This window comes from Sylvia atricapilla, chromosome 14, assembly GCF_009819655.1.
Source record: "Sylvia atricapilla isolate bSylAtr1 chromosome 14, bSylAtr1.pri, whole genome shotgun sequence".
NCBI classification, from domain to species: Eukaryota; Metazoa; Chordata; class Aves; order Passeriformes; family Sylviidae; genus Sylvia; species Sylvia atricapilla.
The window spans coordinates 17,234,169-17,285,218 of record NC_089153.1 but is presented as its reverse complement, the minus strand read 5'-3'; the positions used below and the strand labels follow the sequence as shown (position 1 = coordinate 17,285,218).

Below are 51,050 nucleotides of genomic sequence, written 5' to 3'. Positions count from 1 at the left end.
GGGCACTGTGTGGCTCGGACGCGCAGCCCCAGCGGTGCCCTGGTGGTCCCACCGCCCACCCGCACTCGGTGTCCCACCGGGCTGTGCCAAGGCCAGGCGTGTCCCCGCCACTGTCCCCCTGCCCTGCCGCGCCTTACCAGCTGCTCAGCCTCGGGAACGGGGACAGAGAAAACAGAAATGAAAATATAACCGAGGAAGCTGTTGCCAAGATTAGGGCATAGGGAACCAGCGGCTACTCGGCATGAAGTCGGGTTTGGGTTTTTTTGGGTTTTTTTTTTTGCTTGGTGAGGTGTTTGCGTCCTTATAAACAAACTATTGAGAAGAGAGAGGCTGAGAGGCTGTTCCCTTGTCCTGACCACAGGGAGGGGATGACAGCACCGGGTTTTTTCCAGGCTGACCCGCACTGTGCAGAAAGTGTCACTGTGAAAAGGACTCTGAGTTTTTCAGTGACTCACGCAGGACAAGGCAGTGTCTGTGACTGGATCCAAAACTCCTCGTGGGCCAGAAGAAGCTCTCTGCCACTTCCAGCTCTTCCCTCCGGGTGCCTTTGTGGGACCTTTTCTGATATGGGCAGCACAGGGACCCACATGCAGCTGCTCCACTGGCTCCCAGTCAGTGCTGGTGCCACAAAGGCCACCCTGTCCCCTGCCTGCATCCCACCCTGCCCACGGAGAGGTCGGGGGCAGACTTTGGGTCCCCAAGTGAAGACCATGACTGGGGTAAAGCCACCCCCGGGAGGGTCATTCCCTGTGCCACATGGGCTTAGGCAGTGACATTGTCACAGCAGGGCCCACACAGGGCTGGGCAGCAAGGCCCTGGGCACACAGGCGTCCTTCTCCCTTTGCAGGTGGCAGCAGTCCTTGCCCAGCACGTGTCCCTTTGGGCTGGCATTGCTCTGACGCCAGGAGTTCTCAGCTCCATCCATTCTCAGCTCGTGCTGCCGTGTCCAACAAAGCCATCAGGCCACATCCCAGCTGCTTTGCTCCCGTCAGCACAGCGTGGGTGCTGCAGGACAGGAACCACGAGGGAATCCCGGCAGGACAGAGCTCCCTCCTCCTGCAGCACCTTCATCTCACCGAGCAGGACCAACACCCCCAGCCCCTCCCCGGCCGGCTCACACCACGGGTGTTCCCTCAGGCTTATTTCCCATTCCAATCCGGTTTTTCAGAGGCTGGATCGCCTGGCTCCAGCGAGTTCCTTGCAGGATGGGCTTGTCCTCCTTCCTGACAGCTCCTTCCCTCAGCACAAGCTGTTTCCTTCCTGCCCTGCTGCTGGCAGCACACACCTCCCGAGCAGCCCTGGGCTGGGGCTGCGGCTCTGCTCACCTCACCTGGGCTCCGGGAGCAGTGTGACAGCGCTGTCACCGCTCCAGGGCTCCCCAGGAGGTGTGACACTAGGCCGGCTGCCCTGGCCCGGCTCTCCTTACAGCAGCAGAACAAACAGGCGCCGGCTGGTCGGGCACGGGGGTTTGTGTGGCAGGGTTGTGCTCGGGGGAAGCCAGGCAGGGTGGGCTGTGCCCTGGCACCCTCTGGGTGTGCTCCCACCCTGCCAGCACAGACGTGGCAGGGAGTGGGATCTCCCGTGGGATCTCCACGCAGAGAGGCAGGACTGGCTTCTCCAGCAGCAGGAGCCAGCTTTGTGCAACCCCTTTGCAAAACTGGTTCTCACAGAGCGAGGGGTGAGCCACCTGCACGGCATGGCCCAGCCCTCTCCACACCCCCTGCCACGGCACCAGTGCTCTGCCTGCCCTTCTCTGGCCATATTTCAGGGAAAAACCCACCCCCGTGAGGCTGGTGGGACTCCATCCCGTGTGTGTGATGAGCGCAGCCTCAGCCCGGGGGCTGCTGATGGTTCTGTGCTCCGGCTGCAAACAGGACATGGTGAAAGCCTCAGGGACAGGAGGAGGATGGGAGGCAGGAGCATTTGGCTGCCCCAGCAGCCGTGCAGGCAGAAGGCATCACCTCACCCTGGGAAAGGGTTTTTTCCACCCGACGCCTCCCCCTGACCTCGCTGGCTCCTGCGAAGCCTTTGGCTGTTTTGCCTTTTCCCGGCTACTCCAAACACTGACGCTCAGGATATCGGGATGAAAGCTGAAGCCATCAGGGGGCTCTCTGGGAACGCTCCAGACGAGCTTTGAGTTAAACAGGGCTTGCTCGGAAAATAAACACGGCTCCCAGCCATGCAAAGCACCGCACTTCGGGCTCTGCCTAATACCAGCAGCCAGGGGGTTCATCTCCCAGCAGCAGCTCTGTACAGGAAAGTTACATTTCCTCTATTTAATCTCTTCCATTCTTACTGTTCTTTGGGTTTCTTTCCCGTCCAGAAAGGAGCCGGTGGAAAGGAAAACACGGGGAGGAAAAAGAACAGCTCAAGAATGTGCTCCCAGGTGCGTCCTAACCACAAAACTTCCTCCCACACGGCAGGGTTTGGAAGTGGACTTTGCCTGCAGCCCCACTGCCCGTGTGTGCTGTGCAGCTCCAGCCGCTGGGAAGGAGGAAAAAAGCCGGTGAAATTCAAGTTTTTCGTTCTGTTGAGCTTGCCACCAGCATGAGCAGCTCCTGAAAAAACCACAGGGATGTCATTCCTTCCTCTTCCTCCTTCCCTTCCCAGCTAATGTGCTTCAGAGGGAAGGAGGGCTGTGCCTGCCGGCTCGGGATAATCCCATGCAGGTACTCGGCTCCCGGGCAGGTGGGAATGGAGCTGCAGGCTCCAGCCACATGCCTGCACCACGAGGCAGAGCACAGCCTAAAAATAAGCAGATAGGATTTGATCTAGGCAGAATTAAATGAAGAGTCAGCTCTTTATTTGCAAGAGGGTTATTTATGGGCCTTGCAGAGGCTTTCTTCATGGAGGAGGCTTCAGCCCCTCTTGGCCTCTCGGAGGCTGCAGCAGCACAAACCTCCTGGATCCGTGTTTTTTGTGGTTGAAGCTTCACATCCACCCGCCTCTGTGGTCCTTCCCTCTCCCCTCTGCTGCCCTGCCTTGCTTTTCCTACCCCAAGGTCTCCATTTCTCTCCCAGGGCTGGTGGCTCCGGGCCTTTCACCCATTTGTCACAAATCCCTGGAGCCAGCTGAGGCAGCTGGTGGTGACAACAGCTCGAGGAGAAAGGCAGAGGCTGGTGTGAGGGCACTGAATCCTGAGATATTTGTATTTCTGCCCTGGCAGAGGATCCTGCTCTCTCAGGACCAGAATGGAAGGCAGAGGTGTGCACAACCCGTGGGCACCTGAGCTGGAATGCAGGGAGAGGTGTCTGCAGCATCCTGCAGCTCTGGGAGGAAGGACAGATGTCTCCAGCCCCAGACAGGGCCACCCACACCCTGTCACAGGGCAGTGCCAGTGACAACACTCCTTGCCCAAAGGGGGACCCCACTGAGCCCCTGCAGCAAAGAGGGAACGAGACATGAGGAAAGTAAGAAGAGTTCAGAAAATTCTGGTGGTTTCTGCTGCTTACTCACTGCCACTGATCCAACAGCCATCTCCTCCCTGCCTGACTTTGTGGGATTTCTGCTCCTGCCGCGTCATCACCACCACCCACCCGTGGAGCTGGAACTCCACGTGAGCTCCTCGTCCTCCTCCTCCTCCCTCTGGGCACCCCGGGCACCCCCTGCCCACGGCCACCCCTGGGTGCCGCCGCTCTCCTGAGCAAGGTGAGGCTGTGAGAAGCCAAGGGGAGGCGCATCCCCTCGAGAATCACCTTCTCCTTTGGGATCAGACACCTCTGGATTCCCCCCCAGCCCCTCCAGGCAAATCCCTGCAGGAGTGGCTGTTCCGGAGCTGCAGCAGGAGCTGCTGCCTGCGCAGGAGGAGCTGCAGGAGCTGACTTCTCTTGCTTCAGAGAGAAATGAGGGGTGGCAGGGAGGCGAGAGCCCCTTCCAGCTGCCGAGCCAGTCCCTGTGCAATCTCCCCATCCCTTTTTCCCCACTGACTCACCCAGGAACGCCTGTGCCATGACAGGACTCGTGTCTCTGCCACAGGCAGGTGTAACAGGTGCCCCTTGAGAGAGCCACTGGGTGCTTGTTTCACTCCTGGAGGCAGAACCCAGCCCGGGGGCTCAGCTGGGTCTCACAGCACGGTGAGGACACCTAAAGCAAAGAGCTGGCAGGTCCCTGGCTCCAGGCTCTGCTGGGAAGGAGGGCAGGGCTGGGCAGCCCTGAGCTTTGTGCTGCAGGCTGCGGAAGTTGATGGCCAAGAGCTTTTTTCATGGCAGCAGCCTGGGTCCCCCTTCATTTTGGGAGAAAGAATCCCCAGAGGCTTCAGAGAGCTGGGGCTGGTGGGGCTGCCAGATGCCAAGGCTGAGGAAACAGGGAGAAGGGATGGAAAGAGGTGGAGGTGGGAAGAGAGCTCCAGAGGTCCCTGGAGCCGCAGCAGCAGCAGAGGGGCTGCAGGACCAGCTCGTGGTGTTGCCCACACATCCTCCTCTCCCCACCACGTCACATCGGAGCCGGGAGGACGTTTTAGCGAGGAGGAGTTTGTTGTGGAAAAACCCCAGCGGCTCACGGCATGGAATATAAAATGATGGCCAGGAATGCCAGCTCTGGTGGCGCTGAGGTCTGCCAGCTCAGCCCCAGTGCCAGGTCCAGCTCAGAATCCCCCAGAGCTGTGGCCTTATCCCAGTTCTGGCAATGAGGAGCTTCCTGCCAAAGTGGCAGTGCCTGTCCAGGGCCACTCTGCCTGCCCTCTGAAAGCACAGCTCCCTGTGTGTCAGCAGCCATCCATTGCTCCAGCCTCTTCCCTCCAGCCACAGGACTGGCTGCAGTGTCAGAGGGACGTCTCCATTATTAACGAGATTCCATTATTAATGAGATCCCAGCTCCTGCAGCAGCCCTGACTCACCAGCCCACGCCCCAGCTCCAGACCACGCTGCTGAGAGCCACCAGCTTTGCCACCCTCTGCCAAGCCTGGCTCCTGCCCTTGGCCAGGGGGACCAGGGGCCATCCTGCAAGGACTGGGGGAAGGAAACCTGGTGTGTGAGATGTCCGGCCAGGCCTCCCAGCAGAGCCCCTCGGGGACAGGGGAGGGAGAGAGAGGAAAAACCTGCCAGGCAGAGCAGTGGTTACAGGCAGGAAAGGAAGGGCTGAAATAAAAGGGTTTGTTTTCACAGCTAAGGGGTGTTACCTGTGGGGAGCCAGCGAGTGTGTCCACAAATTATCTGGAAAAGGGTTGGGCCAGCAAAGTGATCCTGTTTGGAGCTCTTTGGGGCTGCTGTGTCCTGAGCAGGGCACCGCAAGGCAGCCAAGGGGACTCAGGAAAAGGCAGGGAGAACACACCAAAACCAGTCCTAACACTGGCAGCCCAGTGATACACTCCGACTGGTGCAGGAAGGGAATCTTGGGGGTCGTGCTGAACGATGCCTCCAAAACGCCTGGAGCAGAGAGAGCAGAAAATGGAACGCTGGAAATGAGCAGGGAAGAAGCAGAGGATGAGGAAGGAAGCACTGGGCATGTGCCCACGCTGAGGATGCTGCCTGCAGCTCTCCCCAGTTCCTCCCCTCCAGGGGGCTGGGGAAGAGGCTCAGAGGAGGGAAGCAGGGATGCCCCAAGCTCTGCGTGAGGAATGGCACCGTGGGGAGCAGAAGGGAGGAGGAAGGGGCTGTGATGCAGATCTGCCCTGCCCTGGGAGGGATGTGAGGGTGAGGAAGGTGATCACTCACCAGCCCTGCCCCTGCAGGAGCACAGGCTCCAAAGGAAACTACCTGGAGGGAAGTTTGGGACAAGGAAAAGGAAGTGGTTCGTGGTGCAGTGTGTAGTTAATCCACGGAGCTCCTCGCCACAGGATGTGACAGATGCAAAGCATTTCAACAGGAACTGGATGAATTCATGGAAGAAAAATCCTTTGGGTTGTTGAACACAAAGAACCACCAGCTCTTGCTTAAGGCTGGAGGTGTCTTGGGGGAGCTCAGGGGATATTCTTGGGACAAGAACACTGCAAACATCTGCTGTGAGGCACAGTATGGGTGAGCTGTCACACGGCTCTCAGGTGCTGGCCTGAGCCAGGGATCAGGAGCTCCCCAGGGCCGTGGCACACCACATCCTCCCCCAAGGAATGCTGTCACCCCTTGTGTGACACTCGTGTGAGCACTGAACACCCTTTCCTTCCCTTCTGGACTGAGACATTTTTTTGTCTCTCCGCAGAGAGGAGGCAGGTCCCACAGTGTCTGAATTTTCCTGAGAAGTTTCAAAGTGAAAAATCTCCTCGAGTGATGGCAGGTGGGATCCCAGGAGGGTGCCTCCACCAGCCCGGGGAACATGGGCTTGCTGTGGGGACACATTGCTCAGCCACCTCACACTCCACGTCCCTGGGTCACAGGACACCTGGGGACAGCTTGGGGACTGCCTCACTTAGGAGGGAGGTGAGGAGATTCTGATCTGCTCCCCAGGCACTAATGGGTTTGGAGTGGGCCAGCAGCACTGTAATGGGGGTGAGATGTCCTTGCCAAGTGACATTTCTGTGCCAGGCATCAGCCACCACCTCACAGACGCACAGGAGCTGCTCAGGAAGGGCTGTGGGTATGAGAGCTCACACGGTGACAAATAATTCTGTCTGTAGTTTCAGCCAGTCTCAGTGCCAACGAGACCAGGCACAGGGACCAGCAGAGCTGTGCTCCCATCACGAAGCCACTCTGCAGCCAACTCTGGTCCCCTCAGCTCTGTAGCAGGGACCAGTCCCTGGCAGGACCTGCTCCCCCTGGGCAGAGGGTGATGCAGAGGGAGCCTGTGCTGTGTGTGCTGGAGCTGCAGAGCAGGAGGGAGGCTCATCCTCACCTGCTGCTGCTCCCACATTTGCATTGCAGGTGTCGGTGGAGCAGCCCGGCTGCCTCCCAGGGCTGTCCCTCTCAGCAGCAGCTCAGCCCACAAGCTGCCCTGTGTCACAGAGCCCCAGCCCGGCTGTCCCCACAGGGTCTCAGAGCCACCCAGCTCTGGGGACGAAGTCGGATGTCCCCATCTGGTGCCCAAGAGACCCCCCAGAGCCACTCCTGGGGTGCCTAAATACAGGCTGGAGTGTCCAACAGGGACAAGGCTGCCAAGGACAGCCCTGCTCTGTGCTGAGCTGCTGATGATTACTGCTGAAATTGGCTGAGGGTGAAGGAGCCCTTGACAAGAGCTCGTTCCCAGGTGCATGCAGGCGGGACAGCCTGTTCCCTCTGCTTCTGCTGCTCCTCCAGCCCTGAAGTGGCAGCCACAAAGTGCAGAGGGCTCATGGGGCAGGGCCTTGTGCATGGAGGGGCTGATTGATTCGTTAGTGATATTTCCAGTGCTGTGCTGACAACGACACGTGATGAGCCTTTCCCCTTATCTGGCACTTTCCACCCTGGGCTCTTCCCAAACAGCAAATGAACCAGAGCTCGTGATGATCTTTGGAGGAGGGGAGGGAGAAAAAAAAATTCAGGCGTAATCAAACAGCATCTCTCAGCCCATTGTTTTGGGCTTTTTTTAAATCTCAGCAAGCATCAGCTTTTGAATGACCCGAAAAAGCTCATCCATGGAGCAGAGATGATGTTCAGGCAGGAAGGAACTTGCTTAAAAAAATGAAATAAATGGAAGGGAGTGTAATGTCGTGACAGGGGAACCCAGCCTCTGCTCCAGCTCCATGTAATTTCTCCCCCAATGTGTAAAGAGATCCAGAGCACCCCAAAAAGAGGGTGATGGGGCCACTGGGACAGGCTGTGCTCAGCTGCCACTGGAGAGCAGCAATGTCCAGCCAGCACAGCCAGAGCCTGCACTGAGACCAGCTCAGACACTGCACCAGCTGCTTTTGTTCCTCTTGTCCTCCCTGGCATCCTGAGCCACAGCACACGACACATACAAACCCCACGTTCCCTAAAATGGTTCAAGAAATTGCACTTAGGAGGGTGATTTACTCCCAGGTGAATCAGCTGCCATCCAGCAGCTGAATTATTTTGTGTTAAGGCAGACTCACCTCAGTGATTTGAACCTGGCTGATTTAAGCAGCCACAGAGGAAATGTGCCTCGGCTGCCAAATACCAGAACTCTTCACACCAGCAGGGTAATTAATTCAAAAGCACCAGAGAAGCTGCTGCTGAAGGCTTCTCCACAGCACTTGACATGCAGTGAATCAGCTGTGCTGCCATTTACATATTTTTGGGCCCATGACTTCTTCAGACTCTGTTTCCTCACCTCCCAGCGCATCCTCTCGAGCACTCAAAGCAATTTCAGCCCTGACATCACTGGAAAGTTTGGGCCTCAGCTCCTCACACTGCAGGAAAGTCTTCCAGGGAACAAGTTCATTGGTGGAGCTTCAGCTGTACACTAACAACATTCCTGTGAATCATCCAAATTACTTGAAAATCCCCCTTTTCCTCCAGTACTTTAACAAATAAATAAATTCTCTCTCCAAACAGCCAAGAGTGTCCCAGACTGCAGAATTCTCCTGGAAGTTCTCACAGGCTTGGAAGTGGCACTGCTGGCTGCTGGACACCTTCTCCCTGGGCACAGTCAGCTTTGGTTCAATCCAAGCACTGCAAGAATGAGATTTGTGCCACTGTCCCTGCCTGCTCCAGGCTCTGTCCCATCCCCAGGGCCTGCAGTGCCCTTTCCCTCCTGGAGGATGAGCAAGGAGCAGTGGCTGTGGATGCTGGGATCTGCCTGGAGACACAATGACCCCGAATATAAAGGTTTGGCATTAGTGGGGGACTCTTGTCCCAGCCTTGTGCCCAGTGTGGAGATGAAATCCCAGGATTTCATGGCTGCTCACATCCCTGCTGAGGCAAAAAGGCATCTCTTGTGCTGGCTGTAGCTACAGGGGCTGACAACTTTCTGAGGGTTGCATGCAAACACTTAAAGCAGATGCCCTTGCCAAAAATAATGGTGCCTCTTGCCTGGTGCCAGCACTGGCATCGAAAGTTTGCGCTGAGATCCAGCCTGGCAAAGGCTGCCAGTGTCAGACTGTTCCGGAAAAACGGAGTTATTTTCAAGCTGGAGCAGTTCCCTGGGCTGGCTCCCCACAGCCCTGTGCCAGGGAAGGGGAGGGAGCCCCGGCAGGACAGGGACAAGTGGCTCTGGCAGAGGTGGCCAGCAGCACCTCTTTGGGTGCCCGTGGCGTGGGTGGGTGTCAGGCAGGACACTGCCCCTGGAATGTGGAGGGACTGGGTCCCTCCTGCCACACTGCAACGTCCCCACGTCACCCTGCCCTGCAAGAGCCACCTGAAGGCCACGAGGGTTTGGCCAGATGGGTGGCAAAGCCACCTGTCCTTGGGCAGGAGTGTCCCAAGTTGAGCTGCCTCACACGGAGTCCCAGAACAAGCCTGGTCTGGTTCCTGCTGGCACAAGCTGCTCCTCTCCAGCCCTTTTCCCAAACACCATAAGCTCTGCTAAAAATAGCTGCGTGGAGGATGAGCTGAGGTCAGCTCCAAGCTGAAGGCAGGGCTCCAGAGGGAAGGCAGAGGTCCCTGTGGGAAGGACACGCTGCTGGGGTGAGGTGTGGAGCAGAGAGGGGGTCCCAGGGCAGGACCTGCTGGGACTGCAACCCATCACCAGGTCTGATGGACACACACATCCCTCACTCGGGCCAGAAGCTCACTTGCCTCTCCTGGCAAAGAGCAAAGCGGTTCTGAGGTGATTTTGGCAGCCCAGGACTCAGCGACACCCATTGGTGGTGTCTTGGTTTCACCTACACCTGGGTTTTGCTCACTTACAGGGAAAATGGGCTAAAATTGGGTTCTCCATCTCTCTGAGACAATAAATGCTTCAGAGAGCAGATCAGAGCTCAGATCTGAGGGCTGCTCACACTGGAGCCTTGGTCATGCAGCAGGACTTCTGGCCTGCCTTTTGGAAAGGGAAGAGAGAGGATTTATTCCTTTTACTCTATCAAGTGATGCAGATACAAAGATCTTCTCATTGTCTCTGTGGCCCTGAAAGATGTGAAAAATAATAATGGGCCAGGAGGTTGGTGTTCTCCCTGTGAGCAGGGAATACACAGATTCTCCTGGTGTCTGCAGAGCCCCTTTCCAGGCAGTGGAAGATGTTCCTTCAGTTTTCCAGCTGACACCTCCTGTCTGCTGTTCTGCCGTGTCACTGCCAGCCTGGGACAACCCTTGCACTGTCCCCTGGAGCTCCATCAGGGTCACCAGCCTGGCAGAACATTAACCCAGAGAAAGCACTGGGAAAAACCATTTGGAAAATTTTCTGTTGGTTTGGAGAGCTGAGTTGACCATGCTCAGTCTGCTGAGCTGCCAGAGCTGGGCAGTGAGAGGGGGAACAGGAGGGGAAAAGGATGAAGAACAGAGCCCACCCTGCATGAGCAGCAGTGAGACCTGGGGTCAGCTCCGCCTGAAATTCCGCTCCCAACTTACATTTTCAGTGCTATTTAACTGGAATTTTAAATGAAAGCTCTGGACACAGAACTGTGCTCTGGACAAGGAGATGTCCCCCAGACACAGAGCTGTCGCCAGGACACAGAGCTGTCCCCAGGACATGGAGATGTCCCCAGGACATGGAGCTGTCCCGAGGACACAGAGCTGTCCCCAAGACACAGAGCTGTCCCCAGGACACAGAGCTGTCCCCAAGACACAGAGCTGTCCCCTGAACAAGGAGCTATCAGCCACACACACAGAGCTGTCCCCAAGACACAGAGCTGTCCCCAGGACACAGATCTGTCCCCAGGACACGGAGCTGTCCCCGGCAGGCAGGAGGTGGCAGCATTGCCTAGCCCAGCAGATCCTGCTCTCCTGCATCCCCAAGCACGGGGCTCTTTCCAGGGCCAGGAGGTCCAGACCTGTTTTTCCAGCTCCTCCAAGGATACGTGACTCAAGCCGAACGCCTCCCAGCTGCTCAGATCCCATCCAGAGCGACCATTAAACACAACCCCAAAGGGCGACAGAGGCACATCAGCCCTGAGCTGTCTGCAAATCGCGGGGGGCACCTGAGGACACGGGGCTCGGCTTTCGGGAACGGGTGTGATGTTCACAGATACCTCATTTGCCCTTGAAGCTCCAGCCCCCTGAAGGAGCGTGTGATGCATCCCCAATCCCCCACACGAGATCCACAATCCCTGTGAGTGACAAGAGTGAGGATATTCTTGCCTGCACAAATGCTCCCTGACAGAGCCGAGGTGGGAATGAGTTGGAGGCCAGCTCCTTCTCGGAGCATCGTTTTCCTTCTGGTGCATCTGGCTGACTTTGAATCATTTGCATTTCAATTTTTTTTTTTTCATCAGAGACGCAGAGAGTGCTGTAGTAAAACCTTGGATTTGAGCTCTCTGAAACACAAGGGGAACTTGGAGATGATATTTGCCATGCAGGGCATCGCTGAGTGCCAATCTTCCCTCTCCAATCCTCCCGGTCTCTCACTGTGGAGTCATCTGGAGCTCACTGAGTCCACCACAGGAAGAAAATCTCAGGAAAATCACAGATTTCCCCTCCTGCCTCACAGCCAGATGGACACAAGCCAGAGCTCTTTTGCACTTGTGCAGGCAGAAAGTGTTTTTACCAAGCTAGAAAGCAACATGGTGAGTTCAAGAAGAGCTTCTTTCACCGTGTGGATGCTGTTCTTTGAGAGAACTCCTCCACCTTCATCTCCTACTAACCTGGACCTCTCAATCTCACTTTTCTCCAAAGCAATCAGCTATTTAAAAAAAAAAATCCCTGCATAGACAACTCTTAAAATCTATGTTTTAATTATTTTTATAGCTTTGGGTCCACCAAGCAAGCTGGGAAGCAGTTTCTGCCTGCCTGCCTTCAAAGCAGACACCCTGAGTAGGCTTTCCTTCTGCTTCCATGAGCTACATTACTGGAGGAGCTTTCTCTCTCCTGCAGACTGAATCATTTCCCAAATGTAGCCTTGCACGGCAGAAGACGCCGCTGTGACAGGGAGTGATGATGAGTCACCGGGAATTCACAGTTTGGTGTTCCTGCAAAGGGAAAACTCACAGCGAGAGAGAGAGAGAGAGAGAGAGAGGGGGCAAGGCAGGAGATTTCACTCCTGACAGACAGCAAGGAGCATCCCCCTGGAGCACGAGCTGCTGGGGCAGGGTGACCGTGCCCAGGAGAGAGTTGGCTGTGGGTGACACGTGGAGTGGACACTGCAGGGACAAAGGGATGTGGCCGTGATGGTGGCTCTGCTGGCGGTGTCCTTGTCCAGGGATCACGGCCTGCTCCAGGCTCCTCACCTGCAGCGGTCACCCAGGACCTGTGCACGGCAGCAGGCCCAGGGTGAGGGGCTGGGGGGAATTGTGGAGCAGGGAAGGGTGATGGAGCACGGTGTGTGTGCTCAGCTCATCCCCACCATCCCCTCGTGGATACAGGCCGGGGAAAGGAGGTTGTGCATTGCAGAGAGTCACACATTTGTTAGGCTTGGAAAGGACCTCTGGAGCTGGTCCAGTCCCAAAGCAGGGGGCACGGGAATGTGTCCAGGTGGGTTTGGGATGTCTCCAGAGTGAGAGACTCCACAGCAGCTCTGGGCAGCTGTTGCAGGGCTTTGATACAGCCGTGGAAAGAATCACGACGTGTCAGGATAGTTGGGGTTGGAAAAGATCTCCCAAATCACTGAGTCCAACCCGTGACCAATCCCCACCTTATGACCCAGTCTAAAGCACTGAGTGCCGCACCAGCCTTTCCTTAAACACCTCCAAGGAACAAAGTTGGTGTGTATTTATCTATCCACAAATCAGCCTATTAACGTACACACAGGTTGGGGCCTGATCTTTTAGAACAGCCTGGGAACAGCACCATATATGGGGTGGCATCTCGGTGGTGGCTGACCCAGCCCCTGTCGCGGACCCCGCGGTGGCCCAGGGCTGTGTGGGCAGCGCGGACGCCGCAAAAAACCCCTGACCGACCCCTTTAAGAGCGAGTGAGGGCACGTCCGCTTCCTCCGCCCTCTTCCGCCCGCACTGCCGGAACGGCGCTGTACGCATGCGCACGCCCGCCGAGCAGCCAATCACCGCCCGCGGCTGGAGGGCGGGGCGCCGAGCGAGGGCGGTGATTGGTGAGGCGCCGCGAGGGGCGTGGTCAAGGCGGCAGCGCCCCGCCCCGCTCCCAGCGCGCCCCGCGCGGTGAAGAAGCGGCGGCCGCGCGCCGGGGGCATTTTGTGTCGGCGGCGGCGGCTCAGGCACAAGATGGCGGCGGCGGCCGAGTGAGCGGCCGGCGGCCGCCGCGACCCCGCGAGTTCCGCCCCCCTTTTCCCCTCCCTGCTCTCACAAGCACCTCGGGGGTCGCTTCTCCTGTTTCTGGAGCGCGCCGAGAGCCGGGGAGCGGCGAAGAGCCGCGGAGGGGGGGCCCCCGCCCGAGGGCCCCGACTGGAGCTGAGCGCGGGGACCGTCCTTGGCTGCGCCTCTCTCCTCGCTCCAGCCCCTTTCCCCTCCTCGGGGTCGGCCGTAGAGCCCTCGTTGTCCCGCCGAGCCGGCCCGGAGGGCCCCAGAGCCGCCCCTCGCCATGGCGAGCAGCAGCGGCTCCAAGGCCGAGTTCATTGTCGGAGGCAAATACAAGCTGGTGCGGAAGATCGGGTCGGGCTCCTTCGGGGACATCTATTTGGCGATCAACATCACCAACGGGGAGGTAAGGGCCGCTCGCACTCTCTCCTCGGCTGCCCCGGGGGCTCCGGGCACCAGCCATCGCCACCTGCCCCGGGCTGCGGTCTCCCTTTCCCCTTTTTCCCCTCTACGCGAGGTTTTATTCTCCCCCTTTCCCCCGAGGGTTTTTATCCCCCTTTTCCCCGAGGGTCTTCCTCGCTGCCCCTTCCACAGCAGCGCCCTGCGTTCGTGGGGCTCCCGCACCCAGCGCTTGGGAGAGGAGCAAAGAGGCGAAAACCATTGTGGGAAAACAGATTTAAACATATTTGTGTCTTGTGAGCGGCCGAAGTCGTCGTCCCTCGCCCGCCATTCATCTCCTCCTCTGCCTCAGCTGGGGAACACTTTGTATCTCGTTTCAACAACACTAATAGAAACAAAGAAGATCCCCCCTGTTTTTCCAGCTTTTCCTTTAGGTTTTTTTTTTTTTTTTCTTTTCTTTTCTTCCTCCCCCTCACGGCTCTGAGCTGTAAAGAAGAAACACCCACGTCTGTTCTTCCTCACTTAAGTGCTTCTGAAGACTCCACATCTCTCTAGCTCAGCTGCATGACCCGGGATGGATATTTTATGTACAAATCGCCGCGATGTGGATCTTACCCGAAGACGCGACAAAATGCAGCACGGAAATAAATTAAAAAAAAAAAAAAAAATATATATATATATATATATATACCCGAAAACGTTTGCATCGGGGGTGTGTGGGGGATCTGGAAGTGCTGAGCCCCTTTTAAAGCTCTCTGGACGCTGACTCCTTGTTCCCTCTCCCTGCAGGAAGTTGCCGTGAAGTTGGAGTCTCAGAAGGCTCGGCACCCCCAGCTGCTCTATGAAAGCAAACTCTACAAGATCCTGCAGGGAGGAGTTGGCATCCCACATATACGGTAGGAATCAGCCGTGTGTGTGCCCCTGGCATTGCTCCGTGCTTGGCGTGACTTTATTTTTTTTTTTTTAATGGTCACGCTTATTAACTGTATATTGGCAGTTGTTTTATGCTTTTTTAGCGTGAGGCAGGGCACCGCCGTGAACAGAAATTTCTCCGTGCAGGATTGAGGTGTTAAGGGGTGAGATGCTCCATTCCAAGCTCTCCAACTCGCTGCTTTTTCCTCTGGCAGACCTGTGTTTGTAAAGAACGAGCCACCCAGCGATACAAATCCTTGTGGCCATTAGAACCAAGTGTGAGGAGACTATTTCTCCGAGAGGCAGAGAGTTAGGAAGGAGCTCTAGAAATGGCTGCTTTCTTTTGTTGCCTCTCTCTCTTTCTCTCTCTTTTTTTTTTTTTTTTTTTTTTTTTTTTTTCAACATGTCTTCCTGCTCCGCTCAGAAAATGGCGGCTGGACGTGATTAACCCTCCCCCTTCTCCTGATGGGACAAGGGACGTGCTCGGGCTTGTGCCTTGTGTTTTTTTTATTTTTTTTTTTTTCCTTTCATAGTTATGAGCCGGCAGCTTTGAGACTGCGGAGAAGCCGGAGCAGGAATGAAATTGGGCAGCAAGCTCCTTTCTGCTGCCCGCAACAGATGCGTCACCAGCCTTTTTTTTTCCTTACGGGATTAATCCCTCCCAGTGCTTCATTATGCAGCTCTTTGCTTCGTGTTCCAGCTGAAACTTTGGGCAGGGCTTCAGAATTTCCTCATCCGGTAGAAAATCGCTGGTGCAGGACTCCTGTTGGGGTTATTCCTCGTGGGGTTATCGAGGTGTTACCCTCTGCAATCTGGGCGGCAAAGAGTTACATGAAAGTTCAGTTGTCTCCAGGGAGACTTTTTACAAGTTGTTCCTTTTTTTTGAAACTTTGTTAATAATTGTTTTCAAAGTTAGTTTGGTGTTTTTTTTTTCCTTTACGCAGTGGCATAAAGGATTTTTGTTCCTTGAGCTGCACAAACGATTTCAGTTTAAGTTCTGTGTCAAACTGTGGGTTCCATTTTAATTTAACCCTGACTTTGTACAGGATCAGACCTTTAGGGTGTGTTTTAAAGTTCTCACGGTGACCTGGCCGAGATTCTGGCTTCATTTGGACAATGCCTGCTACAAATCTGCCTTTCTGAGGTTAATAACTCCCTCCTCCTTCCCCCCAAACACAACTGGCTCTGATCCTGGATGTGAGCTGGAGGGGACAGCGTTGTCCTGGCCATCTGTCCTCCTTCACTCCAGCCTTTGCAGGGATACAACCAACCTACCTGAATTACAGACTTGCAGCTCCAGCAGAGTTGCTGGTGTGAAAACAGATGCGGTCTTTCTTTGAGGATACAGTTTCCTTCTTTTCACAAATGTGGCCGCCTTTATTTCACAACTGGAGGAATAGGAATTGCAGTTTGGAAAGCTTTCATGGTCTAGCTGCATGCTAAAACAGGGATAACTGGGAAAACAGCCAGAGCAGGCAGATATCAGGTGTTTCATCACAGAACTGGAAAAGCAGGCATTCTTGAACTACTTTTTTGAAAAGTAAATGAGTGAGTGGTGCTCTGATGAGGCCCAAGTTGCCAATTTTTGGCTTTTCCGCTGAGATACTGTTTAATTTCTCGTGTTTGGTTAAAATGCCCTGGGAAATACTGATGATAACCTTGCCTGTTGAGAAACTTGCCTCTAGCTTCAACTCCAACTTTCCTCTGTATTTGATGTTCCCATACCCCCTAAAAATAATACAAGGTTACAAAAACAGTTGAGAAGAGATAAATGAGGCAACAGTCAACACATTGATTCATAGTCTCATTGTGCTAAAGGTGTGTGATTATTGGATAATGTCAGTCAGTCTCACAACATTAATCTTTGTAGTATTTTTCTAGAAAAGTGTCGTTTTGGAAATACTCTTTTTCTTTTCAGAAGCAGCATTAATTGTGAATCTATTTTTACATGCCAGATGCTCCTTGAGAGCTTTTTCTGGGCTGTTGGTATTGGTTTGGTGATGCTTGAGAAAATCGAAACCAGCATTCTTAGATCTCTTCTCTTTAAAGAGGAAGCTGAGCTGGGGAACAGCACGGTTCTTGTGGCAAATATTGAAATGTTCTGTGTTTAGTAGGAGTAGAATCCATGGTGCTCTGAATCCAAGTCAATACTTAGGTCACTTTGCATGTGTCATTGATAATCCATGTGCCACCATTGTGTTATAATAATATGTTGTCACATTGGAATAAGCTGTTCCTGGCTCAGTCTGTTCACAAGGAGGAATCGAGCTGAAGGAAAGTCAATACATTTGGTAAAATTTCTGTAATGTGGCACCTTTAAACAACAGCAGCACAAAAGAGTTTGATAGGAAAGGAAGGAATCATACCAAGGTTTCCCCCATTGCCATGCTTTAGAAAACTCAGTCCACATCTTGGACACATTAACATGAAAATTTGTGTTCCTCATTTGAGAGTCAGGGACTTTTCCTCTATTTTTCACCTACTTAAGTGATGCACTGGCCAAGATCAACTTCCTGGAAGTTGCATGATGTGCCTTTGCCTCACTCAAGTGATCTCTGCTGTGGTTCTGTGACTCAAGAGCTGAGATAATAAATGAGGCCTGGATTGCTCATTCATTGGGGCTCTTGTTCCTAAAGCTGAATTCTGCCTTCAGATGTGATTGTAACTTAGAATGGCAAGAACACATGTCTAGAGTGTCACTGAGTTACCTAGAACCAAGCAATTCTTTTCACAACCTTTAAGGTTGATTTGAGGGGTTTTTTTCTGGCTTATTGCAAGAAGTCAATGAGCAAAAATCTCAGTTTTGGGGTTAAGAGTTTAATGTTTCTGTGGGGCAGCCTTCACCTGTCATGGAGGTTGAACAAGGGGCCTTAATTCTACTTCAATAGAAAATGTTGTTGGCACAGAAAATAGCAAAAAATGAGATTGGTGGGAATGAATTGGAATTTCTATTCTCTGAATTTTCTAAACCCTTTTAGAGCTCTAAATTTGCTGCTTATTGTTTCCTGCAAGAGCAGCAAAGTTTCTGAAATTTACCCTAAAGTTTCACAAAACCTTCGTTAATACTCAAAAAAAAATTTTTTAAGCTGCGTTTCCTTCTTGATGTCCAAATTCTGCTTCATTATTACCTTAATTTTTCCCCCAAAAGGCTTTTGAATCAAGCTGAACATTGTGACAGTGTGCTGTGCCTTTAGGACACAATGGCCAGGCCCCAGCATTCTGCTGGGTTTATTCTCATTGTTCTCCCCCATCAGCTGCCCTTTGCTTTTTTGCCTTTTCTTTTTCAGTGATGAAGCATTTTGAGCTGTAATCTCGTTAACTGGGCACTGATCCTATTAGTTGGGACCATCCACCTTTATTCCCCAATTGCTGCTGCCTTGGAGGAATGCAGCACAGTGTGGTTGATTTTTTTTTTTTTTTTTGGGGGTATTTGTTCACAGTGGAACTCTGCTAAAGCTTTATTCACAAGAACAATTATTCAAATTACCTGGGACAGCCACTCTTGATTTTTTTGCTCTTTGTGATGCTCATTAACTATTGGTTGCATCCTTAATGACGATAATTTGTAAGTTTAAAAACAAAAGTTACTGACTTAGTGTTTTTTTTTATTTTTTTTTCATAGTTCTCTTGCAAACTGAGTAAGTCAAACTTTACATTTCTGAATTTTTCAACACAGTACTCGGAAATATTTTGATGCTGAGAAGTTGAGAGAGAAATTCTTAATTGAGTTGGGTTTTTTGGAACAAAAAAAAGAAAATTGTCTACAATATTTGTGCTTCTGGCTGATTACTGCCATGTTGCTGGATAATTATTAACAACAGAGTCTGCCCTTATAAATCATCATTAAATGCTACCTGTAATGGAAAAACGTGGTCAAGGTTGGTAATCTACGAGTTATCACAACCAAATTTGCCTTAAGCACTTAAAATGTTGATTTTTTTTTTTAGCAGTGCTTCAAGAGCTTTAAATGCACCTCTCAAACACATTCGTTTTTAACTGTTTCCTCAGTAACTTCCTGCAGCATAAAACCCACCAAAAAAAACCCAAGCCACTGTGAGAAAAACAGAAAACCACTCACTAAACCCACAAGAAACCCCAGTCCCCCTCCAAAAATAATAAATAAAAAGGTTCTATCAATCAATCCAACTATTAATTAACTTTCTGTTATTAGTTACTCTGCATATTGAAGGGCAGAACCATCTGATAGGTAACCAGAAGCCTCTTCTTGTGGCTCTAAATAAAATGAAAGATAATCTTTTAAATTGATACCTACGGTTCCTTTAGTAAGAAAATAAACATATTGAAATAATATTTATTTCCTGTTCTCCACCAGTCGAAATTCTTGTTTTAATTGGTCTTTGTGGGCTCTGTCAAAGCATCCAAGAGAGACCACAGTTTGAAATATTTTTCTCTCCCTGCCTTAACTCAGTTTTTGGAGTTTGAGGTCAGCGTTACTCTTGTTCAAAACCAATGAGCAGAGATGATATTAAAATCCTCTTTTCCTCAGTGCTGTGGCTTAATGGTTCACCTTCTCCCTGACTTCTTGCAGGGGAAACTCAACTCCTGACTTCCTCCTGGGTGTTAATGAAGTTTATTAAAGAGCTCAGCAGAAGGGGCAGTGAGCTGCCTGTTTGCAGCATCCCAGCGGACAGCTGAAGCCACCTCCTTGCTGAGGGGCTGAGTTGTGCTGGCATCCTCGGTGTATTGCTCTCAGAACTGTACAAAAAGTGATCCAGGGGTTTATTTATAGAGTGGAGCCAAGCTCCATAGCGTAGGGTGTTCGTGGCTGTTGCTTTATTTAGTTCTTGGGTGGCCTAATTCATGCTCTCCATGGCAACTAACGTTAGGTGACATCTGCTAAATATTGCACTTCAGGATTTCAGTCATGCCACATTATGTGAAGTTCATTTATATTACTCCTAGCTGCTTAACAGTTAAGTGCTTTTGCAGATTTCAGGGGAGAGAAAGCAGAAATGTAGAAATCTGTGTCAATTTAGAAATGAATCTCTGATGGATTACCTTTCTCTTATGTGTTGCTTCGGTGTCAGTGCGTTTTTTACAGGCATAATTCGCTTTGCAATTTGTCAGCACTGTCATTATTTGTCAGGAGCTGTCTGTGCTGAGAAACGTGGGAGCAGAAGGCTGTGAATCAGTCAGGTGCAACGTCACAACTTTCCAGGCCAGCAGGGCAGTGCTCATGATTGCTGCCCAGAGAGAGCCAGAGAGCTTCTGTGCCTGAAGATAATGCTGCTACCCACAGGCAGCCAACTGCCTGGTGTTTTTCCTCTGCTTTTTGTGAAGAACCTTATTCCTTTTCCCATCCTCCTGTATCTATAGTGAATAATTCTGTCCCTGCCTTGCCGAGCTGTTTGAGTAAATGATTGCAGAATCACAATCCTCCCATCCTGCTTGAAGTCTCTTTGCTGCCCTTGTTGGGGTTTGGGTTTCCTTTCCTGAGTTGGTGACAGGGCTTGCAGCAGTGATCCCAATTCACAGGTTCTGTGGAGAAGAGCTGCACTTTTCCTGGTTGGGAGAACCTGGTATTTTTCAGGGGTATCAGAGCTGTGTCATTACAGGGAGGTCAGTGTTTGCTCTTCAGTCCCATCATCTGACTAATGCCCAGTTCAGAGACTTTTGTGTGAGTGACTTAGGGCTGGCAGGACTGGAATACAGTTCCAGAGTGTTCACCAGATCAGTGCCATCTGGATTTCTGTGGGATGTCTGAATTCTTTGTGTCCATGAGGCCTTCCAGACTTGAATATTCCCCCTCATGTGCCTGCTGACTTGTCAGATGTACTAATGAGATGATCTCAGGTAATTCTCTTAAGCAAGTTCTTTCCAGCTTGCTTTTTCACCTTACATTTTTGCTCTTCTGACAATCTCCATTTCTGTCATGAGAACTCTTTCACTTGTTGCTTGAAAACCCAAGTGCTGGGAAACTTAATTACATAGGATTACACAGAGTAATCACAGGCTCACACACCATAATTTATGAAAGTGGCAAAAGTTTATATAATGTCAGAGAAGTCAGAATCACCCTTTTTTTTGTAATGGGAATATAAACGTTTCTGGAAGTGTAAAGATTTGAGTTTAAATATTCCAATGTTGGAAGAATTGTGCTTCCCTGCAGTGAGGCACCAGGAGATGGTTTTTGTCTGACAAAAGCACAGCCTCCTGGAGCTCTGTTTGTAACTCCAGGTTGCCAGAGCCCCTGTGGGAATAGTGATGGAGCTGACAGAAGCCTTCAGTGGAGGATGGGTCACCTGGCAGAGCAGGTCTTGATGGAGGAGAGCTTTGATGAAGTCAGAACAAAATGGTCTTGTCATGGTTTATCTGGTGTTGGGAACAGTCTTTTGTGATATTGAGCTTATGTTCTATTTTTTTTTTTTTATGAGCTGTAGGTAAAGTGAGGTGCCTTTAATGCCTCTATCTCTTCAGAATTCTGGGATTTGGGGATTCTTTACCAGTGGCTTACAGCTGTCATTTACTAATTCAGTAATTGTCTTCAACATTAATTTGTTGTCGTGGGTTTATTTTGTTTATTTGTTTTAATGTGAATCTTCTGAATTCTTTTTATTTATTTCTCACACATTTTGGGTATTTGAGCTGGGTTTGTTTTACCTCGTTGTAATTATTATAATTGCCAGTGTATGAAACTGCTGGTTATTGACTGGAACTTGTGTGAGTGACACAGCAGTGTAAAACTGGGCTGGAATTTCATGGCCTGTGTGTGATTCTGTTGTCCCTTCACCCCCTTTCCCTGCTACTTCTGTTGGATCCTCTCCAAGGAAGATGTGAAAAAATACTACGAATAACCAAATGAAATGTTTTCTTAGGTAAAACAAATAAAAAATGCAAACAGAACAAACCAAGCTATTAACAAACACTTCCTCAACCATTTCTTTTGTCCTTGACATTATTTTCAAAACATGCGGTGGCTGAAATAGAAATTATTGATTTTTTTTGAAAGATGCAGCTCTGAAAAGGCAAAAACGTTTTAAGTTTGGGTAGAGCTGACTACAGTGTTTACCACCAAGTACTAGATAATCATCAAAGACTTCACTTCCTTGTCTCAAGGTTAGTCAAGAGAATTTTAAACCCCATCCCGTGTCAATTCGAGTAAACACGCACTTGTCATATGACCTGACATCATACCTGCTTCACTGTGTGTTATTCAGAAATTAAACACTTCCAAACCCCTCCGTGGTGGGACTGAGGTGTTCCCACAGAGCTCAAACACTGAAAATCCAAGATGTTAAAAAAATGTCGGGTTTGTGTTTGTGCTGAGGTTACAGATGAGGCTCTCAAACCGCATGATTTGGAAACTTTGTGACGTGGCCACTCTTGGTCTTTCACAGACAAGTCACTGAAGTCAAATTAAGGTCACTGTGCTCTGCCTTTACCCATGCTCTGATAGAAAGCTTCATAAAAGATGTTTACTGTGTCCTGACTAATTGGAATAGTTAGATTATGTAGCTTAAAAACAGATGAGGGGAGAGTGATGAAGCGTTTCCCTGCCTGGGAGCTTGGGCACACCTTGAAGTTTAAGTAGGTTTGTGACATCTGTATCAGATGTTTGTGAGACACTGCCTGTTCAAGGGTAAACTCAGCTATTCCTCATCATTCTGCCCTGTTAATGTTTCGTGGAAAGAGTCCACTAAGAGCCAATTAAAGAAAGACTAGGAGAACTTTCTCTAAATTAGAGTCTCTTCTTAAAATAATACCCTGTATGTAACTAAATCAGAGTGATTACCCACCCAGAATGGCTCTGAAGTGCTTCAATCTCTTGATCCCACTTTTCACTCCTCTCCAAAACTGTCCCTTAGTTAAAATGTGTTGCTTCCCCAACTTTATTATGAGGGAAAAGACTTCAGATGTGCTGACAGAAGTGCAGGGATCTCTCAGACACGTGGGCACACTTGTATTCTGAGATGCCAGTGGCACCTAATAGTTGCCCAGGGCTTTGTATGGATCATTCCTTCATATTAATAGATAATTCCAAGTTTTCCTGCTAATTCAGTGTTAGAGCTCGTGAAGTTCTCCTTTTGGGACACCAGCTTTTCTATATTCTAATACCCAAGGTTTCCTAAGAAAAACCAAGATTTTAAATATTCTTTCATTCAGAGCTGCCAGTAGTAGCAGCTCCTACACCTTGAATGGACTCGATGATGTTTTACTTCTTAATCCCATTTTTCCCTGGAAATGTTCCAAGGGAAATGAAAACTTACTTAGAGCATTAGTAAAGTAAATAAAACACTGATACCTTGGAAGAATCCAGTTGCCAGTAGTGAAATGAATGAGGTGTGACAGTGAGGAATTACAGGCAGGTAAATGTGAGGATGAAATATTAAGAAGTTCTGCCTTATTTCTTTGTCTTGGAGGATTGAATGTGCTTTCCACCAGTGCAGAATGGTCAGGAGATGAGAATTTTCTTGTTCAGACATAGAAATAGGCCAAACAGGTTGTGCAGTCATCCTGAATTACTGCACTTACTTGGCAGACAGATCCCTGTGGAGGAACAAAAAGGTTTTTAAAATGTTCCTTCCAGGGTGGGTTTCCTTTGCATCAGCTTCACCTTGTCTGTGAGGCTGTGACTTAATTTTCTTAGCTCCAGTGAAGGGCTGATCTTTGATCCTTTTCCTTTCCACTGCATCTCTTGGGCACTGAACCATTGCTTTGCTGAACAATTACACTCAGCATCTCAATTAGAATTCCAACCCTTGAAGAAAATGGAACTTTTATCTAGATCTTGATTTACTCCTTAGAATTCTTCATTTCAGCCCATTACTCTAGGGTTTTGTTGGTTTTTTTTCACAACAAACCTAAATTTCATAGGTCAGAATACCTGGGCAGGTCATTTGCTCCAATTTTCATTCCTTTAGGTGACCATAATGTTTCATTTTTCACCTGTGACCCCTGGAGTTGTTTACAGAGCTGTTCTGTTGACATTTCATCCGAATGATTGCTTTCAAAATACATATTTTCTGCATCTCATTTTGATGCAGGGAATGAATAAAAGTCCTAGACTGATCTTTAAATCAAGGAGTATGAGCCAGAGCTCATAAATAAATTTTATCAGTTTTATAACAATGCAGGAATGAAGGACATAGTTTCTCCTAGAATCCAGACAGTGGGAAGGTACAGAGCAGTAGTTCCTGAAACAAATCCAAATATAGAATCTTTTCTCTCTGACTTTGTAAACATTTTATTTTACTACCCCAGCTCAGCTAAGCCTGGAATCCTGTGAGTACCTAGGAATTTGTTGACTTTATCAGTGGTAACTGTTTTCCAGACAGCCAGGCATTGGCATACTGGAGTCATTGCCTAAAGTGGAAATACAGTGTCTGTACACATATTTAAGCCTCAGCTGCTACTTTAGCTGAATCTTGAGTTATTTTTTTTTTTTTTTAATCTGCATGCTCTTCTTATGAGGCACATCCTTGGGGTGCCTTGTCTATGCCACTGTTGTTGGGAAATTGAGGGAAAGTCTCCCTGGACTGCTGGCAGTAGGTCCTTGCTGTAAGGACCAGGAGCTTAGAAAAGGCAGAATTGCAGCTTTCTGATCAGACAGGTGTCACTTAACTGTAGTTATCAGGGATGTGCAGAAGGGCTGGAGAGGAGAATATTCCAATCCTCTCTCAAGTGTGGAGATTCACAGCTGAGGAGTGCAGGAGTGCAGGCTGTGGCTCCAGCTCTGCTCAGGAGCTTAGGTGGGGAGATACCAGCCCCAGTTACTGATGCAATGGAGCAGTAGGGCTGTGATTGAAATGTTAAACATGGATTGGACAGGAAAACAGCCATGGAAGGACTTCTGCTTGTTCTCACAGTATTGTTAGCTTTTTTTTTTTTTTTTTTTTCCCCAAAATTGATGTATCAGGCACTTAAAGGTTACTGTCACAGTATTGCTGCAGTTAATATTTTGTTATGTTTCTACTTTTGCTCTTCTGACACTTAAGTGCTTCTTTCTCTGTGATATTAAAAACCTGATAAAGAGCCTTTATATTCGACTTAATTGGACAATAGAACTTGATTGGTATTTTTTAAATTGAGAAATAAATTGAAACGTGTATGAGTGAACTGCTTTGGTCTGGTGCAGAGAAGTCAGAGCTGAAAACAAAGGCTAAAGCACATCAGAATGGTTTTGTGAAGTGAAATAATACAGGAACGATGAGAGGAATGTCTCCTGCAGAGGAATTTCAGTCCAGGTGTGGTTCACACCCCTCAGTGTAAGGACACTGCTGCTTTGGTTGCATTTTCATTCTGGTGTTTGGTATTTTGGTTGTTGAAGTGGAGTAGTGTTTTCTCTTCGGGGAAAATTGCCAACTTGTGCGTTCTGGGTTGTGCTCAGACTTCTGTTTCCAGGAAAAACAAGATATTACCAGCATTCATTTGTCATTAGCTTTCAAGATGGAACATTAGGCAGCAACGTGCCCTTGCATCTGAGAGCACTGAGGGCATCCTGGGCTGCATCAGGAGCGTTGCTAATGTTGGATCATTTCCTTTCTTGCAGGTGGTATGGTCAAGAAAAGGACTACAATGTTCTAGTCATGGATCTTCTGGGGCCCAGCCTGGAAGACCTCTTCAACTTCTGTTCTCGCAGGTTTACCATGAAAACAGTCCTTATGCTAGCAGACCAGGTATGTGCACACCTTGGTGGGAGCAGCCTCAGAGCCCTGAGGGATTCTCTGCAGAGTGCCTTAAATAATTGATGCAGTGGTTTATGCACTAAGTGAACACTTGACCTAAATAAGGACAAAGGAATGGTGGTTTTTGTCTGCTCTGCCCTACAAAAACGCACCGAGTGGGAGGGCACTGCAGCTGCCTGCTCCTTTGTGCTGCTGCTTTAAGGGCAACTTCATTAAAATCCTCAACTAATTTGGGTGGATTCACTGCCAGTATCCCCACTGGGGCTGGAAGAGTCTCCAGTTTTGGGTGATGTAATTCAATGGGACTTGTGGTGACAACGTGCAAGTCTGTCCCTGTGCTCTCCTGTAGCCTCTAGGACCAGACACTGAGCTAATAATAAATAACTGCTTTGCTTGTTTGGTCCTCACAGGCACTTCTTAAAGCTCTTAGTGGAGATGCCACTCTACCTCCAACATCATCGAGGCCTCTAAAACTCTCTGAAGTCTTTTTTTTTTTATAGCAGTTGATATTTTTCCAACTTGGTCATGAGAATCCAGCATTTGAAATGAGCGGCCATATTTATTTCTTGCTGCTTCATAAATGGCTTGATTGTGCTGCCTTCAGCTCCTTGAAAAGCAGTGGGGGTTTTTCAAGTTGAATTTTTCAATGGCAGTTGAAATTTCATCTGATATTACGTAATTGATGTCAGTACTGAGTTGTCACTTAGCCAGATGCTCGTAGAATCCCAGGCTCTTGGCCAAGGAAGCTCAAGGCATTTGTCTGGAGACAAGGTCAGCTGTCCCTGTTCTCAGCTGCCCTAAGAGGGTGATGTGCTTGCTTTAGAGAGCCATTTATCTGCTGAGTCTGGGTGTGACAGCATCTCCAGGGAGTCCACAGGGGTTTGTGCAATATTCCTTTGGATGATAAACACGAATTAGCTGTCATCTGGGAAAGAGGCAGAAATGGGGGATATCTGCGCTCAGAAGTGGCTTTTAGGGCACAGTCCAGCAAACAGCTGTCAGGGCTGGGATGTAACAATCTCGGCTCAAGCCTGCAAGAGGAGTTTTTGAGGAGCAAGAAGAGTGTTTGAGGAGCTGCAGAGCTGTGTCACAGAGCCATGGGCTGTGATCTCACCCACAGGAAATGGGCTGGCCCTGGATGGTGACGCAGATGTGCCAGAGTTTCTCCATGTCTCCAGATATTCTGGGTTCAGGGTAGCCCAGATATGACAGGGTGGGCCACCATCAAGTTGTGACTTGCTCCATGAAAGCTGTTACCTGGAAAAATGATGTTTGATGAATGAATAACCAGATGAATGAGTAACTAGGACAAGGGGAGGAAATGAGCTTTAAAATTGGCTTGTGGTAGCTATAAAACCTTCGAAGTAATGAAAAAAAATTACTTTTTAATAGGATGCTATAGTTAGAAACGTGAACTTCAATATCTGGGAAATATTCAGGTGTTTAATCTGCTAGCTCCTGACCAAGATTATGGAGTTTTAACAGGGAAAAAAAGATATCCAGACAGCATTTTATAAAATCGGTTTTCATTAAAGAAATGCATAAACTGAAGTTGCAGAGGAAGGTAACACTAAAAAAAAAAAAATCATGCTTTCACTGAAGGTTTAATGAAATGTCTTGCTCTCTTTGAAATCTTACATGTTGCTGGTTTTTTTTACAGATGATCAGTAGAATTGAATATGTGCACACAAAGAATTTTATACACAGAGACATTAAACCAGATAACTTCCTAATGGGTATTGGGCGTCACTGTAATAAGGTTAGTCCAAAGCTCTTTGTTTCCAAGCTGCAGAGGGAATGCCTGTGTGATTTGATTCCAGCTGCACAACTTTTGTCAAATCCATTGCTAAAAGTGCTGTTTTGGATGCTAAACCACAGTTCTTGGGTGTGAGAACTTGGTTTTCTTGGTGTCCACTTGTAAATGCTGTGGGTCTCTGACCCACCCTGGGAGATGCACTTGATTGCAAGATGATTTCTAGACTTGCAACAAGGTTATAAACTAACCCTAGAGAATACTTGACCACTTCTCTCCAGATGTCTGTTGTCATAGCATTTTATTCCTCTATCACAAAAGTCAAATCCTGTCTTTGGCTTTGGGGCTGACTTCCTAGGATGAAAAAAAAATTTGTGCCACCAACGTGGGAGCTCCTGACCTACCAGTCAGCAGTGACATTAAATCTTGGCAGTGACAGACTGGTAAAGCCTCTTCAACCCTCAGAATTGTGGCTAAGACCAAGAGCCACCATGCAGATGCCTTTATAAATAAAAGCAACGATGCAATTAATGTTGATGGAAAACTGTGAAGCTGTAGAATACCTGCTGTACAACAAAAACTTTGTCTCACTTTACTTTGTGGGGGGATTGAAAAAAGGCTGGGGGTGGGTCGAGGGGTGGGCTGAGGTTGTTACACTTTTTTTTGGGGGAAGGGTAAACCTAGTCAGAAGTGCATGTTTCCTGCCTAGAAGGCAACTTTTTTTTTATTTTTATTTTATTTTTAGTTTTCTTGAGTGAAATATGCTTAATCCTGCAATTTGTATGTCGAGCTCGGGCAGACAGGCAGCATTGGCAATGCATTAAGCATGCTACTGATTAGAAATTAACTTCAGGACAAATGTACCGTGATCAAGCTGTTTATTGGAAGCAAGATTCCCACTTATCTTCTCTATATGCCATCCCAGGATGTCTCCTCTGGTTAGGCACGACCAGTAATCAAAATGTTTACCTTTGTTTGCCTGTATGAATGCCAACTCGAGGGCCATGAGCATCAGAAGGGGAAAACTTGGATAATGTGAGATAACAGCTCTTGTCTGAAGAGGTGCAGTGCACTGAGTGTTTAGAGACAACCATTGTTGGAAAAGCTTGTCATTCCAGCTGAAAGGCAGTCTTGATGTAATCCTGTTGCTGTTAAACTTTGTTTGTTCCCAAGTTTCATACTTTCACTCTGTACAGCTCTATTTTTCTCTGCTGTGTTGAGCACAGTTTAGGCTCCTTAATTTTCTGACATGACTCAAAGTAGAACTTGAAAACTTTTATTTTGGTTTTTTCCTAGTTTTAGTTTCTGGTTTCCAATTGTTCTTTTTTGGGCCATTTTTCTGTACTTTTGCACAGTCATGCTAGGTTGGCATTGCTGCACTCCAGTTCATCTTGGTGTGGATTAATGGCCTAGAAATTGCTGCTGTGCTTACTTTAGAGGAGGAACACATTCGATTTGCATCAGCTGAAGTGAAAGACAAAATTGTCTACAAACCATTTGATTTTTTTTCCCCAATTTAGTTAGGGAGCCATGCAATGCTGTGGTGGTAAAACACTGTGTGTGGGCATGGGCTTCACTTATGTCAGGAGGTTAAGGAGGTAGTTCCTGACCCAAGTGCAAATTAATTCTTTTACATGAGCAAAATGTGGAATGGGTTCCTTCAGTCTGGAATCAAATGCTTTGTCTAGGAAACACTTGCCACCAATACACTATTTAATGTTTCTTTTTGTGACCAAGTGTAGTTTTGGGGTTTTTAGTGATGACTCTACACAGTTCAAAGAAAATCAGTCACAAAGACTAGAACAGCATGGTAATCTTGTTCCAGTAGCTTCCTGTCAGTTATATTAAAAAAAAAAAAATAAATTGATTTTTTTTCCAAATTTTAATTTGGTGATTGGGAGAAATTTTGCTCCCACCTTAAAAGACGAATTTCCAGCTCTGCTAGAAATAAGCCCTGCATGCTTATGAAAGTAAACTTTAAGGTGACTAAATGCCTTCTACCTCTTCCTTACTGAAGATTTACGTTTTTCTAAATGTCTTTTGGGGGAAGGGCAGTTTGTGGAACCAAAGGCTGCTTTTGTAAGCAAAAAACTCCAATTCCCTTTTTTAATAGAGCCAAATGTCACCATTGCTATCCCTGGTTAAGGCAGTGCCATTTTGGAGCGGCTCACACTTGAAATTTACCTTGTCCCATCTGTTAAATTTTCTCCTCTGAAAACCAAAAACCAAACCAACAAACCCAATACTGCTGCTATAAACAATCAAAGTATTTCTCAAAAAATAAATTAAAAACAAAAAAAAAAAGATGGAAAGAGAAGAGTTTTTTTGCAAAGTACAGTGCTTGGTGGAAGAAGGATGGCATTTGGCTACCCTGTTCTTTCTCGAACGCCTCGGTGTTGCCTGTCTGCGCCGGCCAATGTTGCAATGTAAGCAAGACTGTTTGATGCACTGCCACCCTCTATTGTTTGTTCAGTGTTTAGAATCTCCAGTGGGGAAGAGGAAAAGAAGCATGACTGTTAGTACTTCTCAGGACCCATCTTTCTCAGGATTAAACCAGGTCTGAACTGTCTCCTATTCCAACCTCAACCCCAAATTCATGTGCTTTATTTTTGTTTTGGTTTTTTCTTTTTTTTTTTTTTCGTTTGGGTTATTTTTTTTTTGTTCTTTTATTTTGTTTTTTTTCTGGAGAATGTAGACCTTGCAAAAGCACCTCTTATGTTGGCATTATTCAGACATACTTGGCAAACATGTAACATTACTAAGATGTTTCCCTGTGGCGCTTGTTTAAATTGTGGAATTATTTCTAAACTTTGATAGGGCTAAATGTACGTGCTTGATTTCAGGTGCAGGTTGTATTTGTGGTCTTTCCAACTCAAAAGGCAATCAATCTCCTAAAAATGTGGTGAGGGATAGACATGAAACAGCAGGCCTCCTCCCTGCCTTGCTGAGGCTTCCTGCAGTTCCTGTGGATGCATGTGGAGAAGTTCTGTTATCACTTCAGCCAGACTCCTCCCCGTGCAGTTTTTGTTCAAAATCACCCCAAATGTGTAATGAAGACTTATTATTTCCATCCATTGTGCTTGAAAGCTGAAATTACTCCAACAAGCTGCGTCTTGGAGAAGCAGGAGCTTTATCTTGGTAGTGTCTGATGTTGTATTTCTGACTCTTGAAGAGGAGATGAATTGCAGAGAGAGAGAGGAAGACATTTGGCAGTTGGTAGCAGGACAGCTGGAAATTGCTGAATATGAATCACTGCTCAGCAGCTTGGCCATTGGTCCACAGCTTCCCACAATAGTCTCCATGGATTAAATCCCAGGCGGATTCCTGCTGTACACAAGCTGACAGGCTTCTGTTGTCTGCTTCTGAAACTTTCTTATCAGAGGCACAGGCTTTGATCTACTTCTCTAGTTGCTCTTGGCAAAAATCGTGCCCTACTTCTCCAGTTTCTTGCTGATAGTGCAACAAACAGAACGAAGGTGGTGTGAGGTTATCTGGGAATGTGTTCCTGAGGGCTGGCACTGGGACTTTCTGTGCTCGTCCAAATTGGGCTGTGTCCCCCAGCTTAATTCTTTCCAGGAGGGACACACTCCTTTGCCTTCAACCCATCCACAGGGAAAAACAGACTGACCCTGAGCTAGGGAACAGAGCAAACTTCCCCAGGGAAAGCTGCTGATCTAAAGCAATAGCCAGTTACAGGTCTGTGTTGTGGACCAAATCAGAAAATGAGGGATTGCATTCGAGCTCAGGCTTTGCTTCTAGGAAAGCTGCAGCATAGCAGCAATCACATAAAGCTTTGTATTGTCTGCTTTGGGATTCAGTATCAAATATTTCCTGGCATTCCTCATGGTTTCCTGGTAGCTAGGGAACATATCCCTGCTCCTGGAGTAGGTGCCTGTAGTGGGTGCAGCACAGCCAAGGCCCACACCTTGCTGAGCTGTCTGAGCAGGGGAGTTGATTTAAAAACTTGGGTTTATGTCCCTTGCTCCGAGCATTCTGGGCTTTCAGGGTGACTTTCACCTGAACAGCAAGTGTAGCACTGCAGTGCTTTGTGTTTGCATGTAAATCATGGCGAGACTTCAACCCCAGGTTTTCTGCTCTCACACCACTGGTTTAGGAGGATTTTAGCTTTGCTTTTTCCTGTCCAGGCTACTGTAGTTGGTAAATCTTCTTGGATCAGAATTCTGAACCGTAGCTACTCTGCAGTTCAGAAACTTTCAGTATCTTGGATACTTCCTATAGAGTTGAGTTTCCTAGTTCAGAGCACTTCCAGCATGCCAGTGACCCCCCCATTTCAGCCTTGGTTATATTTTAGTCTCCAGTTTGCTTTTAAAGATATAGCTTCAGTTCTGGAATCAGCTTTAAGATGATAATAAGTTGGTTTTTACTGAGACTTTATCAAACTTTAAATGTCTTCTTTCCATCACGTTCTGCCCCCACCCAAGTTACTTTTGCAGCACTGCTCAGTCTCTAAGGGATTGCAGTCCTTGATCCTGTAGCATTAATCCAGTGGTGGAATCAGGATTTGTAGCTTGAAGTCTGAGTGTTAGAATTTGAAATGTTCCTTATGTACTTCTTTCTGCCTCAGCTTTTTTTTTGCCTAGTCCTGAAATCTTGCCCAAGGAGGTACAGCCTGGATGACCCTTTGTAGGTGGGCTGGCTGGCAGCACACTGATTACCACACACTCATTTTAAACACACTCAGGTTGCTAAATACCAAATCATTGGGCAAGCTTGGTTATTAGAAACCCAGATTGGATCCATTCCTTGGCTTCAGCTTCCTGGCTGCGTTCAAACCCAGCGAGTTTGTCCCGCTGCTGTGGCAGCGTTCTGGGAGCCTTGAAATGAGCCAAGAACAAGCTGTCTTGTTTGCTGGGGAAGGTTTTGGCCTTGTGCTCTGCAGAATGGCCACTGTTCTTTGAGCCAGGAGGTTGCAGGATGTGCCTCGTGCATTAATCAACTCTGTGTGTGTGACCTGCTCCGGTGCCAGTGGGGTTTGGGATGTGCTTTCACCACCTTCCTCCCTCAGCTGTGCACTGCAGTCATCAGTAGTGATAGAAAATAGTGGTAGAACTAAGCTCCAGAGGCTGAGTAGCACCATCTAATCCATTCCAGGGCATTGAGAAAAGGCTTGAACTAATTCACCATTGAGTTTTTAACTGAGTAGTTAAAGCTGGTTGCGCCTCTGCACTGTTACTTTGCTTCTTTTAACTGTAGGCTGTTACATTGTCTGGGTGTCTTAAAACATAGCTAATGCCTAGTGAAAGAAGTTGGGAATTTTGAGAATTGGATAGGAATCTAACTAACCTATTTTCGTTTTTCTTGAAGTTATTCCTTATTGACTTTGGTTTGGCCAAAAAGTACCGGGACAACAGGACAAGGCAACACATACCTTACAGAGAAGACAAAAATCTCACTGGCACAGCTCGATATGCCAGCATCAATGCACACCTTGGCATTGAGCAGAGGTGAGTGCAACGTTCTGGAAGGCTGCAGGGTGATCTTTGGATACTTCTGAGCTCATTTTATATGAAAAGTGTATCCATCCCTTGGCAAGTGTTCTTCCTCTTGGCTGCCTGTGCAAGGATAGGGGGGAAAATCCGAGCACCTAATTTGCTTCTTGTAGAGACTGTGTGTCTTGCAGACATCAGATGGATGTTCTGCATATTATTTTGGCCTTTTAAAGGCTGAGCCATACTTTGATGTGGGTCTGTCAGAGGCCCTTCACACATAAAATGGTGCACTTTGCTGATGTGTTGGTACCTGTTGGCACCACTGCTGACTGGCTTGAGAGGCCTTTCTGTAAGCAGAAAGGGTGTTCTAAAGCTGGTGTCTGGCCTGTTTTCTCACTCTGTCCAAGGTTAGTAAACCATTATTTCTCCTTTTGCCTGCAGGCAAGGCTTAAATACCTTCAGTCACACTATATTTTAGTTTCTGGTGCATACATGTCTGTAGATATGTACACATGTCTGTGGATTTATTTTTATCTATTCGAGCTTTGCTTAATCAACAAACACATTTTTATCTTCTGGATCAAAGGCATTTTGTTCCTGCAGGATCCTAGCATTTTCCAGTGGAGAGAGGACTTCAGGTTGTTTGGGTGTGTTAGGTACCCATGGGATAACAAGGGATGCCTCTCTTCCTTATGTCTGTGCCCAAATATTGTACTGGAGAACTGAGGAGTGTGGCTTTACCTCTCTTGGATAATTAAAGCTTCCAGGAATGTCTGTGCCTTTGACCTTTGTGTTAACTAAGATGAGAATGGCAGAATGTCCTTTAAAACTCTCCATGTTTCCTTTTTTTTTTTTTTTTTAATTTTAATTTCCTTAAGGTTCCTTCAGGGTATTTTATTGTCTGTCAGTGTCATTATTGAAGCCAGCTTGGCATGTGGCTCAGGGAGGTAAATGACAGGTGTCACTTCTGCAATAAATGAATTTCACACATCCCAAGCAGTTCTGGTAAGGGAATATCTGTGCTTGCACCTGGGAGTGAAGGAGGGATCTGCAAAGGATGTTGCTTTTGAATTTAGTTGGACACCAAAAATTGAATTTAGTTGGATTTTACACCGTATCTGCTGGTAATGGGAATTCTGTTATAATTAGAAATGTAGGTTGCTGCTTGCTACAAGCTGCTAAAGTGTCTAGGTCAAGCCAGCAGTGAGGCAGAGAAGTAATGCATTCCTGTAATCAAGAGAAACCAGTTCTGGAGCTTATGGCAGAATATTTCAACCTCTACTCCTGTACTTTTAACTGTTACAGAACACGTTTTCCTACAGGTAATGACAGCTGTGCTCAAGGAGCTGTTTGCAATGTTATTTATTTTAATAATGGAGAGGATTGTCCTGTTTTCCAAATCCTAAAAACTATTTCTATTGATATATGGTAATAATGTACCCATTACAGATTGACAGAACGAAATGTTTCCTACTACAAGATCGTGACATTCAGCATTAAAACAATGAGCTGGCTGGGGGGTGGATACTCTTAATCCCTTTATTGTTTCTGAATTTATCACTGCCTTCTCAGAAAACATAATTCTACATCACGGCCCTGTACAGGTTCACTGAATGCTGTTGGTGATTAAAATCTGCAGTTGTAATAGAATTAGCAAGTTCTGCAGGCTGGAATTTGTGGGCTCAGGATCATTTTTCAGCCCTTTGTCTGTGGTTTCATGTTGCAGCTGAGATGATCTCAGAGGTAGCTGCTGCTGAGGGGAGGCAACCAATCCTCTCTTCCCTGGGCACGGCAGAGCTTTTCTGGCCTTGTGCTAAGAGCTTTAGGGAGCCAAGCTGATTTTCCCCTGGGATAGCTTTTCCTTTGTTGCCCAAAGGGTCACAGAGCTGGCCCAGGAGGGAGGAGGTGCCAGGCTCTTCTGACTGGGCTAGAAGACAAAACATCACCAACTTCTTTCTTCTCCTACCAAGATCTGCAGATAGATCAGGTTACAGCCTGTTCCCACTTCTGGGGAGCTGTTTTTCCCTCACCTTTGTGTGTAATCCTGTTTGCAATACCACTGTCAGCCTCTTGATCCCTTGTTGGGGTAGGAGGTGTAGAGTCTGTCCTGCCACCCTTTAAATCCTTCTCTGGGTGGCAGAGCAGCAGCAAAACCCACCAGGTTGTCCCCATAAGGGAGCAGGGAGGAGAAAAATAAGTTCTTTTTCTGCCTCGTATTAAATAGATGTCAGCTGCAGAAGGGCAGTCAGAGGAAAAATCTGATTTCACCACAGCTGGGAAGAGGCAACTTTGCCAAGAGGAGAAAAAAAAAAAATCCTGGATTGTGTTTTCCACTCCAGTGAACTGTGCTGGTCTTAGTGCTCAGGAAAGCTGTGAGCAAAGTACAGTGCTGTTCATGTGGCCAGAGTGAGGATGTGGAACATGTGCAGGGCACATGAAGCCTTTTGCATGAGAGTTTGTGCAAGTTGTCAGTGAAGTCTGTGGCTGGATCACTTTGGAGTTCTCCTGCTGCCTTGGAACAGAGTTCAGTGGGAAGAAGGCAGAGGCACCTCTCATTGATTCATGCACCTTTATAAATGTTGCTGCCTTTTAAAATCAGGGACAGCTCAGGGGTTTTTGACAGAAGGGAAGGAGGAAAGGAGCAATGCCCTTTAGGGGCCAGGTGGTCAGGATTGATCCCAGACTGAGCCAAGGTGCAGGGCATAATTTTACTGTCATGATGTTACAGCTTTATTGACCCCATTAACCTCATTCTCTCTTACAATGCATTCCATGGTTCCTACAGGAAAATCTCCAGTTTCTACCCAAACTACTTAATAAGGCAGGAAAGACAGTTCATGTTTCTGGTTTTTTTCCCCAAAGTTTTTGTTTCAGTGTCACTGCAGATGGAAATTTAGAACACGCAAAATATTCTGTAGAATGTTCCTTGCTTTAAAAATGAATAGGATCTCTTCCCTATCTTAAGGTTCTCTTAGGCTTTATTCCTGAATTATTTTTTTTAATTTAAGTTTTTTGAATGCTAGCACTGTGGAACAAAGTGAGAAATGCCAGAATTGGTGATTCTTTGTGTTTTTGCTCCTGCAGTCGTCGGGATGACATGGAGTCTCTAGGCTATGTATTGATGTACTTTAACAGAACCAGTCTGCCTTGGCAAGGATTAAAGGTAGGTTATGGTGCTTTCTTTTCCCTCCCCCACCCTTTTAATTGATTTTTTTTTTTTTTTTTTATGTTTGGGTATCATGCTTCTGCCTGTCAGGTGGGTTTGTATAACGTTTAGCCTCAGTTGTATAAAGCAGCTTTTCCCAAAGCTTGATATTTATAGACTGTGGATTCTGCCTCTTAGGCAGCAGGCAAAATGTGCATTGTTGGGCTGTCTTAAAATCTATGCTAAACAATAGCTGACATCATCTTTGCCAGTTATTGTCCTGTTGCAGGCTGAGGCCCCTTTGGGAGATAGAAAATAACATTGTTAGTGGCTTTTTGAATTGCTGGAGAGAGCATGGAAATAATCTCTTGCCTGGCAAGTTCAGCCTCAGTGGTATCTTCAGTCCAGGTTATGGCACAACTGAATAATGAACTGCAGCAGGCTTGTTCAGGATTTCCATGTATGGGAGCCAGCTACAATCGTGGCAGACATTTCTTATTTCACTTATTTAGGCACCAGTGATTGGTTTTCACGTTTTAATTGTTCTTCTTCCTCCGTGTGAGAGTTGTGTAATTCCAATGGTGTTGCAGCTGCACAGTTTCTAAAAAGGCAGCAGCTTGTGGCCCACTGGAACTCTTCAGCTGCAAATGAATGTGAAGGGTGCTGAAGCAGCCCTGAATGGGGCACTGAGTGGGAATTAATGCAACTTTGGCCAATGTAGCTGCAAGTCTGGTGTGGTTAATGGACAAAAGCAGCTAGAACTACACGAGCTGTGCCATGTGATGGGAGCATTAGACTGCGACAAATGGTATTAAACTGTGGCCAAATCTTAATACCAGATTGACCTTCATTCTCTTTGCAATAAGTGTGTGGGACTTGGAGATTTCACATAAAATACTTATGGTTGACCAAAGGATTTTTGTAATTTTTTTTTTTTATTTTTTTTTTTTACTGCTGTCCTTGTTAATCCAGTGTTGCACAATATCTCTTATATTGTGACCTACATGTTCCACAGGCTGCAACAAAGAAGCAAAAGTATGAAAAGATTAGTGAAAAGAAAATGTCCACTCCTGTTGAGGTTTTGTGTAAGGTAAGAGTTTCCAAATGATGTCACACTGTGAAATGGAAATTCTTTTCTTGTTCGGTTTGTTGTTTTGTTTTGGGGTTTTTTTTTTCTAAACTTGAGCCAATTTATTAAATAGTCTCACATGGCATTTGCTGCTGAATAGTACTGCTTTGGCAGGCACTGGGTGCCTTGTGTTTGGCCACCCAGCAAGACTGGGAATTGTGTGTGCAGGGCAGCATTTGCTGCTGTTCCTTGGCAAAGTTCATGGCACCATCATTCAGGTCTTGCTGCCTGTTGGCTGTGCAAGCTCCCAGCTCTCTTACGTGAGGCTTGTTCAGTTCTTCAACGTTTACAGTGCGAGTTTGACATCAGAAGTCAATAAGTAACCAAGGTGGAGCTGTCTGGTTTGCCCAAATGCTCTTTCTGCCTCTCCAGGAGGGTTCATATTGTCTGCTCTGACTCAGGTAGTGGCTCTAGTGAAATTGGATGCAAGTGATATTTGTATTTCCAAGGTTTTCCTTTGAGTCTTAAGATTCCTCCACACTGTAGCATCCAAGTGTTTCTTAACAAAGACCTTTGAGAGCACAGCAGGGTTTGTGCACCTCAGACAGCAGCCCCAAGGATTGCACTTTCTAGTCCTACACATCTCCATCCCCAGAGTCTGACAGCATCTCCCAGGCTATTGAACTGGTCATGGAATGGTTTGGGTTGGAAGGGACTTGAAAAATAATCCCATTCTAACCCCTGCTGGGGACAGGGACACCCTCCACTAGTGTCCAGGTTGCTCAGAGCTCCATCCAGTGTGGCCTTGAACTGGCCCTAACAGGGATGTTACACCCTCTGATTTTTTTACAGCACTGTTCTGTGTGCTAGTACCTATTACAGGTGGGCTTTCATACAGCATTAAAAATGTTTAAAAATGTAAAGCAGAAAACTTAAATTATGAAAATCTCTTTCAAAAGATTTTCACACTTAATGCTTGTTAACTGACCCTGTCTCTGCTACGTTCAAGCAGATTATCAAAGAAACAAGAGTGGATCTCTTACCAGATAATTACCATTATTTTAGAGATTTAGTTAATAAGAACGAGGTTGAATTAGGATGAACAATGTGCTTTATAAAGAAGTTAAATGTTGAAGGTTCTAGTAGCAGAGAGCTTGTGATTGCAATGAGGGAACAGTTCTGGGGAAGGAATGTGCACCTGAGCAAATCCACACGCTGAAATACAGAACAGATGAACAACTAGGACCAAAGTGGAATTAATTCATGCATCTTCAACCAGTTCTCCTCTGCTGTTAGAGACAGATGGAGATCCCTTTGCCTTTGTTAGAAGGTTTTTGCTGCAAGCCGTGGCTTGATTAACACTGTTGATTTACAGGGGTTCCCTGCAGAATTTGCCATGTATCTGAACTACTGTCGTGGCCTGCGCTTTGAAGAGGCACCAGATTACATGTATCTGAGGCAATTATTCCGTATTCTTTTCAGGTCAGTCTCCAAGTGGAAAAGTACAGAAACTTCTCAGGGATCCAGTTGGGAACTGCTCTGTGGGACTGGCACTGCAGAGAGCAGCTCCTCGTGTGTGTGGTGTAGGGAGTTCTTCTGGGACTTCCTTTCATTTCAGAGCTTCAAAAGCTGTTTAAAGGACCTGAGAAATTATTGTTCGATGTTAAACACAGAGGGAAAGGATTCTCTTGTTTTTGCACTGTGTGGTGTGACCACAGGGTTGAGCCCATGCTTCAGGTTCTGTTCCAAGTACCTTATAAAATTGACCCCTCAGTGTGGGAGTCTTTGAAGCTTTTTATGTTTGGAAATTGGTGCTGGGCCCAGCAGTGGTTCCCAGGAGAGAAATTTCAGTGGAGGAGAAGAGTGCTGTTTCATTGAGCTCATTAAGAGCAACTGGAACATAAATTCCACCTTGTGCAGTGAACAGCATCTGTCAAAGGAAGGGCTGGTACTGATCTCTCGAGTCTCCCCCCAGGTTTCTGGAATCCAAAGAATTCCTATTCAATCGTGTACAATACTGCAGTCTCTCCTTGAAATTATATTATTATTAAAATAAAAAAAAAAGTGCTCAGTGCAGACAGTGGGTGAGCTGGGCTGGGAGGAAGTGCTGCTTCCACAAGTGCAGACCTTTGTGTAAGCAGTGAGTAAATGCTGCTGGCTGGCATTTGGGCTTGCTGCAAGAATCCCTTTCAGTTAGTAATACTTAGCATTTCTATACCATTCATAATCTCTAAAGCAGCTTAGAGAAGGAGCTATCCCCTAGTTGTGGGATTTCAGGCAGGGCTCTGTGTTAGCTCTGATGTGTTACAGCAGAACATTTTCTTTTTTTTTTTTTGCAGGACCTTGAACCACCAGTATGACTACACATTCGACTGGACAATGTTAAAGCAGAAAGCAGCACAGCAGGCAGCCTCTTCCAGTGGGCAGGGGCAGCAGGCCCAAACCCCCACAGGCAAGCAAACTGACAAATCCAAGAGTAACATGAAAGGTTAGTAGCCAAGAACCAAGTGACGTTACAGGAAAAACAAAAAAAAATTCCACGAATTTGGACAACGGCGGCAATTCCAAGTGTTAGATCAAGGAGGTGGTTTAAAAACTACATTTGGCTCTTCAATTCAAAAGCAAAACCAAAAGACGTCCTTGGAGAATTTGACTACTAACTTTATACCAAAATGTCCTTGTTATTCATATCATTTCTTCTGGGGATGTTGGGTCATTTTTTTAACCACTGCATCTTTTTGCTCCCGCATTAACCACTTTCCAAAAAAAAACAAGAAACTGACTCGGTGTTGGGAATGTGACATTTTTATTTATTTTGATTTATATATATACATATATATGTCCTTATATATGTATAAATATATCATGCAATCCAAAATCCTAGACCTAACACTTCTTAAGGGATAATTCTCATTGACTAGGCGAGGATCTAGAGACTTTGGGTTCTGCTCTGTGGCAGCTGGTATACAGTGCTGTGGGTTTGCTTCTGTTCTGTATGCCTCAAACACTGGGAACAGAAAATTGTGACTGCTCTGGCTTCCTCCAGTGGGTTTACATTGAGGCATTTGGTCCAGAGTTCCAAATGAGCTCAAAAATGCCTTGTCTAAATCAAGCAGGAACCCCAAAACTGCTGTGGATTGCCAACTCACAATTTTCTGAAGTATTTGGGTGCTCTGGGGTGGAGCTTTAGGTTTCCTGATGATTTTTTTTTTTTTTTTTTGATGTTTCTAGGTTATGGTTTCAAAGGGAAATGTTGTAACATGTTCAAATGTAATTGTGTAATAACTGAAAACTGAGTTCTGAAAAGACGCATCAATTTTTTTTTTTTTTCCCACATGGTCTAGAAGCTTTTGAAATACTTTTTATTTTGTGACGTAAATGTGTGTGTGAGCCTGGTAATTCCCTAGAATGAAACGACCACATCTGTGCATTTTTGAGCCAGTTTTGCCATGAAACCAATTCCTCCAGCAGAGCTGAGGATAAAATTGAAACTAATGAGATCGTGTCACTGAGAATAGAGAGGGAAGGTTTAAATTCTGTACTGAGGCATTGCTGCTCTTCAGTACCTCTTGTCTGTCATTTTGATAGGTATAAAATGATATACTTGGCTAACATGACAATCCTGGAAATCAAAGAAATGCAGAAGTGTTTGCAATAAACTTGAACATTGTTCTTCACTTATTGTGGCAGCATTCAAACCTTACCAGGTGTCTTTAGTCAAAACAGCTACCAAAACCCCACATTTCATCCAGAATAAATGAAGTAGTAAAATACCCGCTGCTTTTCCCAAGATTGAAGTGGTTCTTGGAAAAAACAACACCCAAATTGGTAGATGCCATTAAATGTCAGATTTTTTGGCATAAAGAGTGCCTGGATCTGACAGAGGCTGGAATCCAGTTCCTTCAGCTGCAACACCAGTAGCAGACTGGGTGATTAAGCACCTGGGCTTGGATTGCTTCCTGAAACAGAGAAACTCTGACTGAAGTTCAGAACCCAGCCCAGTTTAGGGTGTGGAGACGTTGGCTGTTGGAGCAGGAGAAGATAATCTGAGCAAAAATGTACATTACTCACAAGAGCTCCTGCTCAAAGTGAAGGCTTTGCAGGAGGGGGAAAGTGGAACCTGCCCTGAAAATCAAGTTGTGAGCTGGTGAAACACAGATTTGCTGAAGTGTTCTGAGGTTTAATGTGCTGCTCTCCTGGCTCAGACAGTCTCTGCCCAAATGCTGTGTGTGAAGAAAGAAAAGGTCATTAAAGTGATTATCTGCCTGCACCTTGAAGTGATGCTGCAGTGCCAGAGAGCAGAGCTGAGCTCACTGCCGGGCATGAGGAGCAGGGAGGCTTTGCCATGCAGCCTTAGAGCATTTCTATTCACTGATTTACATTCCTTATCACACTGCCCTTTGGTAGAGACTCCTTGCTACAGTTAAGATGAAATTCCTGGTGTTTTAGCACAATTTCACTGGGTTTTTTGGGGAATGACCCTCCTCTTCCCTCCCCATCACCAAGGAAGGCTTGTGACCCTTGGATCGATCGAGCTGTAATGTCAGCAGAGCATTAAAGCAGTGCTTGGCAGACATCTGAAGACTTCAGAGGCTTCATCTGTTCATCAAAGCAAAGATTTTCAGATTCCTAAAATCTTACATGTCTTTTTGTGGGGAATTTGGCCTATTGATGAAGAGATTTTTGAACCCAGCTAAGCTGAAGGAGGAGGCTGTATGGTTTGGATGCTCTGTCACATTGGAGAGGATGAAATACCTGGTTATTTTTTCTGGAGTTCAGTTGAATTCTTTTGCAGTTGCTGTAGCAAAGCCTGTGTGGAAGTGGCTTAAAAGCCTTCCTGCTATCAAATGTTCCCCCTCTGGTAACCATATCCATAAACTGGAGTCCTGCAAAGAGCAATGTACAGGGGCAGTTATTTATAAAGAGCAGGTGAAGATGTGCATCTGGGCAGGGTGGGCCAGAGAAGTACACACTCAGATTGTTTGGCCAGTGTGCTGATTTACAGATATTCTTGACTTCCTTAACTCTGATCCATGTTAAATCATCAATGAATCCTAGAGTTTATCCAGGCTAAATACTCCGTTGGGTTCCAGAATAACCTGTTCTGTCCATGGCCTTTTTCTCTCTTTGATTATTTTTTTTCCCCTGCCCCTCTCTGGAACTGTGTGCAGTGTCTTTTGTAACAGCCAGATCAGCTGGTTTGGAACTTGGGAGAGGTGAACTGTTCCAGCAGACAGAGCTCTGCTGACTCGGGGAAGTTGGGCTGGCTCTCTTTTGCCAGAGCAGCAGTTGTTCAGGTGTGATTTGTAACTGTGCTTACACTCAGCTCCCCTCGGTCATAAAAGTGACTCAAGCAGTCAATCTGCAGGATAAAGTCTACCACTTCTATTTGGGAGAGGTGTTTTTTAATTCCTGGCAGATTCTGTGAGGCAGTCAGATGGTCCATTAATATTTGCCTGTGGTGGTGGCAGGATTGCTCAGAACAGACTGAGGCTTCTCTGCTTGAGAATTACAATTATTGACAACTGAATACTTCTCACTTGCTTGTCTGGAGAAATGGAGAATACCCAAAATTTGAGCATTCAAAGTGAGGTTTTTAGGGAATTACACTACAGTTGCTGCTGCCCTGTCAATCAGATCTTCAGCCATGGTAATAATACAGGAATTTGAGGATCCCTCACGTAGCACAGAGATTTTCAGAGGTTTGGGCAACACCTCAAAAGGACAAGGAGTGATGATTTGGCCCTTTATGGAGCCAAGATCTGTGGAAGAGATGTCACCATGAGCTCTCCAGCATGTTCCTCATACCAGCAGTGCTCTGTGTGCTCTGAGTGCCCATCTCAGCTGACAGCTGTGGTTGGGCAGTGTCTTAGCAGGACTTAAAAGGGACATTTTGACTTGAATCCAGTTCCCTGTTGCTCTCTGTAGCTGGACATTCTCCTGCCCACATTACCTTGGGTTTGAGGAGTTCTAACAGCAGCAGATCATTTGGGTAGGATGTCCTTTGTCCTCAGGTTCAGGCTCCCATTTCTTGTGAAATCTTCAGACTTGTGAAGCAATGAGTTGATCTGTTTCTTTCCACACTCTTCCTTTGTTGACTTTGTTTTGGCTGCTTTGATGGAGAAAGTGGTTCAAAAGATGAATCAGTGTTCTCTGCTGAACACACTCAATGGAAAAACAGCATAATTTTTGGTTGTGTGCATCAAGGATTAGGGAACTCAGGAGTCACTAGGCTTTCTATGGGAAATTGCACTCAAGTAGGAATGGCTGTCTTGATTCTGGTGCAGGGTTTGGTTTTTTTAATATGACCAGTGCTGGATGAAGAGAATTGTCCTTCAGTGCATTAACACTGGGTTTAAAACAAGTTTCTGAACCTATTTGAAGTGACCTGTAGCCAGTTCTGGAAGAGTCAGAGCCTTTTTCTGGGTGCTCTCCAGGTACGTTTCGGACAGAATGTCAGGCTAGTAAGACTTGTTTGCACTCGCGTCTCTCTGGATGACAGCACAAGCTGTAGCTGAGGTCAGCTCTATCTGGATTTCACTGAGAAGAGATTTCTGTTGCAAAAACTCAGGGCTGTTGCTGTGATGAAGTCACCCACGGCCAGAGCCATCCTGTCTGGAGGGCATCCAGAGCGGAAACTGCCTTGGCAAAGCCATCTTTGGTCGGGGCTCCTGTTCCCTGTGCCACCTGAGTCACCAGCAAGGAGCACGGAGGGAGGACTGGCTGAGCTGGCAGTAACTGGTTCTTGGAGATGTGTGTGTGTGTGAATTCCTGTGCTGTCCTACCCCCCAATGTCATTTGGGATACTGACCACGAAAAGAACTGCTGCGTGCGCACCACCTCCCCTGTCGTGTGAGTCAGCACTTGTCCTTCCAAAGGCTGAGGTGTGCTGCTTCCCCAGGCGCTGTCACAGCTCCTGCCTTGTGTTGTGGCTGCTGTGGCTTTGTGGTGACACCGGTTCCTGTGAGGTGAGTTCTCCCCTGCCTGTCCTGTGACACTGCCGCGCTGCATCTCTGGAGAGCACCCTGCAGTCAGATGACAGCTTGACATTCAGGGATATAAACATGAGCCACTGCAGACGAGTAGAAAACAATCCTATGAAATTACATCCTGTTTCCTAGTGGCAATAACACAGCTTGTTTTCAAACTGCTGGGCTGAATTCCTGCTGGAGGAATGAATGTGGCATCCAGCTGGTGCATTAAGGCTGTTTCCCAGCGCAGCAGGAGGTGTGAGTCAGAGGTGTGTGAGCTCCAGAGTTGTGGCAAATGCCGGTTACCTTTGGAATTGGACACCAGGAACTCTGCAATTCCCAGATGGAGCAGCATTTTCCCCTTTGAATGACCATAACTGCTGTTTAATTCTCCTCCTGTGAAGGCTGTTGCTCGTTTCCATCCCACGTCAGTAAGTTTCCCCTTGTGTTTATCTTGCAGGTTTCTGAGCATGACGAGGATGGGACAAAGCAGAGCAGATCGGAGCAGGACTTGTCACTCCCCAAATCCTAGAAATTTTAGTTCATACACTTGCCAGTGGCTGTGGGCAACCATTTCCTTGGTGTAAAGAACTTAATATCAGTATAAACTGGCTCTGGGCAGTGTCAGTGATGCTGCACTTTGAGTTGTAGCAGCTGTAATTGTGAATATTACTGAGATAGTGAAACATGGTGTCCAGTTTTCTATTGCATTTTTTTCAAGTGGAAAAGTTAACTAATGGTTGACACACAAGTGGAGAAAATTGTGCATATGCCAATTTTTGTTACCTTTTTACTTTGAACTACACTGCTTATGAGATCTCATTGTTTTGGAAGAATGGCATGAACAGTCTTCGGCAACAGTTGTGATAATTGTAAATGCTCACAATTGTGCACTCTTTTCTGGTTATTCCTCCCTGGGTTTTGAAAAGTTGTACACTTAAAACATTCTTAAAGTTGTTGGCTTCTATGTGCAACATACCAAGCCAGCTGACATGGTAGTAACCAAAGATTCCAGTTTTTAAGCATATGAAAGACTCTGCCTGCTTACCTGTGCTAGAAATAACAGCATCTAAAGTGAAGACTTAAGAGAAACTTAGCGACTACTAGATAATCTTTAGGACTCTGCATTAACTCTATAATGTTCTTGGTATAAAAGGAAAAAAAAAAACAGCATATTTGTCACGAAATTTAGTTAACATCTTACAACTGAACCTGTATGTAAGTTGCTTAGATAAATGTAATCACTGTAAACATCTATATGATCTGGGATTTTGTTTTTATTTTGAAGCGGGAGCTTTTTTGTTTACAAGTTCATTAAAAACTAAAAACTGTTTCTGTAAGGAAATGAGATTTTTTTTTTTTAATTTGCCTTGTTAATTCAGTTTAAGAAATTTACATTACCCTGTTTTTAAACCAAGTTTTAAGGCCATTTGTTAAGCAAAAGAAGTCATATTTCTTTCTAAATCATTTTAGATTTAGTGGTGTAACTCTTCCTCATTTTGTTTTTAAATAAATTTTGTATTTTTTCCTTGAGGGGGAAGGGGCAGTCTTGCATTTTTATAACCTGTTGTTTGAGACCAGCCCTCTATATAATAAGATTGGAATTTTTTTATTTTAAAAATGAAATGGCATCTTTTGCAGACCCGGGATCGGCAGCCTCCGTGTCCTGCCTCGGCTGGACTGACTTGTGATTGCTGCTTTGGAGATAAAAAATTGGAATGGTTTGAAAAAAAAAAAACAAAAACCCAATTGGATGGTTTGAAACCAAGGCATTTTCTTTCAAGTTCTTGTGAAGTGGATATGACCAGATTTCCTCTTGTTCTTGGGGGCAGCCTCGCACCATGCAGAGTTCACATTGGTTACTGCCCCAGGCTGTCTTCCTTCTCACTCCTATTCTAGCCCAGCTGAAAGAAAGAAATACTTTTATTGCTGGTAATTCTTTAACAGTGTAATTTATTCCTTTATAGCATGTCAGAATAAATTAAAAAAAATGTCTGAAAATGCTGCCAGATGCCTATTGTGTAAATGTTGTCTGTATGTTTGCTTTTTAGACAGTTTTCATGCATTGGAGCAGAGTTTTCTGCTCGCAGCTCATCTTTTTTTACTGTTGGGGAAAAAAAAAATCAATCTTTCCTTTTGAAAACCATTTCTTCAGGATCCTAAGGCACTGTGCACTCCTGGAATGGTGATGATGTGGATCAAGGCTCCTCTGTACTCTGTCCAAGAAGGATCTGCCCTGAGATGTTAAACTTTAGGTGGAGAACACTGTGTGCTACTCACAAATAATAAACAGTGGGGTAGATAAAGTGGGAGGACAGGGAGGCAGAGAGGCTGCTGGGCTTCAGAGATAGCACTGGGGAGCTCCTGAGGCACAGCAGGCTCTGCTGCCTGCCTGCTGCGAGAAGAAATGGAGCTCCTTCTCCTGGCCACGATGGTTTTCCACTTTCTGAGGATTGCCCCATCCAAATAAGGCTGGTTTTCAAGCAATGCCTCCTATGAAAACCAGTCTGTTTGTAAGAGCTGGTATCTAGAGCACGGTGAGATGTCCTTCTCCATGATTTCTGCTGTCTAGGCAACGTGTCTGACAACACATGTTGGCAGCAGGGGAAGAAGCATCAATGAAATGCCGCCTTGGCAGCTGTTCCTGGAGAGGCTGCTCGGAATTGTGGCATGGCTTCTCGTGCTCTGACATGAGATACGCGCTGAAAAGTTGGAGAAAAGAATTTGGTTTCAGGAGAATTAAGTTATTTTTCTCTGTTGGTTAAATTTGCTGGTGACTTTGAGGAGGGTTTTAGAAACAGAACTGCTCTTGATGAGCGCTGTAAAGGAGAGTAAATACATTGAGGGTGTCAAAACGCGTTGGTTTGTAGTTTGAGGAGCCTGGAGCTCGGTCAGCCTTGGAGATGTGTGGGAACAGAATTGATTTCTGCACAGGAGAGTGAGCCAAGTGTTCTGCATCAAGAGCCTGTGCCAGATGTGCTGGCCAGGGCATGAGACACCCTCCCTCCTTAACCAGGCACCAAACACCCGTTTGCTGCGTGTTCTCCTGGCTCTGTAACAAAGACTTCAGCCTGAAGGATTAAACCCCTGTGGATCCTGACTCCTGCTTGCACCTCTGCCAACGTTTGGTGTTGAGAGAGATTCACCTGCAAAGCCTGAACTCTTCTGCAAGCACTCCCAGGCCCCTGACAAGGAATCAGCGTTTGGACAAGAGGCTGTAAAGCTCAAGATCTGCAGCCTCGTGCTCCCTGGAAAGTGCCAGAATTCGGGTAATGACATTAGGCTGTGACAACAGCTCCTTAGTCATCTCACTAAGCTGCGTCCAGGGTTTCAAAGCAATTTATTAACCTCCTTACAACGACTCTGAGAGGCTTCCTAAGGCCACCTTTTAAAGGATTGCTTAATTGGGAGCACGGAGTGCTCATGTGCTTCATTAGTTTTAACCTATTTAAGCCATTCCTTGTCAGAAGCAGTTGAGAGCCTTTTTCTCTTCTCCCATAAAAGCTGTGAAAAGAGACAGCTCTGGCTCCCGGTGACTGCCAGCGTCACTCCTTGGCTGCTCCTCTGCGTGGTGTTGGTAACAAGTGACAAACACAACCCCTGGCTGTGTTAAAAACACTTGATGTGTCTGGTAGGGCTGGAGTCTGTCCAGCATGTGCCACACACTTTTTTTTTTTTTTTTTCCTGGTTTCTATGCAATTCTGTCTTTCTGGAGATTGTTTTTCAAGCTCAAGCTTTGCCTCGCTGTTGCAGTGTTGTGCCTGTTCTCTCTTGGCTTTTTCAGGTGTTTTTGTTGTGGTTGTTGTTGGGAACCTGTCCCTGCTTTGTGCTGGCGTTTTCCTGAGCTGAGCTGCTTCAGTCCAGCCCCACTGCTCTGCCCAGGAGCTTGGGCTGCCTGCAGTCCCTCCTTCCCACGTGGAATTCTTCTGCCATCCCAAACTGGCTTTTTGCACGAGCCTTGGAATTCTTCTGCCATCCCAAACTGGCTTTTTGCACGAGCCTTTCATTTCTCTTGACAGCGTTCTCCAGTTGAGACGATTCCTTGCTTAGGCAGCTCCATCAGCCCCGTCTGCTGCTGCCTTTAATTGCAGTGAAATCACGGTGATTCCGTTTCAGCCCCGTGGCACAGCACACGGCCGTGGGCACGGCGGGCTGCAGACAGAAAGGAGAAGTGGTCCAGGAGGAAGATTCCCTCCGATGCCTCTGGGAGGATGACACAGAGTTAGTGCCACCCTCCCGATGGGCCCCGAGTGGTGCAAGGAGTGCATCCCTGACTTTCTAACGTGGAAATGGCTCTTTTTAATGGGATGCTCGTTAGGCAGGAACCGGGGGAGGGTGGCACAGGGGCTGTCTGGGAGGAATCCACTCGTGCTGGGACACAGCAGCGGTAATGAACCTTCCCAACACACCCATCCCTCCCTTTGAATGTACCGCAGTGAGCTCGGCTGCTTTGCAAAGCTCAGTACTAAAGGTGTGAAATCCATTCCTTTGAGATGCTAATGTGGCTTTTTTGACATTACCTGAGATTTTTTCTTCCATATGACTGTGGGTAGTGATGCATTTTGGTAGCTGGAAATCGGGAGGAACAAGGGAATATTCCCACCGCAGACTCGAGATGATTGGGTTTTCGGGTATTTGTGTTCATAAATTACTGAACGTTGATGCAGCTCCTTTCTCAGAGAAGAACTTGGTGTTTTGATATCAGGGACCACTCCTGGAAGCACCCGAGTGCTCTCAGCCCGCCCCAGAAACCTTTTTGCTCCTGCTGATAACGTGGGTGGGTTTTTATAACCGCAGCTGATTAACTGCATTTCTTTCCCCCTCGGAGTTTGGAGGATGTGCCTGGCTGGAGGAGAAGCTCCTCCAGAGCTGTGTGTGCACCACTCACCCCAAGAACTGCACGGTCCCGGTGCAGCTCCCTGTCCCCACCCTGGAAACAACCCCGAGCCTTGCGGGTGGCAGACTTTGAACTTCTTTTGAATGGAAGCAATTTGAGCTGCTCGGGAGGCTTTGAAGGAGTGTTCCTGTTGTCCTACAGGGTGGACTGGCTCTCAGAGCCCCTGCCTGCGTGATAAATTCAGGCCTTCGCTTTACAGCCCTGTAAATGGCCAGGGTGGGAGCCTGACTTGGCACAATCCTGCGCCTGGCAGAGGTGGGGCAGGGAACTCGTGTGACTCAGCTTTGTGGGACTTCAGGAGCCACCAGAGCAGGGGCACGAGGACCAAATAAATCCTCCCTGTCCCTTCCTCATCCCTCGGGCGAGTTCCTCGTGTTGCTGTGGCCAAAGCAGAGCACTGGGACTTTTCCAGTATCTGATCCTCCTGAGCTGCTGCACTCCCTTCCCGTGGGTTTTTAACTGCTGCTCGACTCTGTGGATGAATTAAAGATCCTTGAGCCAGTCTCTGGTGACTGCAAGGATTTCACAAATCCAAGGGGGCACAGTGGGGACCGGGAGCAGCCTGGGGCTGGCAGCTGGGTGGCCGTGGGCAGAGCCGTGCCCAGATGGGGCAGAGAGGAGCAGGGAGCATTTTCCTGCCTTGGCAGCTACAGTCAGGCAGTGGGGGAGGAGAGCAGAGAGAGGTAAAGCCAGAAACTGGTGCAAGTCCTTTGAGCTGAGAGAAAAACCACTTAGGCAGCAAATAGAATCATTCTCATGTGCCGACAGCTTCCCCCCGGCACAGCCCTGCCTCGTGCTGAGCTCTGGGTTCCTCCTCCTCCTCCTCCTCTCCAGCTGGAGTTTGTGCCACTGGGTCAGGGTCACCTGGTGGGGCCAGAGCCTGTGGACAGCCCCAGGAGGGTGGGCACGGAGGGTGAGGGTGTTCATGCCCCTGCAGGGCGGGCACTCCTGGGGCCACTCAATTTTCCAAGAGCAGAATTCCCTGCTGACACTCCCTGGGAGCGCCTGCCTTCCCTTTCTTCAGGGAGGAAAGGAGAGGAGCAGGCTGAGGCCATCCTTTCCTTCCCAAGCCCCTTTCTTTGGGGAGGAGAAGCAAAGAGCGTGACTGTGCCCATTCTTCCCTTGGGCCGCTTAATTTGTTTGTTACTTTATTTGCCGGCTTTTATTCGGTGTGTTTGTGCTGTTTGATGTTCCTGGGGAGCTGGGGAGGGTCGATAACCCCGCCAGAGCTGCACCCTGGCAAAGGTGGAGCTGTGCTGACGCCGTTCCCAGCCGCCCTGAAGCTGCTTCACCAATCCCATAAACTGATTATGGGTGGTAAGTCCCTGCTCAGTGACCTTTCTCCCTCTCACTGACAGCTTTTCACATGGTGCCCCCTTCCCCGAGGTGCTGCTGGGGGTTTGGGGGCAGCAGGGTGGGCACAAGGTGGGCACAGGGTGGGCGTGGGGCTGCTTTTCGTGCCAGCTCTGCCAGCCCCATCCCAGGAGACGCAGCACGGCCTCGGCAGCTTGATGCTGATTAGAAGTGGCTTGTTTTTGCTTCCCTGACATGCAAAACCAGCTCCTGGGGTCGGGGCTTGGCTGTGCTCAGCCTTCCCCGGTGACAAGCTGCTGCTGGGGGTTGTCAGCTGTCCCCACTCGTGTCGTGTGTCCCGAAATGGCAGCTCCTGGCGGGGCAGGGCCCCGTGGTGGCTGTGGAGGGCTGGGATGGTGGCAGTGCTCAGACGGGCTCTGCTGTGGCTGGCAGCTCTGCCCGGGCTGCCTCCAAGGAGGGGCTGGTCCTGTGTGACAGGGAGCTCCTGGCTGTCTGTGAGGCACCGGCTCTTTTCCCATGTTCTCCCGTGTATTTCCATGTATTCCCATGTGTGTTTCCATGTATTTCCATGTGTTTCACTGTGTTCCCTTATATTTCCAGATGTTTCTATGTATTTCCATGTCTTCCCATGTGTTCCCATATGTTTCCATGTATTTCCATATGTGTTCCCATGTATTCCCATGTGTTCCCACATATTTCCATGTGTTCCCATGTATTCCCATTTATTTCCCTGTGTTCCCATGTGTTCCCACATGTGTGTTCCCATATATTTCTGTGTTCCCATATATTTCTGTGTTCCCATATATTTCCCTGTGTTCCCACGTGTTTCCATGTGTTCCCATGCATTTCCATATATATCCTGTGTTCCCACGTGTTTCCATGCATTTCCCTGTGTTCCCAGGTGTTTATGGCCTCCCCAGGGTGTGGAGCAGGGGCAGGAGGCAGTTGCTCCCACACAAGCCCCATCCCAGTGCCAAGATCGTGCTGGCATCTGCCTGTCCCTCTTTCCTGGGGCCTTTCTGCTTTGTGTCCCCCTCAGGCAGTGCCAGGGGAGCTGCCCTGTCCCTGTCCCTGTCCCTGCCCCTGTCCCTGTCCCTGTCCCTGTCCCTGTCCCCTGCTGAGGGGACACCCTGACACCCCCTGCCCTGCTGATCCCGGGGCTCAGGCTGTGAAAGCAGAGCCAGCACCGTTCTCCTGTCCCTCTCGTGTCCCTCTCGTGTCCCTCTCCTGTCCCTCTCCTGTCCCCCTCGTGTCCTCAGCACGTTGCTGGGTGACAGATACACACAGCCAAGGCAGTGCCAGGGGGCTGGGTGCCCTGGACCCCGGGCACAGCGGTGCCCAGCAGAGCTCAGGTGGCACCGAGGGACCCTCCTGCCCCAATTTGGGACA

General features: G+C 47.6%; 1 protein-coding gene and 1 long non-coding RNA gene across 7 annotated transcripts; one reads left to right on the top strand and one right to left on the bottom strand.

Annotated features, from left to right (window-relative positions):
* Nucleotides 1-11,615: 11,615 nt before the first annotated feature.
* On the bottom strand, nt 11,616-12,863 carry LOC136367317 (uncharacterized). The gene is made up of 2 exons (XR_010744679.1): nt 12,794-12,863; nt 11,616-11,866 (listed from the first exon to the last, which is right to left on the bottom strand). It is a non-coding gene; the product is annotated as an uncharacterized lncRNA (long non-coding RNA).
* A 130-nt stretch (nt 12,864-12,993) lies between these two features.
* On the top strand, nt 12,994-45,451 carry CSNK1A1 (casein kinase 1 alpha 1). Of its 6 annotated transcripts, none has more exons than XM_066329404.1 (11): nt 12,997-13,511; nt 14,294-14,400; nt 24,927-25,053; nt 26,723-26,821; nt 29,289-29,372; nt 32,141-32,280; nt 35,350-35,428; nt 36,426-36,500; nt 37,855-37,961; nt 38,819-38,931; nt 43,911-45,451. In XM_066329404.1, the coding sequence occupies exons 1-11, from the start codon at nt 13,389-13,391 to the stop codon at nt 43,916-43,918; spliced, it is 1,062 nt and encodes a 353-aa protein (XP_066185501.1). In that variant the 5' UTR covers nt 12,997-13,388; the 3' UTR covers nt 43,919-45,451. The 6 variants fall into 6 exon arrangements, 5 of the variants coding, with proteins under 5 accessions (XP_066185500.1, XP_066185501.1, XP_066185498.1 ...); XM_066329401.1 differs by having other exon boundaries at nt 12,998-13,511; nt 38,819-38,967; XR_010744711.1 differs by lacking the exon at nt 37,855-37,961 and having other exon boundaries at nt 12,994-13,511.
* The last annotated feature ends 5,599 nt before the right edge of the window (nt 45,452-51,050 follow it).

Excerpts from the sequence above, each read along its gene's own strand:
- CSNK1A1 (XM_066329401.1), top strand. The coding sequence starts at position 13,389 with ATGGCGAGCAGCAGCGGCTCCAAGGCCGAGTTCATTGTCGGAGGCAAA. Across the intron at positions 13,512-14,293 it reads TCAACATCACCAACGGGGAG|GAAGTTGCCGTGAAGTTGGA; the intron begins GTAAGGGCCGCT and ends CTCTCCCTGCAG. Across the intron at positions 29,373-32,140 it reads CTTTCTCAGGATTAAACCAG|TTATTCCTTATTGACTTTGG; the intron begins GTCTGAACTGTC and ends TTTTTCTTGAAG.